General features: G+C 36.4%; 3 protein-coding genes and 1 long non-coding RNA gene across 5 annotated transcripts; 1 reads left to right on the top strand and 3 right to left on the bottom strand.

Annotated features, from left to right (window-relative positions):
• Window positions 1-14,352: 14,352 nt before the first annotated feature.
• LOC132062489 (uncharacterized) lies at window positions 14,353-15,760 on the top strand. Its single transcript, XR_009416193.1, has 3 exons — window positions 14,353-14,513; window positions 14,619-14,670; window positions 15,321-15,760. It is a non-coding gene; the product is annotated as an uncharacterized LOC132062489 (long non-coding RNA).
• A 4,894-nt stretch (window positions 15,761-20,654) lies between these two features.
• On the bottom strand, window positions 20,655-21,542 carry LOC132062490 (CST complex subunit STN1). Its single transcript, XM_059455048.1, has one exon. It carries the CDS (start codon window positions 21,274-21,276, stop codon window positions 20,779-20,781), a length of 498 nt encoding a protein of 165 aa, XP_059311031.1. The 5' UTR covers window positions 21,277-21,542; the 3' UTR covers window positions 20,655-20,778.
• Window positions 21,543-22,506: 964 nt separating this feature from the next.
• LOC132063224 (uncharacterized) lies at window positions 22,507-27,053 on the bottom strand. Its single transcript, XM_059455685.1, has 3 exons — window positions 26,758-27,053; window positions 24,573-24,881; window positions 22,507-22,855 (listed from the first exon to the last, which is right to left on the bottom strand). The coding sequence occupies exons 1-3, from the start codon at window positions 26,892-26,894 to the stop codon at window positions 22,798-22,800; spliced, it is 504 nt and encodes a 167-aa protein (XP_059311668.1). The 5' UTR covers window positions 26,895-27,053; the 3' UTR covers window positions 22,507-22,797.
• A 1,207-nt stretch (window positions 27,054-28,260) lies between these two features.
• On the bottom strand, window positions 28,261-35,814 carry LOC132063225 (probable glycerol-3-phosphate dehydrogenase [NAD(+)] 1, cytosolic). 2 transcript variants are annotated; one of them, XM_059455687.1, is made up of 6 exons: window positions 35,552-35,814; window positions 34,436-35,442; window positions 30,247-30,468; window positions 29,438-29,685; window positions 28,750-28,889; window positions 28,261-28,657 (listed from the first exon to the last, which is right to left on the bottom strand). In XM_059455687.1, the coding sequence occupies exons 2-6, from the start codon at window positions 35,094-35,096 to the stop codon at window positions 28,537-28,539; spliced, it is 1,392 nt and encodes a 463-aa protein (XP_059311670.1). In that variant the 5' UTR covers window positions 35,097-35,442; window positions 35,552-35,814; the 3' UTR covers window positions 28,261-28,536. The 2 variants fall into 2 exon arrangements, with proteins under 2 accessions (XP_059311670.1, XP_059311669.1); XM_059455686.1 differs by having other exon boundaries at window positions 34,436-35,814.
• Window positions 35,815-72,089: the final 36,275 nt, after the last annotated feature.

Consider the following 72,089-nt stretch of genomic DNA (forward strand, 5'->3'; position numbering starts at 1 on the left):
TGTCCCGAATATATGTCTAGTACTCTAGTAGAGGCTCGTAGATACGTATGTGTGGGTAGTATGGTCTCACAGTTTCTCATCGTATGTATATATATTATTTTGATTTTGATAGCCGAAGGGCTTATGTATATAAGGTAAATATGTTTCAAGTAGAAATGGTTCTAATATGAGTATAAGCACGAGATTAATGAATGAACGCAGGATGAGTAATAGAATGAGTGGTGCTCGGTGATTAGCCCCGGGTACCCGTCATGGCCCTAGTCGGGCCGTGACAGTAGCGCTGAATTATGTTTGCACTAAACACTAGTGTTCTTTAAGAGTGAATTAGTGAAAGGGAGACCTCGAAAGGGCGATCATCCTATGCATCTTGGCAGGGATGGGGTCGACACGGGTTTCAGCTGGTGGGGGAGTTACGTATCTTTATTTAGCATATTAGCTATGTTCTTGACGTCTACCTGAGGCTCGTTGCCTTGTAACTTTCTTGTCGCTGTGCTCGCAGAAAATTTCCCTAGTGGGATAGTGATTGACTCGCGTTGATCCCATTGAAAGAGTCATGGTAGACTGGCGATAATGGGAATATGAAACCTGAAAGAAGTGTTAAGAGAGTCGAGGGCTAACTATCCAATTTAGGGACGTCACATAAGGTGCGTCTCCATTTGCCTGGATTTTCACGAAAAGGAGTTGTTTATTCGAATGGGTCACTTTGGAGTTTGAACAAAGTTGTCGAACATTTGAACAAGTTGCCCCAGTTTCTAGTCCTTAGGGTACTTAATCCAAGAATGTTCGTGAATGAAAATTTGAGTAATTTGACTGATTCAAAGATATACCCCAAATCCATTCTGAGGCTCTGTAGTTTGAAACAGCGGAAGACCGTACCCTTATGTAGGATTGCCTACGTATCTTGCTGGAACAAGAATCAGGTTTGTGTAGTTCACAGTTGTAACTAATTCTTCACAGGAGGGTGGGTGAAGACTGGTAGCATACGAATGAACGACGAATGAACGTTTTGTCATTTGTAGCGTAGCGCATAGGTGGGTGGGTGGAGACTGGTAGCGTCTGAATAAATGACCAGTAGAGATTTTTGCATATTTTGACATTTGATAGCGAATCGCATGGGTGGGTGGGTGGAGACTGGTAGCGACTGAATAAATGACAAGTAGAGATTTTTGAATGTTTTGACATTTGATAGCGAAGCGCATGGGTGGGCTAAAAGGGATCGTGACTTTAGCCCTTCTTTGTAAAAGAACACACTCTCGGTGGTCCCCACGAGTCAATCAAAGAATCTCAAAAGGGAAACTTTATTGGTCCATTGGTTATAATGAGCGAAGCGTTTGTTTTGCCTTAGGTAGAATAGTTCAGGATTCGGTCAAAATGGAAGATTTTTGAAGACGACCTAAGGAACTAACTGTGCGGAAAGGATTTTGATCATCTGACAGATAACGAAACTATCAGGCCTGAGATTGGCTGATCATATGTCACTTTAGCATACCTGTGTGTCAAAATATATGCTTATATAGTGATACCAGATTAAAATAGGGCCAAACAAATCCAGGAAATGGGCCTGGCAAGCCTGATCACACAAATGCCTTAACAATTCCTACCCAAGTCCAGACTCAATTCTTGTGTTAGCTTAAGGCTGAAACGGGCCTTCTTATATTTATTCCAATGGGCTCGAGTACTTACGTTCAGGCCATTTAAACACTAAGTGTTAAAGCCTACGGTGATTTCTACTCCATTTGACTTGATATATACTAATATGCTACCTCATTTATTAAGACTCTATATACACTTCTTCTTAACCTAAACAACTTTTCATTAATGTCCTTTTCATTAATGCAGTTTATTCAGCGTATACATACGTATATATGTGGTATATATACGACATTTTAAGAAACTTTTAAATACCATAAGTATCAAAATAGAAGCATTTTCATTTGTCTCAAATTATTATAATTAAAACCAAGCTATATTTCCCAAAACATAATTAAACTCTATTTCGACACCTAATTCACCCAAAATAAACTGCTTATTACTTGATTAAATAAATCCCTCGACTTTGACGGAGTAGACCACTAAATGATGACGGATTGTAAATGCTTAAAACTAATAACTTGTAATTAACTATTTTTGGAGAAAACATAAATGAAAATAAATAAATACTCTTGTATTTCCTTGAAAATATGCTAAAAATGTAGAAATGACATGCGGTTGTTCCTTTGCCGGTGTCTTACCAAATAATGGCAAAATGACATCAGGATAATTTTGTAAAATTGATTTGACTCGTAAAATGCATATTCTACTCCGTTTGTAATCCAGGGACTCCAACTAATTGAGAAAAATTATCGGAGGTCAAAAATTAGGTGTCAACAGTGACAGGTAATCCGGAAGAACTGAGCGATCAACAGGACATTCCTAAGTGTTCGGTTGGGCTTTCGGATAGAGGTAGATCGGTGGCCACGAGAGAAGGAACAACCAGGTTAAATAATAGGATTTGGTTGAAGGATGTCCTTTTCGTTCTGAATTTAACATGCAATTTAATTTATGCGTCACAACTTGTTGATCATTTAGATTGTGATGTAAAATTTAACAAAATTATGTGTGCTATACAGGACCCCACCACGAGGAAGCTGCTTGAAACGAGTGAGCATTGAGGAGGACTTTACTATTTTCGGAATGTGCCGTGGATACGAGCTATGAAGGCAGAGGCGGTCGATTGGTTCGATCTTTGGCACAAACGGTTAGGTCATCCTTCAAAGACAAGTGAAGAAGTCCATTACGACATTAGGCCTAAAAAAAGTAGTATTAGATTAGATAAAGAATGTGATGTATGCCAAAAGGCAAAGCAAACAATAGGTGTTTTTCCTTTAAGTGATAATATAGCTTCGGATATTTTTAAAATGGTTCATTGTGATTTATGGGGACCATATAGAACCCCTTCTTCTTGTGGTGCTTTGTATATTTTGACTTTTGTGGATGATTGTTAGCGAGCCGTGTGAATTTTCATTTTACTCAATAAGAACGAAGTGTCCCTAACCTTGAAAAAGTGTTCTGAAATTGAAGCATCCGAGCTGCCATGAAGAAACTTGCAAAGACTCCTCATAGTTTACGTGCCACTGCTATTGTTTCCTATGCTGCTTCACTATCATCGACAAATCATCCAGCAAATGTAACCCGCATGCAACATGAAAAGGGCCAAGTTATGGAGAGGATATCTTCTCCCTCTCCTGAGCTTTGCGGTTGTGAGTAAAGAAAATGACCTCCACTAGTGTCATTTGACCCGTATCATGTTCAACATCGGGCTTCTTCACTAAAATAGAGATCATCATATAAGCAATCCCTCAACCCCTCAGTTTCAACTTCTCTATTTTTTCATTTAAAGGTTTTATCTTATTTAATCTAACGGGCAGTGTTACTCAATACCTGATGATAGATACCATGTGCTGGATAATTAATCATGTGCTGCTCCATCGATATATACGTGCAATGCATGTGCCGAGAAAGTAGTTGAATATATCTCCCACGTCGCTCCTTAGCTAGCATGGCACTAAAAACGGCATTGTTGTTTGACACGTGGTTGTTTACAATCACCATCAGAAAACACGTGTTCTTAGACCGAGAAACAGTTATTCGGTTTGTTTTTTCCATCATACCTTGTTAATGAAGAAAGGTGATTACTGGGGATTCATGTAATCGATTTCAATTTGTTAGGGATTGCGGCATAGTTACTGTCATTATCAATATCATCGTGATTCAATTGTCTTAATTTATGTGTCTTATTTTCTTTTTAAGTAGTTTGAAAAGAATGTCATATTTGATATTTAGTAAAATTTTCATTGTAATATTTTTGGCTGAAGTAACTAAAACACTCCTAAACTTGGCACGAATTGTAACTTCAGTCCCCAAACTATTGCCGCACTTCAAGACACCCCTAAACTTGGCTAACAAGGTTTTAATACACCCCCAAGTTGCCACATGGCACAACAAGTGTAGTCACACACCAATAGGCGCATGAGAGGTGTCACATTAGCTTCTTTTAAAAAAAAAAAATCAATTTTGGAAAATTCATTAAAAAGTAGTATATTTTTTTAAAATCAGAAAAAAACTAATTTTTTAAAAAATTTGGAAAACCCATTTTTTAAAAATAAATCTGGATTGGATTTTTTATTAAAAAATCTGGAACTTTTAAATCTTGAAAACTGAATTATTATTTTTTTAAAAAACAAACCCGTTATTTTTTGAAAAAAATTTGAAAAATTAATTTTTTTAATTTAAAAACTTGGACTTTTTTAAAATCTAGAAAACTAGATAAACCCATTTTTCTAAAAAAGAATTTGGAAAATTGAAATTTTGATTAAAAACCTAGACATTTTTAAAATGTTGGATACGGATTTTTTTAAGAATAAAGTGGAAAAGTGATAATTTTTTCTAGATTTAAAAAATAATCTAATTTTTCGGGATTATTTTTAAAGAAAAATGGGTTTTCCACATTTTTTTTTTTTAAAAAAAAATAGTTTTTCCATATTTTATAAAACTCCAGTTTTAATCCATTGTTTTCCAGTTATTTTTTAAAGAAGTGTCTTAAAAGAATCATGAAAATTTGGATTTTTTAGGACACTTTTTTAAAAAAAAAAACTATCAAGTTTTCATTTTTTTTTAAATCTATTTTTTACAGATATTTTAATTAAAACTCTAGTTTTTCAGTTTTTTTTTTTTAATTTAAATTTTCCACATTTAAAATAAATATTCCATTGTTCCAGATTTTTTATAATAAAAAAAATCAGTTTTACCATTTTTTAATAAAAAAGATTCAGTTTTACATTTTTTTTTTAAAAAAAAACAATTTATCTATGTGGATGACACATAGGACGAAAATACCAAGTGGACGATGAGTGCATTCCACTTGTCGTGGCATGTCTACACGGGGGTGTATTAAAACCCTATTAGCCAAGCTTAGGGGTGTCTTGAAGTACAACAATAGTTTGGGGACTGAAGTTACTATTCGTGCCAAGTTTAGGGGTGTTTTAGTTACTTACCTTATAAATGACATGGTCAAGATTACAGTGACACTTTTGTTTTAGATTTGTTTTGAGCTGTACAGTGACACTTTTGGTAATAAAATATGTTCATTTACAAAAAAAAAAATGATTATTAGATTCCAGACGCAATTTGATTGTATTATTAAAAACTCTAGTTTAAGATCATAACTATTACTCAAACTTTTATTTTATCATATTGATATCTTTGTTCTAATCATGTTCTACTCGATCGACATACACGTGCAATGCACGTACGAGAAAGTAGTTGAAAATATAATGCCCACATTGTTCCTTGTGTTAATGAAGAAATGTGATTAGTGGGATTCATGTAATCGATCTCAATTTGTTTGGCATTAAGGCATAGTTATTGTTATCATCAACGTCGTCCTGTTTAGTTCATTTTAATTTATGTGACTTATTTTTCTTCTTAAGTTGTTTGAAAAAAAATGTCATGTTCAATATTTAGTAAATTTTCAATATAATATTTTTTTTCAATTTATGTGCGTACCTTATAAATGATATTTTTCATTATATTATTAAAATCTCTAATTTATGATCATAATATTCCAAAGTCTTCTACATTCATCAATCAAACAAAGTAGTTCTTAGGACACGATTTGATTGATATTTTAAGAAAGAATGGATGTTTAGTTGAAAAGGAGTGTTCTGAAATTGAAGCTTCGAGCTGCCATGAAGTCACTTCTAAAGACTTCTCATAGTTTACGTGCCGACGCTATTCTTGCCTACGCTGCTTCACTGTCATCGACAGGTCATCCAGCCAATGCGACCGGTATGCAGCATGAAAATAGCCAAGTTATGGGGAGGATATCTTCTCCCTCTCCTAAGCTTGCGGTTGTGAGTAAAGAACAAGACCTTTTCTAGTGTCACAACCCAATTTACAGAGCCGTGAAGACACTAACTTCCTAGAGTCAACAAGCCATCCTCAACCCAATTTAAATTAATTGAACTACAAAGTATTGCGGAAGTAAATCATACAAGTCAATTTTAAGTCTTAAGCCTTATAATCACAATAATATGGAATTTAAATACAACCATCCCCGAATCTGGAGAGATAACAAGTCTCGAAACACATCCCAAAAATACGTCAACTATCTGAAAAACGAAAGACAGAATAAGATAAAGGGAGGATCTACTGATGGCTCTCCCCGAAATGTCAAGATAACCTCCTCAACGGCTAGCAGTGTCTCGGGGTCCACTCATACCAGGTACAGAATCTACACACAAAAGAGTGGAACAAGTGTAGCGCGAGTACGGGGAACAATGTGTACTCAGCAGCATCGTTGACCTATCTGTTTTGAATATACCGCGCGCAGCTTTAAACAGCTGTAAAGCTGGACCTTATAACAGCAGTGTTATAGCCTATGCCTCGGGTTAGACTTTGGATGAGAAGTCTTCATCACATCTCACATGCTCCCCATTATATATTCAACATGTCCCAACATATTGTGCATCACTTGGAAAACCTAAAATCACTTTAAAAAGTGTAGCCGTCCCAAGATTCCCAAGTGTTCAACTAACAGAGTTGAGAACATACTGAAGGACCAAATGCTAACTCTGAAGATATCCAAGTGCCTTAGATTGTCTTAAGCTTTGTTTCATTTGTACTTAAATTGTAAACCTACTCCTCTTGTTTGAGAAGCTATTTGTAGGTATTTAAAATTCTCAAAGTCGGCTTGTTGGAATTCTGTTTCCACAAGCTTTTGAGTGGTACATTAGGCTAAGATTAGTCTAAGTGTATTAGTGTCCTTAGCTAGAGTTAGCTAAGTGGAGTTGCTTGCAATCGGAGTATTGCAAGGGTTGAGGAACTATGTGAGTTAGTTCCTAGATTACGTTAGCGTTATTGTAAGGGTGAGGGGTCATGGGAGATAATTCCTAGCTTACAATAGAGTTGTAATCTGAAGTTGCTCGGTTAGTGGAGTTGAAATCCTACTGGAGTAGGTCGTGGTTTTTAATTCCTTGAGCAAGGAGTTTTCCACGGTAAAATCTTGTGTCCTTACTTACTGCACTGTACAAGGGAACTGATAGACGACCAGGTCCGTTCATATTCTGTTTGGTAAATGCAAGGCCTCTATCACTGACAATCACCCGAGACCTCCCAGATACGAACCAGACATGCATTCACACATAAAAACATGCTACGGACTCACTCGTGGTCTCGGAATTCCCAACAAAGGTCTGCTTGACCGAGTCAACACCCAATGGCCAAATACTAACTTTCCAACCAATAACCCGAAACGCTCCCAAGTGCCTTGGGAACCGAACCGAACACCCCACCAAGTCACAAACGACCATCCGGACCTCTTAGAATCGACGAATTTCCGAAAAAAGTCTGTTTACCCAAAAGTCAAATATTGGTCAAACGTTTTTCACTTTAAAATTCTATTTCACAAAAGTCATCAAAAATTCTGCCCAAATACCTCGAGAATAGTACCATACCACCCATCCCCGCGGGTCAAAATCGTACTAATAGGGCTCGGGGAAGGGTCCACGGGGATGAATGGATCAAAAGCACTATAACGACCAAACGAGTCATTACATATATACATATATATACACTAGCATAATGTATGTCAAATAAATGAATGCTATACAAAATGATATATATTAATATGTGTACATATTATTCCAACTATGCATACTAATAATATATCCCACATCTTTTCAAAATTTTGTATTCTGATTAGTCTAAAAATATGGGATTTATTTTGATAATATTAAGTTTAATTAGAAATATTTGAGGAGATGGAATGAAAGAGATTAAAGAAATGGAGATATATAATCAACAATATTGTGCAACACATTCGAACTTTAATAATCTGACTACCCTCCAGTCTGCCATGGACCATGGTTACACTTACTAGATACCCCTGCCAATTATCATTTTTTTGCGCGGATTGCCCTTCATATGGACTAGTCTTTAATTTTTCCCCTCAAATCGGTGGTCGTTAATTTTTGTCCCTACTTCTCATTTAATGAAAATTTATGGCCAAAGTATTCTTATTCGTGGTCTACGAAATTAGAGGTCCGGGTTTGATAGCAGAGGGAAAAAAAATTGCAAGACAGAATTTCATAGCAAATTATGCCTATTCGGGCAAAAGTACGTTAGCCCCTAAGGCATAACTTCTGTAGTATCCTACAAAACTATGTCGGACAAGGGTTAAAGTTATGCCTTAAGACATAACTTCCATATTGAAACTATGCCTTAAGGCATAGTTCTGAAGGATAATTTAATTTCTATAGAACTATGCCTTAAGACATAAATTTACTCCGAACAAGCATAGTTTGCTATGAAATCTTACCTTATGAATTATTATTTTGACTCTGCTGGGATTCTACAGAAGTTAGGCCTTAAGGCCTAACTTTTTCCTGAATATGCATAAATTGCTACGAAATTCTGCCTTGCGATTTTTTTTTTTTATACTCCAGTGGGGTTCGAAGGGGTATTTTCAGCCACTCAAAGTGCCGAAGGGCAAAAATTAAAGACCACTCCTGTAATAGGGCATTTGTGTGAATTGCCCCCAATTATTAGATATACTTCTTACTATACCCCTGACAATTTGTCTAAAGAGAGAATAATTTAGAAATTTCGGTGCATGTTTATATATACATATAATATACAAGTTTCTATTAATATTATAATTTTCCTATAATTTTTTGCAAAATTTTCTTTTTATTATTTATATGCTATCTTATTTATTTATAAAATATTAAAAATTAAATATTCTTGAGGCTTTCGTCCCGTGTCGGGGGAAACTCGTCGCCTAGTGTTTGCGCCTTTTAAAACACAAATTATAAACAAATAGAAGGTCAACCATTTTTGGAATAAACCACTGGAACAATATCATAATTGAAGTGATTTAGGAGGAATTAATTTTAAAACCAAAATCTAAAAATAAAATAAAAAGACAACAAATTGTTTTAAAGAAAATGAAGCACAAAGAAGGAACCTTAAAAGCGAGATGCATGAGAGCAGAGCAAGCATTGTAAGATACTCTTACTGGGCTTGTTTGGTATGAGGGATAAGGGAGAATTAATTCTGGATTATATTTGAGATGAGTTTATTCTACATTTGATTGAGATAAAATCACGATATAACTAATCCCGGATTATAGTGTTATATTTATGCCTGTGATAGCTAATCCTGAGATAATGAATTTTGGAATAACTTGTTCCCCAACCAAATAACTCCTTACATTATAGCTTGTGCTTTCCAGATAAAGAGCCATAGAGTATTACGTTAGTACTTAATAAACGACAAAGAGAAATGATTATGAAATTAGGTCTAACAATTGAAAAAGTCTTTCGACGACTTTTGAGTTTTTATTTTATTTAACGACAATTTATAATTTGAACGGACCTTTGAGTATTTAAGTTGAAAGAAGAACTTATTGAACAATTTTGATTTCAACTGAAAAAGTTTTCAAGGCTTACGCTTTAAATGAACTCTTGGAAAATGGGGACTTACACTAAGATTCTGTTTGGCCTAGCAGCTAAAACCTGCTTAATTTGAGAAGTATTTTTCAAAAAAAGCACTTTTAATGAAAAGTAGTTTGTGTTTGATTAATTCATTTGAAAAGTGCTTTTGATTTTTTTAATAAAAGCGGATTTTGTTTGGCTAATCTTTTTAAAAAGTGCTTTTGAGTGTCAACCTACGAAAAAGGGAAAATATCAATGAACGTTTACTCTCAAGATTATTTTACAAGAGAGAAACTATTTTGAATATCTATCATGAAAAGTTGTTACTTTTATTTAATTCAAATTAAAAAGTACATATTAAAATTTTCAATTAATAAAATACATAGATAAATAAAAATCAATTATTAAATATTGATATAATATCAACACAATGATTTTAATATACTAGAAAACTCCAACCAAAATAAAATTCAAAATCATTCCTCAAATTAAAATTCAAAACAAATAATTATTGATTAGAAATTATGGATTAATTCGGGATATACCTGGTAAATATGGATTTATGATAGAGATATTTTTGTCTTGAAAAAAATAATTTTTTGCTTGTGCTTGTGCTTTTTTCGAGAAGCAGAAATTTTCTGCTTCTTCCCAACCGCAGAAAAACTGCTTCTCTTCTACTTAAAAGCAGTGTTAACAAATGGCCAAACACCTTAAATATCCAAAAATAATGAAGTGTTTTTTCTTTAAAAATAAAAATAAAAATGAAGAAGCGCTTTGAAACAGGCTCTTAAACAAATATCCAGAAGGTTGAGACTTACGGCCCACAATATAGACTAGCCCTTCAGTCCGCCTCAGCGAGTTTTTAGCCCACATGGCCTTAGAACTTAACTAACTCCCTCCATCCCAATTTATGTGGTATTTTTCATTTTGTGAGAGTAAATTAATCTTTGAAGCTAAACTAGATTAGATCAACTCAATATGTTAAAATCAAAATTTAGAGATTCAAAAATAATATACGAAAAGTACTACTTAATTATAAGATAAAATTCTTCACATGTCGATATGATTAAAAAGATACATCTTAAAAAGTTGATCAAAATACATATAGTTTGAACGGAAAAGGCTCAAATATGCCATCGAACTATCGCAAATGACTCATTTATGCCACTCATCAATAGTTTGACTCATTTATGCCATTGCCCGTTACCAAAATGATCCACTACAACACACTGTATCTATAGCTATGAAATCTAAGCTATGATTTTAAAAATCGTAGCTATTACCTAGTAATAGCCACAAAAATTCGAATTCCATAGCTATCTACAAATTCATAAAATTTCTTAGCCACAAAATCAAATTGACATAGCTAATTCTTCAATTTTGCTATAAATGCCAACAATCGTAGCAATAATTACCTAAATAGCTACAAATCTATTGCTACAATAAAATTTTGTAGCTAATCACAAGTTTGTCATGTGAAAAACTTATCGTAGCAATAGTAACCTTTTAGCCACAGTAAATATTTGAAACAAAATGTTGTAGCTAAATAGAATTTTTTGCTTCAAGTTATAAAAATTTGTGGCAATAGTTAAGTGATATAGCCACGAAATTTTAGCTATAACAAAATTTCGTAGCTATTTATCAATTTTTGCCGCGAGTTGAAACTTATCGTAGCAATAGTAACCTTTTAGCCACAATAAATCATTTGAAACAAAAGTTGTATCTATATAAATATGTTTGCTTCAAGCTATAAAAAAATTGTGGCAATAGTTAAATGATATAGCCACAGATTATTTGCTATAACAAAATTTAGCTAATTATTAATTTTTGCCGCGAGTTAAAACTTAATGTAGCAATAGTAACCTTTTAACCATAAAAAATTATTTAAAATAAATATTATAGCTAAATAAATATTTTTACTTTGAATACTAAAAAATTATGGCAATAATTTGCTTAATAGCTATAAGTAATTTATCATGACAAAATATAGCCACAAAATTATTGTTATGACAACATTTCGTAGCTGATCATTATTGTAAACCACTAGTTGAAATATGTTGTAGCAATAGTAATCCTTGAGCTTTGAGAGAGAAACAAAATTTGAGAGAAAAAGGTATTAGGGATTTTTTGATACGATATTTTATCAAAACAAAGGAGGGTTTAGTTGAAGTTATGGGGGTTTGTGGAAAAAAAAAAAACTTATGGGGGTTGTACGTGCAGCTCTAAGGAATGCACCTGTATATGTCAAAGTTGCATAGCGTACACTTTGGTCCCCAATATCTTATATATGTTGTTACAATCTAATATAAGTAATTTTCTTTGTTTCAAATTCTATTCCTGCCAATTAATTAAATAATTTATCGATATAGAAAATAAAAATGACAAGTAGAATAAAATTTATTATTAATCTAATAAGTGTTTTAAAAGATGCGGGCACAAGGTGAAGCTTTTTATCTAATACGGGGTAAGGCGTAAGCCTTAAGGGACTTCATTTTCCGTTGCAAATTGTTATTTGACTCGAACATCATATTGCACAATACCTTTATCGAGCTAGTGTAATTAGAGGTGTCGAACATCATATTGAACAATACCTTTATCGAGCTAGTGTAATTAGAGGTGTTCATCTTTCTATTCAATTCAATTTACAAGATCTTAATTTTAAGTTTTAAATAAAATTTAAATAAATAGGAGGTTATATCTAATTAACTTTGATTAATTATTTAAATCAAATGTAAATAAAATTAATCTCAATATTCCTAACTCAAACTTCATCTTGATCAAGTACTTCAAGAATTGTTATTAACTTGAACCTATTGTATCTAAACATTACATTTAGTGTAATTACAATTGTTCATCATTCGATTTGATTCAATTTTACAAACACACTTGTAAGTTTCAAATATAATTTGAATAAATAGTGATTATATCTAATAATACCCTTTGATTAAGTAATTATATCTAATTTAAAGTACAAAAATTCACTAAGTCTTACTCAAGTTCATCTTAATCAAGTGGTTCGAGAATTATTAGTTGACTCGAACCTATTTGATCAGGACAATACCTTTATTAATCTAGTCTAAATAGGTTTTGATCGTTTTTCTTAATTAAATTTTACTTGGTCTTACTTGTAAGTCTCAAATATAATTTAAATAAAAAGTTAAATTATATCTAATTAAATTTAATTGACTACTTATAATGGATTTAAACAAAACTTCCACTGCAACATTATACCTACAATCAAATATCTCTATAATTTTCATTCGTTATAACAACATTTTGATATAACGATCTGATTTCTCCATAACCGATTTTTCATATTATATTTTACTTATCTATAACAATTAACAATATTCTACCTATAACAACAATAACATTCATTATAGCGGTACGTTCTCTGTAAAATTACCTTTCTATAACAACCATACTCAAATATTGTCTAATAATATTTGTAAGAAACATATTATGTATAAGAATAAAACATTAAATTATTTATCGTAATCATCATTAGTAAATTTTAAGTGCGAATATCCAAAAGAAAAAAATTATTTTTCTCATAGTAATCTAATCTTGTAAAATTTCAAAATCACTTATTTCATATCAATTCAAGCATTATAATATCAATAAAAGATTGAAATTTACGAACATACAATTGTAGAATTCTTAGGTCAAACTTGAAATATTTGACTCAATTAATTTTAAATGCATATGTTCATGCTTTAATTCTTTGTCGGTATGGTAAAACTAGTTACTCCCTCAGTCCCAATTTATGTTATATACTTTTCTTTTTAATCTGTCCCAAAAAGAATAATACATTTTTATAGTTAGAATTAATTTAACTTGAAACTTTCCCTTTTACCCTTAAAGAAATATTTATAACCACACAAATATTTTTAACTTGTTTTTGACCACAAGTTCCAAAAGTCTTCCTTACTTTCATAAACTCCGTGCCGAGTCAAACCATATATCACATAAATTGGGACGGAGGGAGTATGATTTATTAGTAATTTATTAGTCTTTTTAATTTTTAATTAATGAAATATGAAATCACATGAGATTTTAAAATTAACAAGTATTTTGTTTTGTTTATAACACAAAACGTACAAAAGATAATTTTTTGCGGACTTTTATTTACAATAGCTAATTGAGATCTAAACATCGTATACATATTAAACATTAACCTCACTATAGCAGCCACGGAGTTTTCAGATGTAATGTTCTATTAAAATTTAATAACTCATTATCACAAATCTAATTAAACATTAAAAATTAAGAATTTGATATATTGAAACATATAGGAGCTTATATGACAAAACTAACAATATCGCAATCCAATGATGTAATAATATTATAGTAACAGGATGAAACAATTATTATTACAAGATATTTTCATAATAATTATTATTGCAATAATATTATAGCAATACGATGAAACAATTTAAACATATAGGAGCTTAAATTCATGGCACTTTTCACTATATGAATTTTTCAGATTAGTATGAACGAACAATTTAGGTATTCTTTGGAATATTTTAAGTCCTATAATTTCTTTTTCGTTTTTTTTTTTTAAATTATTTTGCTGTATACAATGGGAATTAGCGGTTGAATCTTGATTTCTGTAGTACTAAGTCCGGACAAGCTTTTTGTCCCTTCAATTTTGCGTATATTGTTTCTTCTTTACTAAGAGCATCGTCTCTCTGTTAGATGGCTTCCATGTTGATTCTGGAAGAGTGTTTTGTTTGTTTCCACATGGAACTACTTGAGAGATGATGATTCTTTGCAAACATTGATAATCATAAATTCATAATATGGTTTGTTGCTTTAGAAACTAGTTTCGACGACCTTTAATTGGATATATAATTCACCATGTAACTGGTCATACACAGGTAGATAAGCTTGTTTGAAGTTGAACCCTGTGCGAGTACAATGAGATTCCCCTGGTCATTGCAATTAATAGTCACGTTATCTTCTTGTGAATGGAAGGGACCTCGTTGAGTTGGCTGAACTTCAAGATTCTTTGTTATAGCTACATAATTGCTTAAGGTATTCCGCTTATCTATTTCTATCCATAAACTCTAATAAAGCTTCTTTATTAAAGTAGGTACTGCTTACAGTTATAGTAGCTAATATTTTTGAAAATACTTGCAGAGAACAGATGAGTTGGTGAGACACAGTAACCTTGATCATCAGTGGATATAGGGTGAGTATCTACATTCATTTAATATGCAACTTGCCAAGAAAAATCTCATCTTTCTTTGCATTCCAGCAATGCTACTTCCCTTTCTATATGCTTTATAAAACAATTCTGATGTTGAATTGACATAGTTTGTGGCCTTTTTTTCGAACCTTGTTATTTGAGAATATAAATTTTTGGCAATTACGAACTTAAGGATTTACACAATTTCTGACCTAGAAACTCCAGCTATCAAATACTGAGAAGAATGCAACTTACGAGGTTGGTAGTATTTTCTTAGTGTTGTGCTTCGAAGCTTATTTTTTGAATGGTTTGTGCTCTTTTAGTACATACATCGCGTTGCCGAGGGTCTTTCGGAAACAGCCATCCTACCTTGGTAGGAATAAGGTCTGCGGACACTCTACCCTCCCTAGACTCCACGTTATGGGATTTCACTGGGTTGTTGTTGTTGTTGTAGTACATACATCGAGTTAAAAATCAAGATCTTAAAGAAGCAAGTTATATATGGCATATTCTTACCTAGCAAAGAGACTGTTGTGCAGTTTGAACGCGACTAAAAAGTCCCTACTAGTTAACGTATAGAACTCTTATAGTGTGAATTTCATTTGTGTATATACATATTAGATGTATGATCCATTCATATTTTGTGGAAATAGAAGGTGGCAGTCCTGCTGAATCAGGAGGTTTCAACGATGTTTCTTGGTGAGATGATTGATGGAGTATCATAAGATATTATTTACTGCTCACTTTCTCTTGAACGTTCACAAGAAACATTGCCTTCCATGCATTTGACACAATCTACTAATGGCTCTCAACTTGCCATAGCAAGAACTCTCTCTGTGTAGGTTATTCACTAGAGGTACTGGAAAAGCATCGGAGCACTTCTCAGGTTTCACTTCTCTTCAGCGTCCACTGATGACTACGATCACTATCCTGTCTCACATTAACTAATTTTTCTCTTCAAATTTTTTTTTTATCCATGTTGTAGAAGAGTTATTATATTGTGGATTTGCGGGAACATGATGAAACTATTCTTTCTCTTGTAAAAGCATACGATATGCTTGAGTAGAAATAGAACAACATTTTACTATTTTAATTCATCTTGAATGATATTGTTGAACCTTTAATTATATTTTCTGACTAATGTATAGCATTTATTAAAACAATTGAAAATCTTTTGCTATATTTCATGCTAAAAATATGAATTCTTAGCTACAATATATAAATTCTTGTGGCAAATTCTCCAATTTGTAGCTACGAGATTTGTGTATTTCTATCTAAACATATGGCTTCTTAGCTACAACATAAAAGTGCTTGTGGCAAACACTTCAATGTGTTGCTATGAATTTTTGAATTCATAGTTAAACGCAGGTACTATTGCCACGAGAGTAAATTATAAGTTTAGCCACAAAATCTGAATTTGTGTGGCAAATAAATTATTTTTTTGCTACGACATTAAGAACCTTGTGGCTGCGCTAAAAGATAGCCACAGATTTGATTGGTCGTGGCAGAAGAAAAGAATTATTTGCTATAAATATATTTTTCATGGCAAAAATGTTTTATCATTATAGCTACAGCATAAGATTTTTGTGGCAATAAGTATTAGGTCTTAGCCATGGAGCATGTAAAGTTTGTAGCTAGCTTTTAGCTAAGCTACATTTTGCTACGAATGCTACGGAAAGAAAAAAAAATTGTGGCTAAAGTGTTTAGCCATGGAAAATTTCATATTTAGCTACAACGTATTTCGTAGCTATATATAAGTATTTCGTAGCTATAGATACATTCTGTTGTAGTATGACTCATCCATGCCATTTTTCATTAACGCCGGTTTTATAATACCAGATATGACACTTGGTCTCCAACTAGATTATGATTGTGCGTGGGTAGGTGTATGGGTCGGATTTTTTATTAATTTGGGATTTAAAACTGGGTTGGTTTAATTAAAAGACGTAGACTTCTAATTAGAGACCACATGTCATATATGGTATTATAAAACCGGTGTTAATGAAAAATGACATGGATGAGTCATTTTGGTAACGGACGATGGCATAAATGAGCCAAACTATTGATGAGTGGCATAAATGAGTCATTTATGATAATTCGATGGCATTAAGCCTTTTCCGTAGTTTGAATTCGAAAAGCAAAAAATGTCAGCTTTCAAAAACACTGGGGGTTCGATGAAACTTCGCAAACTTGCTCTGAAATTTTACTAGTATTTGTAAATGCGTTTAACTAGGAATTAGGGCATGACTACTTGAATGCATCCGATATCATAAGCGTCGGTGCTCGCTGATCATGATCTTGCCGGCCTTCGTGGATAAATAAATATGCTACTAATAAGAAAAGGGAAGAAAGACCACTGAGAAAGGAATGGGTCACTAGATGCCAAACATGAAATACCAAAAAGACCTAAGAAATCAAATTCTTCGAAACTTCATAGGCAATAATACAATGTCGCCGGGTTTACTCCTCCATCAGTCTTCTCCCCTCGCACCTGATAAATAATGTAAGAGGAAAATGACATACTTGCGCCCATCCTTTAAAAGGGTGTACGCTGATACAATTATTCAGTCAATTTTTGTGTTGCATTTAATTAAGAAGATGGATAAAGCCATTGTTATTATCATAGTATTTTCTTGTCTTATATTTCTTGTTTGTGTACCGGGTATAAGGAACTTACAGCAAACAACTGATCATCAATCTTCCAGCAGAATAAGACAAGGGAGCATGGTTGTTTTAGCGGGAGCCGGTGCTGGTGCAGCTGCAGCCGCTGCAACAACTATAGCAGCGAACAACACTGAGATGACTGAGGATGAACGTAAGCGTGCTGAGGTTACAATTGACTTAGGAGCAGCTGCTGAGGCAACTGTTACTGCTACACAGGGTTGTTGTTGTGGTGGTGGTGGCTGGGGAGGTGACGGTGGCGGTTGTGGAGGTTGAGGTGGAGATTAAGAACCTTGTCACCTTGTTGTTTTTCAAGTTGGTTTCACGTATGTTCTCTGAACTTTATCCACTATATCATTAAAGTTATAAAAGTGTTTTTTGAAGAAAACTTTACAAAAGTAGTTCAGTACTTACTTTGGTATTATAATGGAAAGTTCAGTAATCTTACGTGAAATTAACCTTATTTTTCTTCTCTAATTTCTTTTTCTCGTGCTAATTCTTTTTTATGGTTTGCTTTTGGACTGTTTCATTCGTTCACCGAGCTGAGATATTGAGCGTCGTGGGTACGTATGAGGTGAACTTGTTCCTTTTCTTGCTCTAGATCACTTGGGAGGTCCTTCCAGAACAACTGTAGTGGTATATATTCCTTTTTTGTAAAAAGAATAAATTTGGAATTGTTCTTTTAATTAGTAGTGTGATCCAAGTTCTAAATAAAATTTGATCTTGTGAGAAGATATACTTTAAATAATAGCACACAATCCTCTTTGAATTTTCATAAAACCTTAGTTGCATCTTTTCATTTGGAGTTAGTTTTCAAGAATGTGCCTTACATATGATAAAAGTTTAAAATTTTATATGTTTTGAACTACAAATTTCAATGGACTAGCACTCAATATATATTGGTAATGCCCTTTCGTAACAAAGATCTTTATTATGTGTCACACATAATTGACATCAGTTGTGACTTGTGAGACACCTTTTTGTCTTACAAACAAGTGGACCCAAATCTAACATTTTTAGGTCCATAAATTTTGAATCCACTTGTTTGTGAGATTAAAAAATAGATATATATATATATATCATGCAACTAGTATCAATTGTGTGAGACACATAATAAATTTTTTCGTTAGTAACTAGTAGTAAGATAATAAGGTGACACCATAAGAGTCTACTTGTTTGCACTTCCTTTTAATTGCACCAGAGTAAAAAATAGAAGTTGTGACAACAAACTTAATCGTACAAGATACGAGAAAAGATGATATTCCTCTGTCTCAATTTATATGATACATTTTTTCTTTTTAGTCAGTTAAAAAAAAAAAAAAGAACACATTTCCTTATTTGACAATAATTTAACTTTAAACTTTACTTTTTACGTTTTTACGGTTAATGAGATGATTTATAACTACGCAAATATCTCTGACTTGTTTTAAATCACAAGATTCAAAAGTCTTTCTTCATTTCTTAACCTCCGTATCAATCAAACTACATCATATAAATTGGACGGAGGGGTAGTATATATCTGAGAAAAGACATCATTTCCCCCCCAAACTTGGTTAAAAACTCACTTCTAGAGTCGAGCTAAAAGAGAGTAACCATTTTACCCCCCCCTAAACAACTTTACCAATTATTTTGAACCTTACGTAACAACAACAACAACAGAGGTGGGTGTTGTTCAAAAAAAAAAAAAAAAAAACACACCCACACACATTAATTTTTTTTTTTTTAATTCCTCGAAATTTATTTTATTATTTCTTTAGTTTCTCCCTTCTTTTTCCTTTTTCCATCTTATTTTCTTTTCTTTTCCACATCCATCCATAGATCTTCACTTTAATGAGTTTCCTCCATTAAAGGGCCGTAGAATCATCACTTCTCCTTCACTCCAAATCCATAAATTAACAACATCAAACCATACCAAACATCATATACTTCTCTCAGCAAAACGTCATCATTTTCACCCATTATTACTATTATTAAGCTCCCATTTCTTCCATAACCATTTTAGTGGCTCTTAATAGGCAACAGGATTAAAGACCATTATACAAAAATCGTGCAATTTCTTTATTTTTTTGTTGTTGCCTCGCCCCCGTCCCTCTCCGCCCCACTCACCCTCCTCTCCCTCTCCTTCTTCCCCGTCGTTTCAAGCTTATTCAAATATTGACAATTCAAGTGAGTCTTTCGCTTTATGTGCTTTGTAACGAAGATATGAAGCTTCAAAGGACGAATTGTAACAAAAAGTGAAGAAATAAGTGATTTAGATAAGTGGGTATTTTTTTAAATTGGCAAATTTTTAGAAATTGATTTGAACAACAACAACATACCCAGTAGTGTATTCTTTCTTAGTGGTAATAAAGTAAAGGTGAAGGAATCGCAATGGCATTAAAATCGACTCATTCTTCAATGCCATTAACGTTAACTTATTTTGTTCTTCAATGGCATTATCGTTAACTTATTTTGTTCTTCAATGGCATTAACATTAACTTATTGTATCAATCTTCAATTTATCTAGAAAAAGAAAGGAAAAAAAATTAAAAAAGAAGAAGAAAGAAGATAAGGATCGAGAGCAAATATAATATTCTTTGGAAAAGAAGGAGTTAGAAGAACAAAGGGAAAAGAATAAGAAAGACAAAAAAAAAGTAATTTAAAATAGAAAATAAAATATTAAAAAATCTTAATATATAATCCAATTAGAAGATGACATCGTTAACTTTTTTTAATGTTATTTTTTTCATCCACAAGAAGAAAGAAATTGGTTCTTTTTGCAACGTCGCATTAAGGGGGGTAAATAATTACCAATTAAACTTTAAACTTTAAAGTGAGTTTCTTTCTTGAGATGTCTTTTCTCTATATATCTCATTATATAACTTCTCATGATTATTATAGATTTGTGGTTCTCGGAACATGAAAGAGAGTAACCATTATTTTAGCCATAACTAACAACAACAACAACAACAAAAAAAAAAAAAAAAAAACCACACACACACACAACCAATATAGCAAACTCTTTATTGTTTTTCTCTTTCCATATTCTAAACATCTTAATTCTATCGTTATTTCTCCGCAAATCAATATAGATCCCCATTTTTATGAGTTTTAGGAGGAGTAGAAAAATTACTGAAAAAGAATAATCATCAGAAATGGCCAAATATTCATTTCCAGCAAAACTCCATAGTTTTCGGCAATACGTGCTCAATTTTGTGTAAATTTCACGTTTTATAGGCACACAGGAAGAAGATTAATTATATAAAAATCGCTGGACTGGTGTCTTTCGTTTCCAAAGAAAGCAAATTTTACATTCTAATCTTCACAAAACTTCGATTAATTAAATATCAACCAAACCGGAGTTTTGTGCAACTCAATATGGTTCTATGGATAAGTGAATTTCATGTGTTTCAACATTTTGCATATCTGCACAATTTACATAACATCTTCTATTTCAAGATCAATCAGCACTCAGGCTTTAGGAGGAACAACAACTTTGTCATAACAATTTCGAGCCAACCTTAAACAATCTAACCAATGCAGAATCTGGGAATTAGGGTCTCTCTCTATAACAACATCAGAAACAGTAATCTGAAGGTTCCCTCTAAAACTAGTAATCCTTCCACGAACTCTAGCAATTAGCCCAAGCTGAACTTGAGAAGCAAAATCAGCAGCCATTTGGGAAATTAATCGAACAGTTGATGGGCAACGACGAGAGAAATGACGCGAAGTTTCCTGGTTGAGCCACAAGACACAAGGGATGCAACCAGTGCCATCGTCAATGTCGAATTTAAGAAATCTATTGGGTTTATAGTCTCTGCTTACGATGATACCAACTGTCTCTGCGCGGGATAGGCGCTTCCCTTTGCGAGAAAAAGAGGTGGGTTCGTGAGGGATTGGTTTGAGAGTACTGAGGAAGTCGAAGGCTAAGAGCTTGACGTGTGTGTTGACAAGCTGTAGAGCATCCATTAATGGAGAAAAAAACCTTTTCTTCAGAAATTTTTGTCTTTCTTTTTCTTTCTTTATGGAAGAGCAAGAGTTTTTACCCTGACTCCTGTTTATGTCGAATTATTTTTCAAGTCGTCTTTAAGAAAAATAATCTTTGGAAACAATTAAGGGGTCGTTTGTAGCTAGTTTGGAGGTGACTTACTCATGTATAAAATTACTCAAAGTGTTTGGTTTACAATTTTGAAATCCGCATAACTAATACAAGGATTATTTATGAGAAAATTTATGTATTATTTTCTGCAGGATAGATGATGTAATAACTAATACAAGAATAACTGAACACGCATAACTAATCCTTGTAAAAAATAATACATAGATTCTCTTATAACTAATCTTTGTATTACTAAATACTAATACATGCTTAATTTTAACCAGCTACCAAATGACACTTAATGTTGGACCTTTTATTTTGTCCTTATTGATTTTATTTTATAATTAGCAAAATTATCATGACATATTCAAGATCACAAATTCCTTATAGCCACACAACTGTTCTAAACATGTTTATAGCTATAATTTTTTTTTTTTTTTTTTTTTTTTGGATGACATGAAAACCCACAGCCGCTACCCTTCGGTGCAAACGGTAAATCAAATTTCTTGCGCAATAACCACAAACCACACGGGATAGTAACCGCACTAGGCCGTCTCACGCGACGCCGACCTGTAAAAGCGTAAATCCTGCATCATAGGCGGGGGTTTCCTGAGACCTCCATTATGAAAGCCCCATGCTCAACCAACTGAGCCATCCTCGCGGGTTATAACTATAAATTTCTATGGCCTTTCCTTTCTAATCTCGATTTTCAGTCAAACATGTTCACGTGAAATGAAATGAAGTACATAATTTGGTGCAGAAGTTGGAGATTTCCTGAAGCTAATATATACCTTTATACCCTAAACCCCAAATTGTGAATCTACTGCTAATGCTTTATGCTTACAGCCTAGTGATGATTAACTAGTCATTTGCTAGGACCTTTTAACACAACATGATCACTCTTTACTGTATGTTGGACCTAGGGATGTCAAACGTACAAGTTAGAAGGATTAACATTTTTCAATTTTATGGACTGAATTTGACATATTGGACACCTTACATGGTGCTTATTGCTTGGCTTGTCATGCCACAACTGGCTTTCTTAGTGAGTGCAAGTAACAAATCGAACAAATCCTGTGAAAAACAAGGGTGAGAGCAGCTGAAACTGGCAACTGTTGGAATTCAATACAATGCTTCACTCTCAGATCATGCTTTGCAAGTACACATTTCGGGAACAACCATTCAACACTCTTAAGAATATATGGTTGCAGAAATTATATACAAAATGCAGTTGATCACTTCAAACTCAATGAAAACTACTGTTAGTGAATACAACCATCCAAGTATCAATATAACAGATCTTTTACAACAACGTAGTTAATCTTTTATGAGAATCTGAAATAAATCTACAGTCAAGTCAACAGAGAGAATTCCGTCACTGGCGTGTGTATCTAAGACGAGGCCTTTCTCACAAACAGCTTGGTGATGTCTTCTGTAACGACATTGCTCCTGCAAAGTTAATTAAAAACATCTAATAGCTGTTACATGCAGAAAATTAAAAGCATGGCTCCCTAGTTGGTTTTAGGAATCTTCTTCTATAAAAGCAAGAAAGACGAGTGTTTGCATCGAGAAGGTCAGCTATGAGAGAATTTATGGGAACTTTGATTTCTTTAGATGGTGTGATGCAAATCCAACTTAAGACATGATGCCAAAGGAAACTTATGGTGTCATCTAATTCTTAAATTCTTCATTTTTCTTCACTCTTCGTTTTGCTTAATTCCTTCACCGGTTACCCCTTGATTTTCATCTTCTACACTCTTTTCATGCTCAAACCTTTTACAAGGCATTACCCACCATAAATCCCCTATAACTCATCAATTTCTATATTTACTCCCCCAGTCCATGCTACTTTGACCATGGAAACAGCTGTACGACATTCATCAAGTTTGGGCTTAGTTGAGAAACAATAATGTCCAATCCAAGAGTTACTCTAATCTATAACCAAGCAGAAGCAGTAATTTAAAGGTCATCTTCCATAATTTCATCTTTCTCCTTCTGGCTAATCTAATGACCATCCAGGAGTAGTAATTTAATGCCTCCTCAGCCACAGTTTTCCCTTCTGGCTAATCTATAACCAAGCAGAAACAGTAATTTAATGGGTCATTGGGCATAATTTCATCTTTCCCCGTCTACTTACTTTCTGTTTGCATTTCTGTCATTTGCTAATTTTGTCTGCTCCTGCGCCAACGACATTAGGTCCAGATTTTTCCACTTCAATTTACCTGAGGTTATGCTGCTACTCTGCTTCACTTTTCATTAGTCTATTCTAGTTACACCAGAGGAAAAAAATTCCCCATGACTAATCTATCGGCCAGCTACACTTCTCTCTCCCATCTCCCCTCTGCAATTGTTTGCTGTTCTTCCAGTTTTTGATGGAAAAATCAAACTACCTGTAACATTTGATTAAGTTCTGCTTAAGAAGAAGTTCACGGCCTGAAATTGTTTCTGCTGCTAGAATTTCATTTCACACAACCGTAGGCGAAGTCTAAATACTGAAATTTCATTACTTGCTTACACCAAATATGCAAGTCAATTAGCCTGATGGCAACTGCAATGCTAAAGTACACAACTTATTCCTGTTCTCTGGAATTCCCAGTTCTTTAAATTTGCATAGCAAGGCAATTGCAGAAAACAGAATTCCTATCAGCGAGTCTGCATTAGGACGAATAGCTGTTTTCCTTTAATCCTTTCTAACCAAATACAAAGAATTGAGGAGTACTCTCCTAATTCAAGCTAGAAGAAGATAATTTGAACCACGGTACCAAAAACTATTATTTGTGATTCTAATAAAACGAAGTTGCTAGTAACATCTTATTCATTACTAGCATAAAACCTGAATGCCTCGAAAAATAAAGGTAATAACTAGAAAAAAAATAACATTATGAAGAGGAAAAGAAGAAAATGTTTCCTTGTTTCCTTCTACAATTACAGAAAAGGAGGAAAAAGAATAAACAACAGTCACTTGAAGGAATGTGAAAGACATATCTAAATATCTCATTGTTCTTATTATATCTCTTTTAATAATTTACCCAATACTTACAAGTTGAATATTTGTTATTGAGCACTCAAGGGTGTGTCCTAGTGGTAAACGAGTAGGGGAGAATCATGAATAGATGAACTTAATAGAGAGCATGCAGAGAAACTCAACAGTTCACAACAAACTGACCTTCCAGTAAGTTGAGGTGGGAGCAGAAGACCACCTCCTGTTTCAGGGACATTCTTCATGTGAGGCAAAGTTCCTTTTGGAATCTTACTACGTGGATAAGTGGAAGCTGATACATTTACATCCCTCTTCCGTGATGCATTTTCAGCCATGGCTGCTGCAACTCGGGAAGAATGATCAGTACTGTGCCCAAGATGACCAAGCATTGAGGGTGAATTTAAGAGAAGCGATGCATCAGGGAGTTTCAGTTCGGAGGACTCCGACGAACTTGACAAGTGTAATGCTTCTTTATTTAACGACGAACTACTCCTCCTGCATATGCAATGAAATATAATTGTGGGATTGCCATAGGATATATTTGCTAGTTGAATCATCGCCATAGTATATATTTGCAATTCATCATTCCATGACCAGAATACAAAAGTTCCTCTAAATGCATATCAACCATAGTTTTCACTAGATCATAAAATGTGAAGAAATAAGATCATATGCTTCGACTAATCATCAATAGTATACTTATATGTATAGTTCATCTGCATAAGTCGGATCTTCAGATTATTTTCCCCTTTCAAACTAATTTTATTAATGACCGCATAATGCAACCACATAAAAGTCAAAAGCTTTATAGCACAACTGCACACTACTGGACTGACCAGTCTCAGGTATTCGCTTTCTCAGCCAACAGCAGCCATTCTTTCTAACGCAGAAATCGACACCTTCAAACTGTTTTTATGTATTCAAACTTCAACTTCTATTAAATTAACAAATCCCATGCTAACAAACTTATCAAGAAAAAGAAGAAAAAAACAAAAGATCCTGTGCTACTAGTCGTCCTAAGCACATATTACACAGAAATGTGGAAACAAAAACAAAATTTCAGACAAATTGCAGCAAGCTTATTGTTTTATCAACCCCGTATCATATTCTCTCTGCCTTCTATGGAAGCTGTGCAGTATGTGGGACAAAACTGGGATTAGCTTTAATTCCAGATAATGCAGAAATAGGATTGTTTAATCAGCAGGCAATAGGGGCTGGGTGGGAGCCAAGTGGGTGGAAGGGGTTCATCCGGACCCCCTTTGGCGAAACATTACACAACATATACAGAGTTAAAATTACCCGCAAGGGTGGCTCAGTTGGTTGAGCATGGGGCTTTCATAACGGAGGTCTCAGGTTCGAAACTCCTTGCCTACGACAGGATGGGATTTTGCCTTCTGGGTCGAGCTCGTCGTACGGGGCTTGCCTAGTGCGGGTTACCTCTCCTGTGTGGTTTGCGAGCTATTGCATAAGAGCTGGGTTTTACCCTGTGCGCACCAGAAGGGTAGCGACTGTGGGTTCCCATGTCATCAAAAGAAATATATACAGAGTTTAAATTATTGTTTATGTAAAATAACTTTTTATGTATATATAGAAAATGTTGAATCCTCCTGACTTCTTCATGTGTTTACTTCTTTATATTTTAAACCCCCTTAGTGAAAAACCTAGCTCCGCCACTGGATAGGGGATGGTCATCCAGGAAATGCCCCTTGTACAAAATAAAGGGCCAAAATCATTTTCTTTTCTCTGTTGTTCCTTCATCTTTTCCCTTCCCCGTCATCCCTGCTCCTACCCTCATCCCCTTGGCCTGGCAAATTGTTAGTCCCTCTCCTTCTTAACCAATCAATTAGTAAATGCTCCATTATCTTAATATATTTTCTTTATGGTAGCTCAGAGGCATTAGAAAACACAAATTCACAAGCACAATTCCTATAAGCTTGAGCAAGAATACTTTTTTTTTATCGGTAAGACAGAGCAAGAGTACTTTCGGTGTCAATCTTCTTCTGCTTCAATTTACCGGAAACAGTTGATGTAACAGTTGTTTTATAAGTTTACAATTGTATTCTTTTTCATAGGTCATCTGGCATAGAAAGTTCAACTTTTTTTTTTTTTTTTTTTTTTTTTTTTTTTTGTTCCACAATTTCGGACCTTTATAATCAAATCAGAATCCAAGTTCAAGAAAATCATGACCCGTTAGGCAAAACAACTAAAACCCACAAATTATCTCAGATAGGGATGATTTATTTGGTGCATAGAATACTGGGGAAACATAAGGAAACACGAAAGCAGTCAAAGAATTTACAAAGAATAAAACCCTAGTGGAGACCCAAATAGAAAAATGAAGTGAATGCAAAGTATAGAAAAAGAGAGTTACTGGTTTTGGGGCTCAGGAACATTTCTGGTTGGTAATGGATCGATGAGGGCGGGTTTCTCCACTTTGCTAAGTTGTTGGGGTTGTTGATGAAGCTCTTCTTGTTCTTCGTCAGAGGAGGCATAGTCCACCAAAGACATATTTTATTCCCTTGCTCTCTTACTGGAAACTCCTCTATCTGTTCCCTCTTTTTCTTCCCTACTGGCGGTTGGTTGGGGGCCTAAATTATAAGGTTAGATTTCTTTGACGAGGGACTGGGAACATGGAATTATGACAACTTACATTTTTGTTTGCAAAAGAAGAAATAACTTAAAATACCTATTATGTCACATATTGGTTGTCATATTTCGCTTAATAATGTAAATTTTGTTTAGCATTTTCAAATATAGTATATTTTTTATTAATTAACATGAGAAAAATTACAAATTATAATATTTATTATATAATTTTTGAATATCTAAATTTTAAATGTAAAATATTGAGTTGATCTAATTCAATTTAATTTCGAAAATGAATCCAATTGACTTATTTTTTTAAAAACATGACAACTAATTTGGGACGGGGAGTAGATAGTAATACTCAGTGTTTTAGAAAGGTATTTTCGGAGCAAGCATCGGGGCGAGCCCTGGGGCGGGGCGCATAAAAAATGCCCCAAGGCGATGGTAGGAGGCGAAAGTCTCAAAAGGCATACGCCTAGCAATTTGGTGCATACGCCTGGGCGTGTGAGAAGAGTTTTTTGTTTGGGGCGTAAGCCTAGAATTTTTTTTTCAAATTAAAACGAATTTTATTAAATAAGTCCTTAATATAATGCCCAAATTCTCAAAAGTCAACTTGTAATTATTCAAATGTTTTGAAAAAGAACTGAACCATTAAATATAAAAACCAAGATCTTTTTTATTGCTAGATGTCCTAATTTATGTTCTTTCCCAATTCTTTAACTTTTCTTCTACTATCTCAAAAAAAGTAATGAACAGTCACTTGTACTTGTAAATAACGTATAATAAATTGTTTTGATTAGCTTCGTGGGGATGGAGCATATCTGTATATACTTTTCACTTATTTATAGTTTTCCTTAAATGTTATGAAAAAGTATCTCTTGTTTTTCATTCCCATTCCCATAAGAATGAATACTATGATTCGCGTTTCGAACAGGCATGAATACAGCATCTATAGGATAACTTCCATCTTGAAAGTTTTGTGGATTGTAATTATATTGTTTTATGGAATACTAAGAATTAAATATTCATGGAGACGCTCCGTGCCTGGGGGCTTACGCCTGGCTGAGGCACACGTAAAACGCCTCACCTTGCGCCCTCGCCTCTAAAACACTGGTAATACGAATAATTATTTTAAATTATTTATTATTCATAATAGGTATTTACAATTCGGACCTATTTGTCTTTTCTAATAGTATATACACTCTCGCTTAGTTAATAAGGTCAAATTCTTTCGAAAACTTTTCTTGGTTCTGCCATTTTAAAACAAAAATTCATTATTTGGAAAAAATTTCTGGGTAAATAGAGATTGAATAAATCAAAGAACATGATACAACATCAATTCAAATGCTTCAAGAGAGTACGTCCAGATAACCAACTTGTCTAAGAGCATATTACAGAACTGACTGAACATACAAAACCTAATTTTTTTAAGCAACAACTTTACTGCCAAAGAATTTGGATAACTGGATTGTACAGGATGGAGGTCTGTAGATGGCTTGGCTTTGTGCAATCCTTCATTGATTGATTGATAATCTCAAAAAACCTTCATTGGCTTTGTAGATGGCTACTGCCCAAGTAATGAAGGTTTGTAGATGGCTTGGCTTTGTGCAATCTCAATACGATCACGTGGATCATTCATAGTTTCATCTCTCAAGGCCTGAAGAATAGCCTCCGATGAAACCTCCCTGCAGTTTAACGCACCAACAGTCGGATTACTTTTTAACTTCAAAAAGAATTGCAAGAATAAGGGGTAAGGCAGGGCAAGAACTTTATGTACCTCATTATCAGTATTCTGTACAATGTCTTCAATAAAGGACAAAGTTCAACAGGAGCTACTTGTTTGTTTTCATCAGGATGATAAATGTTTAAACTGGACTGACTAAGTAGCTCATAGAAGGCTTTTACTGCTGAAACTCCCTGCACAAATTTGTATAGGTTAGCACTCACACATGATTTCATGTTAGCCATAAACTCTTGCAGCTTTAGATGGTGAAGGATATCCTCCTCCTTGAATTAAACCAGTGACGATATATGCAGAGGGAATGCAGCGCAAGTGTTGTAATGTTATAGAGAGCAATTTCAAGGATGCTAAATGCCTTTGTAACTTCAACATTTTTGCTCGTCGGAGAAGCATCAGTCAACTTTCTTATGCTTGTTTTTGATAAGGTAAATAATTTTTTTTTACTAATAATTGAAAAATCTCCCATATACAAGCAGCATATCAACAAGTAGAGAATCTATAATGTAATATGTTTCTCTGCGAACGACACTCAATCTTCTATACATACTGGAACCTCATTGGTGCACTAAAAAGAAACTAGGAATGAGAGAACGTCCTTATACTAGCTTATATAGGATATGTAGACTCCTCAAATTATTAACACATCAATTCCTATTAATATGTAACAGAAGTTAGAAACTGTAAATTGCCATTAGAGATCTATTTTAAGTATTCTAGAATGTACCTGTATCATCCCCTTTCCCTTGATGCTGTCACCCATATCAAGGTTTATTTCCCCTTTGGCCAACTTTTGGCCATACCAAGCATTACGACCTTTCAACAGGGTCACATATGTATCAGCCAGAAGTGGACCTGCAAGCTTCTCGGGTCCTTCCGCCAGGAGATGTGTAATGAATATCATCTCAGATGTACAATGTGCGAAGTACACTGACTTGCTCGTGGCACTTTCATTAGTAAGAGCTGCAACCATACCTATCCAGTAAAAAGTGGTATGTCAATACGCGGTTTCAAGTAGAATCGCTCAATTCTGGTGTTTCAATAAAGATCAAACAATTACGTCATACTGCCATAATTAGGGGAAATAGAGCATTCGTAATGTTATTTGTGATTTCATGCCGGACGTTGCAGTATATAAAAGTCTCAGCCATACTGTGGATGCCCTGACATCCTTGATCTATTTACTAAGGGGAATTACTCTCATCTCAAATGGATAAGAAACTCAGGAATCTGGTTCTTAACTTCACGGAGAAACTGAAATGCTCAAGTGAGTTTGAGTATTTGACTAAATATGTCACAATGCTTAAACTGTGGGAAGCTGCAATTGATCACCACCACACTGCTGAAAGCTCACAAGCCCCAACAAAAAAAGAAAGGAAACAAACAGTGGTAGAGGATATAAGAAGATGATCTTAGTGCACACTCAGTCAAGACCAGATACAAGTTGTTAAGCCAATTCTAAAAAAATACACCTTAAGAAATTTTACAGATAATAAGCAAAGTAAAACATTGCACCAGAAAGAGAAAGGATTGTACCAGCTCCAATGGCATATACATTCTTTAGACCACCCATGACCTCATGAGTTACCAGGTCGCCATTGTCCCATACAATAAAATGTGGCTGCCTCAAAAATCTAGCGAGTGCTTTTCGCCATTTCTCAGCTCCACATATCCGAGCATTGGCGTATTCTCTGTTGTAAATCTCTGATGCAATATTAGGTCCACCAAGATACAAGATGTTCTCTATTGGAACTCCAGCTGCAAATAATAGGTGTCACGTGAGCAAAAAGTAACACTAAAGAAGAACTTACAAACACAAATATGATGAGTAAAAACAGAAGTGAGAAAAAAAAAAAAAAAACAAGCAATAAGAAATAAGTGGATAAATTCATGAATGGTAAACAAAGGGCAATTAACTCATTGACTGGAGTATGTACCAGTTAGCAGTTGTCATGTATGAATTTCGAAGTTCTATTTTAACCATATATACGTCTGTAAACACACAGGAAATAAAGAAAAGAATTACTTATATTTCAACATTTAATCTAACTGGATATTAACAAGAGATGACAACACAATCATTGAGGAAAAAAATGGGAAAATGTGCATACAGGTACATAGAAGTGATCTAACAAGCAGTTAAAGCAGAATATAAACCTTCCAAACTCTTCTATTAGGATCATATATACACCCCATACTGATTTTGACTCAGCAATAAATATACATTTAGAAGAAGGAGCTCTTGGTGATGGATTTAGGGATCAAGATGACGAGAAAGAAGAGGGTCGTGGGTGATCGGCCTAGGATCAGATGGGGGAGTTTGACCATGACTAGTGCCCTGGAGATGGGAGAGAAATTGCAGACTGTGGGGGCCTGGGATAGTAGTGGGGATGCGACCAGTATGTGGGATAGAACGGCTAGTTGCATTAGGGTAGTAGCTAGGGAAGTGCTGGGGGTCTCGACAGGTAGTCGTGGTGGGCATCGAGGGGATTGGTGGAATGGAGAAGTGCAAAGAAAGGTGAAAGCAAAGAAGTTGGCGTATGCGAAGTTGATAGAAAGCGAGGATGAGGTGGAGAAGTGGACGAATAGGGAACTTTATAAGATGGCGAGGAAGGAGGCGAAGTTGGCGGTTTCGATGGCAAAAACGGCGACTTTTGAACGCCTTTATGCGGAACTAGAGGAAAAAGGCGGGGATAAGAAAGCGTTCGAAAGCTAGCCAAGGCGAGGGAGAGGAGGGCACGTGATTTGGATCGGTGAAGTGCATCAAGGACGAGCATGGCAAAGTATTGGTAGAAGAGGCTCACACATTAGACGGAGATGGCGGTATTTCCACAAACTCTTGAATGAAGAAGGGACGAGGGATGTTGTGTTGGGAGATTTAGAACATATAGGGAGGCGTCGCGATTTTGGGTATTGTGGGAGTATTCGGTTGAGGAGGTTAAGGGTCTTTGTTCGTAGGATGCGCGAGGGAAGAGCGACGAGACCGACGAGATTCCCGGAGAATTTTGGAAGATTGCGGGCTCGGCGAGTTTGGAGTAGCGACTAGGTTGTTTAATGTCATCTTTAAGAGGCAATGATGCTAGAAGAATGGAGGTCCCGTGTAATGATCCCTACATACGAAAACGAGGCGATATCCGGAGTTGCGACAAGCTAGAGGTATCAGGCACCGCTGGCCGTACTGAAAGCGTGGGAACGGGTGGTGGAGATGAGGGTGAGGAGAGGCGTATCTGTTTCGAGAGAACAATTTGGATTCATGCGGGACGCTCGACTACGAAGCCATCCATCTTTGTAAGGGCGGTGAGCGAGTAGGGGAGAGTAAGAGGGACTTACGTGGTATTCATCGACCTAGAAAAGGCTTACGACAAAGTTCCAGGAGATCTGGAGATGCTTGGAGGCTAAAGGTGTGGCGTACATTAGGGTGATCAAGGACATGTATGAGGGAGCCGGACCGGGTAAGGACGGTAGGAGGAGACTCGGAAAGCCTTCCGGTTGTGATGAGGTTGTATCGAGGATCGGCTCTTGGTCGGTTTTGTTTGCCTTGGCGATGGATGAATTGACGCGGCGTATTCAAGGTGAGGTGCCATGGTGTATGCTTTTCGTGGATGACATGGTCTGATCGATCGTAGCGGAGTCAACGACTCGGAGGGTTGGCGTCAAACTTTGAGTCTAAAGTTCGAGGCGAGTAGGACGAACGCAGTACTTGGAGTGCAAGTTCGGTGAAGTACCTCGAGAAATTTGGTGTGGAAGTGAGGCTTGGTACCCAGGTCATTCAGAAGACAAGTAGTTTCAAGTATCTTGGGTCTATTATACAAGGCAGTGGGGAGATTGACGATGATGTCACACATTGTATTAGGGGGGGTGGATGAAATGGAGGCTCGTTTCCCGAGGTGTATGTGATAAGAAGGTACCACCACAACTTAAGGGGAAGTTCTACAAAGTGGTGGTTAGACCGACTATGTTGTATGGGGCGGAGTGTTGGCCAGTTAAGATCTCTCACGTTCAAAAGATGAAAGTTGCCGAGATGAAAATGTTGAGATGGATGTGTGGGCACACCAGGAGTGACAGGATTAGGAATGAGGCTATCGGGACAAGGTAGGAGTGGCCTCGGTGGAAGACAAGATGCGGGAAACGGGACCGAGATGGTTTGGACATGTGAAGAGAGAGACACGGGCGCGGTGCGGAGGTGTGAGAGGTTGGCCGCTGGATGGTTTCGGAAGAGGTAGGGGTAGTAGAAGAAGTATTGGGGAGAGGTGATTAGACGGGATATAGCGCGATTCTGATCGAGGGACATGACCTTAGATAGGAGGGTATGGAGGACTCAGATTAGGGTAGAAGGCTAGTAGATAGTAACGTTTATCCTTTCATATTAGTAGTCACATTATCGCGGTATAAGTTCTTGTGCTTTGATTTCTGCTACTATTTGTTATCCTGTACTTTGATTATCTTATTTTATACGTGATAGCCTACGCTTCTCCTTTACAAGCGCTTTATCATGGCTTAGTCGCTTTAGTTATTTGCATTTCCATATCGCTTTGAATCTCTTGGCCTTATCGACCTCTTTTATGCTTTTATGCTTTCTATTGAGCCGAGGGTCTTTCGGAAACAGACCGTCCTACCTTAGTAGGAGTCGGTCCGCGTACACTCTACCTCGCCCGGACCTCGCGTTGTGGGATTTCTTCGGGTTGTTGTTGTTGTTGTTGTTGTTAGAAGAAGGAAATCCCTCACTGTTCTGTTACCTGTTAGGATGAACTAAAGGCATGAAAGCATGCTTATTTTCCTAAATCTTTCTGTAGTGTCAATCAATCAATCAGCTAGAAGAGTTAAGTGTAATGAAACCAATAAAGGTCAAGCACTCTTGTTTTTTTTTTTTTTTTTTTTTTTTATAACCAAGAAATCTCTGCAGTTCGAAACTCAGTAGTGATGCTTCCTCACCCCACCCCCACCCCTCGCCGCGCCTGTCTCCACTTAAATATCGGTGCTTGTCTGTGACAGAGTTCGAACCATGACGTTTGCTAGACCCACACATCACTTGCTGGAGTCTGACCACTAGAGAACTCTCAACAACAAAAGGTTATATGAAGCATCAGTTTGCTGAAAGGCAAACTGCTCATAATGCTTGCAGTGCTTATAAAGTTAAAGCATCTATTGATAAAGAAGAAAAACATAACCAGTATCCCACATTACTCATTGTCTCATTCTGCTGCCACATAAGGATGAGCATTTTTTCTTTGCATATTATAAGTATGACCATGATAACAGAACTGACTCATCAAACCTGAAATTTGATGCTCCCAATATTCCCCTTTACAGTGACTGCTGCGATAGCAGTAAATTGACTGAGAAAGATTTCCAAACTAAGTTTATTGGAAGCTATTAGTTGAAGTTAACATGAGAAACAAACATGTTGAATTCTTTTCAAGCATATGAAGAAACATTTACTAAATGCTCCAAGGAACAGTCATATCATTCACTACTTCAATATTATATGATCTATCAGGAAGTAGGAGAGGCATATAGCACCCTCGTTGCAAACAGGAAAAAGAAAATTATTCTGCCATTTAACCATGTCAGCTCCCAAGTATTCAACATTATAAACATAACAGAACTGAGTCAGCTGCAGTAAATTGCACAACAATGAAGTTATTTACTGAATAAATATCGAAATGGAAAAGAAAAGCACAAGTCTGGAAGAATAACTCAACAGTATGGGAAAAAAGTCTCTTACTTGCTTTATTAATCATTTGCGTTGGGGTAACAATGCGGGGTTCAGTCCCTAGTTCAGCCTCTATGCCCTTTGCCAAGGATACAATGACTGGAACAGTAATACGTTCATTCCAATACCGACTAATTTCTTGAAATACTTCCCTAGTTTCTGTTGATGGCAATCCATTAATAACAATATCAGCATCCCACACAGCCTCCTGCAAATTGGTGACAACCTTTAAAGGGCAAAGTGGCGTGTCAATCATATTCGAACAAAACCCATCTTTCAGAATCTCATCGGCGTGTAATGTCCTATCACCTAATCTTGCCTCAACATACTTCAAGTATGCACACCTTCTTATCAACCTCCTTAATACATCTTCCCTTGAATTAATGACCTCAAATAAATGCTCTGCAGTAGCTTTATCAACGTTTCTTCCAGCTCTTCTCCATATTCTAATCTGCACCTTCTCTCGAAGGTTACCATACGCGTCCTGCAACATTGCAACAAAAACACTGCCCCATGCTCCTGCTCCAACACCCACAATTCTCAATGGATCACCATCCGCTTTACCAAAAATTCGACGAAGCTCATCAACCTTCTCCTCCACAGAACCATTAGTACTTTGAATCAGCCCATTAGGGTAAGGATGACTTGTTACTCCTTCCACAGATCCAACCATCTTATTTTCTATCAAATATCAAACTACTCAGAATAGTCCAACTCCTTAATCTATCAATCAATTGCAAAAACACTAACTTCAACTCTTTTCAACCTTTAAAAGCAAATGCATAAAACAAGAAGCTGTAATGTTTCACCAATTTCACTAATAATCAAAACTATCAACGCTGAGATTTCCCTTACAAGATCTAGCACTCGTCTAGATCAACCCCTAATTTCGTAATTAAATCAAAATACTCAAAATGAAGAATAACATACAGTTTTATTCCTGGGTTTTCAAGAATTCTGTGTCACTCAAGAACTTTAATAACACCAATAAATCGATGAATTTTTCACATGGGTTTCATCTGAAAACAGAGATAGTTTCAACTAGAAGGAATATTCATTGATCATAGTAAATATAAAAACAAACTTTGAAACCTCCGTCAAGTACAAAGACAACTTAGGTAAAACAACCTCTTGTAAATGTCAACCAAAACTGACCGAAAAGAAGCTTAACGTGTTTTGCGGCTATAGCTTCGATACGTTGAAATGAGTTAGCAATTTTTTTTTGAGAAGTGTGAAAAGCATGGATTTGGAAAGAGGCAAGTGTGAGTGTCAATAAATAGTTATGCAATTTTCTGTAAGTTTGGTTTCCAGAAGTGGTCAGCTGGCATTGACTGTCTTTGGCTAAACTGCGGCCCTTTTACTTGCTCCTTTTCAACAGAACCTGTGAAAGTGCAATATATTCCATAATTTGGTGAAATTTTTCTATTATGCAGAAATTATATACTGCTCCCTCCTGTTCAAAAAAAGCATTCACTTAGCTATTTTGTACTCCCCTTAACATAATAGTATTCCTAAGCAAAAAAAAAAGGTAATTCGACTAAACTAACTCTAATTATATAAGTATTGAGATTTGGTCACTTTACACTTAATAAGGGCAAAACTGAAAAAATAAGATTAATTTTTTCTTGATTCGGTAGGTGGACACTCTTTTTTTTTAAAAAAAAAAAGGCTAAGTGACACTCTTTTTGATCCGAAGGGAGTACTGAGGCTAAAAATATTAAAAATAATAATTCATAAATTATTTTATTACTGATATTTCATGGAATTACCATTGAAATATACCCCGTATAATTTTTAAAAAAAAATGCAAATAACTGGCTTTTTATTCATCTTCTAATCAGTACACTTTGATCTGGGGAGTTTACAACAAGTTTCTCTACTCCCTAGTCCATAAGTGAGATAGATGAACTATCTTAACTGAGGAGATGAGGTAAATGCAATAACTTAATACAAGTCATATATCTATGCACGGCTATATATCTAGCCTTTACAAAAAACCTATCAATTTATCTACAGCTACACAAAAACAGTCACCAATTAAGGTGGTTCCCAAAAAATGAGTTTCCTTTTCCTATTAACAATGTGAAATGAAGGCAGCCCCCGTCTGTCCATGGCCAGTAGTACCTTCACTTGTGCAGGTAAGTCACATAATAAAAAATATGTGTTAGGTTTGAAGTTGAATAAACTTGGATAAATTCTTGTTTCATTTTTAACCTCAGATATGTGTGATGCTGACACTGAAAAATTCTTTTTAAGGGGATACCATGATCACTTCGACATCTTTATCCGTGTTTATCTAATTACAGTAGTATTATTCTTCTACATCCAATGTGGAATAAATAATATCAAAATTTTGATATAAATGTATACCAATATTAATTAACCAAATATTAAATAAACATATTCCTAAAATTTATACCTGGGTTGTTTACTTCTTGCTCCATTAACAACTCTCGAATAAAAAGTAGTAATATAAAACATGTATAGATGCGAGTGTGACTAATAGCCTTTTTGGTCAAGCTTATTTTTCCCCAAAAGTACTTATTTTTTCAATAAGTACTTATTTGGAAAAAAGTGAGGTGTTTGACCAAGCTTTTGGGAGAAAATAAGTGCTTCTAGGGAGTAGGAGAAGCAGTTTTTCAGAAGCTAAAAAAAATAACTTTTGCCCAAAAGCACTTTTTTGAAAAGTACTTTTGAGAAAAATACAAACAAAAGCATTTTTTAAAAGCTTGGTCAAACACTAATTGCTGCTCAAAAGTGTTGTTTTAATTAATTAGCCAAACACAAACTGCTTTTCACTAAAAGTGTTTTTTTAAAAAGTACTTTTTTTTTAAAAGTACTTTTTAAAATAAGCTGATTTTAGAAGCTTGGCTAAACAGGCTATAAAATAGGCATATTATTTGTACATGGTTATAAGGGGATTTTAATATATAAAAACCAAATGAAGATGAACTTGTCAATAGTGCCATTTGGTAATGGACCTAGGATTGGAGTAGTTTGGGCTTTCTCTTCAATTGTCAGGCCAGATACATTTTTTTGCGCGGAGTGCCCTTCGTTTGGGGTGGTCTTTAAATTTTGCCCCTCATATTTGAAATCTTTAAAATTTGCCCTTCGGCTAACACCCATAAGTTCCCGGGTTCGAACCCACGAGCAATCAAAATTTTAAAAAAAAATTCGCAAGGCAAGTTTAAATTTCGCTATCCGGACCCGGCATACTTTTGTTAAGGAATTACCAAAGTTATGCGGACCGGATACTTATGCCTTGTGCGGACTTGGCATAAGTATGCCGGGTCCGCATAACTTTGATAATTCCTTCACAAAGTTATGCGGTCCGCATAAAAGTTGCCCGTTAAAAGTATGCCCCATTGGCATAACTTTGTGAAGGAATTATCAAAGTTATGCTGGGATCCGGCATACTTATGCCTTATGGGCGGACTTGGCATAAATATCTTGGGTCCGCATAACTTTGATAATTCCTTCACAAAGTTATGCGGGTCCGCATAAAAATTTGCCGTTAAAAGTATGCCCCCCACCGCATAACTTTGTGAAGGAATTATCAAAGTTATGCGGGACCCGGCATACTTATGCCAAATCGCCCATAAGGCATGGTATGCGGGTCCGGCAGAAAATGTGTAATTCCTTAACAAGTGTATCTTGTTGGCGGCATAGCGAAATTTAACACGCTTATGCAATTTTTTTAAAAATTTTGACTGCGCGTGGGTTCGAACCTGGAACCTATGGGTGTTAGCCGAAGGGCAAAATTTAAAGACCACCCCAAAAGAAGATCGAGTTGGACCTCCACCAAAAGTGGGTCAAGCCCAAGAAACTCAGCTACCCAGTTTTGCCTTTTAGAGCAAAAAAGCTACCAATATTAGTTAAGTAATTCATACACTATTATGGTCAACCTTCTCTATAATTGTCATTCGTTATAATAATATTTTACTATAACAGTCTGATTTTTAACAATAATATTTATTATAACGGTACACTCTTTATAAAGTTACCTCTCTGTAACAGTCATACTCAAATATTGTGTAATAATATTTTGTAAGAAATATACTATGTACAAAAATAAATTATGAACGATCATTAATGTCATGCACATAGTAATATAAAGTACAAATATCTTAAAGGAAAAAAAATCTCATAATAATCTGATTTAGTCTTGAAAATTTTCAAAATCACCTATTTTCTATCCACCGATTTTGTATAAATTTGATACTTATTTCCTTGATTTTGGTAGCTATAATTAGTCTCTTTTAAGTTTGTAATTTTGCAAGACTAAATCAGATTACTATGAGAAATATATTTTTGTTTGCTTACTTTTGTTTATAACAGTTAAATGAGATTTAAACATCAAATGCTAGTATACATACATAACAACACCTCATTATAGCAGCCGTGAAATTTTCAGATAAATGCAATCATTATTGAGAGGTTTGACTGTACTAATATTAGCCAATTATTCATAAAAATGCTATCAATATTCACCCTGATTTTTTTTAAGGCCAAACCTATCGATAGACACCTGTGGTCGTCTGGTTCTTTTAGTTGAACATCTCAACTAAATCTTGTTTAGACACACACGAGGTAGGGTCCAACTGTGTCATTTAGACATTTTTCGCTGACTTGGCAACTTGCTTGATTTTCACACCAAAGGCGGCGCGTGAAGAGCCCAAAAAATAGTTTTTTTTTTTTTTTTTTAAATTCATTTCCTTCTTCTTCTTTATTCTTTTTCTCTTTCTTCTCCATTTAACAAACCTTCCACCATTGCCATCTTGTTCACAGGGAAAAAATGAAGACCGCCACCACCCTCTCTCCCTAAGCGTCTACGGGGGATAAGAAAAATAATTTTTCTTTGGATAAATCTATTTAATAAACAATAGAAAAATAAAATTCCCAAAAATATTTTTTTTTTTAAAAAAATTTCCATTAATGGAGTCTTTAGAAAGCTTGGAGGTTTAAAATGGGTTAATTGATTTGATGAAAATTTTGAAAAATTAATGTTGAATTATCTTTGGGTCTTCGTTGGGAATCTTTAGCTGAAGTTATAACAAATTTGGAGTTTCTCTTGAAAATTTGGATTAAAATCGTGATCGTAATAAGAACAATATGAAGATGGTGAAGGACACCAAGAACAACTATTCATTTCAGAATTTCAATGTGTCCTTTTTTTCCTTTTCTTTTTGTTAAGAATGTGTCCTTTTTTGATTGGGTGTAAATTAAGTTTGTTTTTTTCTTTTCTTTTTGAGAGTATTACTTTTAATTAGTTATTAAATATTTTAAAATAGTGTTTTTTTAATTAAAAAAGACACATATCCTCATTTTATTCGTCATTTGCCATGCTAGCAGCTAGTGTATTGCACACACTTTATAAATGTAGCTAATTCAGAGAAAAATGTCTAAATGGCACAGTCGGACTCTACCTGAGGTGTCTAAATGAAACAAACTTTAGTTGAGGTATTCAAGTGAAAGAACCGGACGACCACGGGTGTCAATAGATGGGTTTGGCCTTTTTTTTTTTTTTTAATTACAATGTGACTAATGGTTCCTTCTCTGCTTTGTGCTTTTCTTGTTTGTCCACTTCACTGTTCTTCTTTGTACTATCAAAATAGCGTCTATCCTAACCAATATTCAAATTATTAGCATAATAAATGTCATCTTCCCCATAAAAGCACTTTATTTTGGAAAACTTAATTAACAACACAGGATCGCAAGTAAATTAATAGACGATGATGAAGAACTGTAAGAACACTTACCTTGATCCATTGTAAGAATCGATTGAAGGAAGTCATGATCTTCTAAGTCTTGTTACTTTCTTTATGACACTTCTCTTAATAGGGCAGAGAGGAAAAGACTCGGTAACAGAGTTAGGAACCACAACCAATATATAACAGTGAGCCACCTCTTCGAAAGAGACATAAGTCTTCAAATGTAACCTTTCCAAAGAGGTTTAACTCTTCAGTTATAAACCCATCAATTATAACTGAAAAGTTAATTAGGTTTCTACGCATATAAAATCCATACCTCATAAAATAAGATTTATATATAGCCCATAAAAATAACAATTTATCAGATCAGAAAAATGGTCATCTTTAATCGATAGCATATCTGTGTACGATTATATTAAATATGTGAGTCAACTAAATAGAGAATTTCTAGCAATCTCCCACTTAGACCACATATATTTCTGAAAACTTGTACATAACGAAAACTTTATAGTGCGCACAATTTGCTATCTCTAAGCAATCTGGTCCATTAATCGTGCTAATACGGGATCAAATTGATTTTTGTAACATATATCCATCACTAAACCCATCAATGGTCACAATATTAGCAAAATTAATGACATAGATCAAGTATGGATGCATAGCATGGAAATTACATGTAAATTGATCTCGGTCATGCCTATTTCTGACTGGTCCTAGTTTATGACTTAAATAGTCCATAAACCACTTTCTTACCATGTATGCAAAACTGCAGTAGAAAGTCAATAGCTTTATTTTCAGAGTTTTCCATTAATGTATGAACATAAAATTCTTAAAACTTTAATCTGTACAGAAAATATTCTTAAACATGTCAAAAGCATAAATAAAACCTCCCACTGAAGTGACTCATCATATAGTCCAACGACATCCATATAAGCTACAAACTCATTAAAAAGCGTAGGTTGCAACCTTTCATGAGCGGATCTACAACAATGGAGTTTGTATTAATATGCTCTATTACCACAAAAAGACTCTAAACTCTTTTCTTCACAATCGGTCATTTAATGTCTATATACGTAATTCAAATATATATATATATATATATATATATATATATATATATATATATATATATATATATATATATATATATAAAGGGTCCATCTCAAGATACCTAACACAACATTATTATTTAGTCTTTGGACATAAATGATAATTTGTAAGTGGTACTCTTATACATAATTCATAAATATTGGCTACCAAAACGGCCTAGTAATAGATCTTTCTTTGGATTGACATATTACCAGCATGATATTACTAAATGCATCACATATTCATGGCTATCCATAATCTGGCCAAAATAATCTTCTTTTGGGATAATTATTTCGCATAGACAAAACATGCTTAATTTCAAAATAATAAATCTTATCTAATATTGTTATAGCCCGTATTTTGTACGTTTGGATATTTCGAAGTCGTCGTGGAAAGTTACGGGTGAGACGATTTTCAAAAATTATTTTAATGCAAGTGGCTATGAATGTTGCTTATGAACATTATGAGTACGGGAATATTGTGAGAGGTTGAGGGCGGAAAAGGAAAATTCGCAAAATGGTTCATGGAAATATTTAAAAAGGCTAGGGGCAAAATGGTCATTTCACGGGAATTCAAGAAAAATTCATGAAGGGGGCCATATTGGCCGTGTACTATGTGCCCTTATTTTAATTAATGGGGGCCAATTGTAAATCTTAAAAGTTATGGGTCAAAACTTGTTGAAGAAGACATTAGTCTTCTTTGAGGAAAAATCAAGAAAATGAGGGAAAAATCTAGAGAGGGGCATGTGCCCCTCACATGACTAAGGGAATTATATATATAAATGTGGGAGTCATCATTTATTCAAGAAAAAGGAAGAACAAAAAAAAAAAAAAAGAGAAGGGAGGAGAAAGAATGGCCTATTCGGCCATGAAGGAGAGAAAGAAAAAAAAATTCAAGCCATTCAATTTTGATCCAAAATTTCCTCTCTTCATGAATTCTTATTAAGTTCAAGACTCTCTTCAATATGGCATAATTATCCGAGCAAGAAAACCACTTTTGTGGCAAGTGAGGAAGTTGAAGGAAAAGGTAAGAATTCATTCCTTTTATATGTTATGAATGGTTTGGAATGTTGTGATGTGTGGGAAAGAATGAAATTCATAATAATATGGATGTTGATGTTGAAGCCGTGCATGATGTGTGTGTGTAGCCGTGCATGGAGTGTGTGTGTGTAGGAATAAAGATTGAATTAATTTTATGTAGTATGTTGGTTGTTGTTGTAATGCATGGAAAAGGATGAGAATTCATGAAAATATGTGGTGTGTGTATGGCCGAATATAGTGGCCTTGTGTAAGAAAAAGGAAAAAAAATTATTTAGTAGTTTGGTTGTTATGTTGTGGATCTCATGATGTAAAACGAGTATTTAATGGCTTGAAAGGAAGTTGTGGTTATATGTAGATTATGGAAGAAGTTAGAATGACGATAGTATGGTTTCGTATAATTGTAGTGATGATGTTGCTAATGTGTGCGGAGGAGTAGTATGCCGATTGAGTCATTTTGAATGTCACACGAATTGAATTGAATATAAATGAAGTATCGTTGAAATGTTGTGCGGGTTGTTGGAATGTCCTTGAATACTTTTGAATGGTTTCGGGATGGTATTTGAGTATGTGAATTGTTTGAGATATTCTTGAATCAATTGTTGATGTCATTGGCATAATTGCTAGTGTTGTTGTTGATAATGTGGCCGAGTTCCATTCTCGGATTTTCTGTGGCATTGTTGGCCGAGATAGAGTCTCGGGGAGGGTGCATTACGGGGGAGGTCTTCATACAAATTTCGGCGTAAAATAAGTGAACTTATTTGGAAGATTAAAACAAGTGTTGGTTAAGAGTGAATTCTTAAAGCTTTATGGTTGATATTTGGTAAATGTGACCAAATTGCGCTTTTTGGCAAACTTGGAGCTGGGATTTGGAGAAGCTTAAGGAGCGGAAAAGGTATGTAAGGCTTACCCTTTCTTTCTTTGGCATGTCCTAGATGTAATAATCTTGAATATGTGCTTCGGGGACTATTCCAATCCTAGAAGTCCGAGGTTGAATTTAGTTACTATTCATTCAATGGGATTGAACTAACTAATTTGTGCCTTATTGTAAAGACATGTCTAAGCGTCCGTATCTTTTGAAAGTGAAAGTGGAAGGCCTTGAAATCTTCGAGGATAGTCTAATGAGACATAATGACCACGTTTTTACGCTCGTTACCCGACTTGACCCGAAGTGGGCCCACAATCCCCGAGACCTAATTGTACTGTTCTATTTGCCTTACGTTCGTAAGATAACTAAGGAAACCTTTGACTTTCGTTCCGAATTTAATATAAGTGTCTGATAACTCAGCTATGAGCATTTTGGTCTGACTATCCGGATATAAACACTCCGACACGAATGATCTGATATGAATATTTTGATATAAGCACTTTGATGTAAATATTCTGAAATGGAAATTCTGATATAAGTATTCGGATATGAGTGTGGTGACATAAGTATTTGATACAAGTATTTTGATATGAATATTCTCTGTAAGCTTTAATGTTCTTCATACACGGTTCTGATCGCTTGAAAAGTCCGAAGAGGTTTCTGCGCTTCAAATGTCCATAACTTTCTGATGCTAATTCGGAAGGACCCGAAACTTGCTTCTGGATCTTCATATGTTGGTAAGTGTACGTATTCATTGAAATCGGATTTATGTGCATATGGTTTCTCACGACTACGCTCGTGCATGGCTTAAAGTATCTTTCACCGAGTCCGGGCCAGGGCATGTTATGTTCTCGTGCGTACTCTACGGAAGACTCGATTCCCGAGTCCCGGGCCGGGACATGATTTCGTGCGCACTTCTCGCACTATTCACCGAGTCCCTCGTACTTGCGGGCCGGACACGTTATCCGTGTATGTTTATGATGATATGGGGATGGCGGCCGGGATGGCATTTGATATTATCCACCGAGACCCGCGCAGGTCGGACACGTTATGCATATCCGGCACGATTCGATGCATGATTCTACATTGCCGAGTCCCTTAACAAAGGGCGGACACGTTATTTGCATATATGACATACGAGTCCGCGATATATGATCCTATTCACCGAGTCCCTTATCGTAGGGCGGACACGTTTAATGCGTATGCGGTATATAAAATCATCTGAGCATTCCGTGCATTACGCGTATTCTGTCCGATATATGTCAGCATCTGAAACCTTCTGTATGCTCTGTAGTTTGTTCGCTATATGATACAATCTGAATATTCCGTATGTTCGCCATTCCGCCCGATGTATGATTCTATACTCGAATATTACCGTACATTCGAACTCCGTCCCGACGTGTGGCATCACCCGTGCGTTACGTATTTTTCGCACCTCTTCGGACATGCGATCGGTGATTCCAAAATAAGCATTTTTTGGGTATACCGGTTGATTCATTTATTTTCTCGTACACTTTTTTTTAGCATATGAAACGTATGTATGAATTGCGTACGGGAGGTAAGCGTCGCTATTTTGAGTAACGTAGGTACCGATAGTTCGTCTGCCGATTCGGCGCTTTGTCTCTCCGCATTTGCATGCCTTACGTACTCGGTACATATTCCGTACCGACCCCCTTTCTTCCGGTGCGTTTCGTGCGTACACCCGCATGAGCCGAAGTTATTATAGAAGATGTTCCGGCGGAGATGGCAAGCTCCATTTTCCCGAGTGCTGCCGAGTCGAGTTTGTACGTTATGATTTCGGATGTTTGTGTTAGAGACTTTGCAGACGAGCGTCGTGGGTGTTGGTTGTCGATCGTAGCGGCTCCGTCAGCCGATACGTCATATGTGATTGGTTTTGTTTGACTACAGAATTTATGTAATTTGAAAGCAACGAAAAGCATTATTTCTGAAAGTTATATTTTGCATTTGATCTTTATTTGAAAAAAAAAATAAAAAATTTAGGTGCGTAATGAGAGTCTGTGGGTTCGCTCGGCTCCGGATGTGGGGTCGAGTGCCCATCACACCCTAATAAGGTTAGGGTGTGACAAATATAGTTTACTTTGGCAACATATTAGACTAATCTATTCCATTTGAAACAAGAAACACACATGGAATAATTCCATTCCCAATACAAACAACTATTTCTTTTATGCGCAGCAGAAAAATAGCAAAAAAAATAAAATAAAAAATTAAAAAAAATAAAGGGAAAATTTCAAACAACTATAATGGTTGAATATCTGTCACTAACCTTGTTCCATAGCAAGAGTTGATTGAGAAATCTTGATTGAAGAAGTGAGTTTTCTAAGTCTGGAATCGCTCTAATACAACTTGTTGGAAAACTTTATACAATCCACTCAAGATCGCAAGTAAATCACTAGACAAAGATATAAGTCTAGAAGATGGAAGGGCACGTACCTTGATCCATTAAGAATGATTGAAGGAAGTCATGATCTTCCAAGTCTTGTCACTTTCTTTATGGTAGGTCTCTTAATGGGACAGAGAGGGAAAGAATTGGTAACAGGCTTAGGGACCACAACCAATATATAATAGCGAGACACCTCTTCAAGGTTCAAAGATAACTTTTCCGAAGAGGCACAACTCTTCAAAGGAAACCTTTCAGAAGAGGCGTAACTTTTCAGTTATGAACCCATCAATTATAACTGAAAAGTTAATTAGGTTTCTACGCATATAAAATTCATACTTATAACATAAGATTTATATATAGTCCATAAAATTCATCTTTAATTGATAGCATATCTATGTATTAAATATGTGAGTTCACTAAATAGAGAATTTCTAACAATCTCCCACTTGGACCACATATATTTTTGAAAATTTTAACATAACCAAAAACTTTATAGTGCGCACAATTTGCTACCTTTAAGCAATCTGATCCATTAATCGTACTAATATAGGATCAAAGCGGTTTTTGTAACATATATTCGTAACTAAACCCATCAATGGTCACATATATTAGCAATACCAATGACATACACCAAATATAGAAATTACATGTAAAATGATCTAAATCATGTCTATTTCCAACTGTTCCTACTTTATGACTTAACTAGTCCAAAATCATTTTCTAATACCTTATGCAAAACTACAATAGAAAGTACTTTATTTTCAGAGTTATTAATGAACACATGAAATTCATAAATTTCACAAAACTTCAATTTGTACAGAAAATATGCTTTCGCATGTCAAAAGCATAAATAAACAACAAACTCCCACTGAAGTGACTCATCATAGAGTCCAACGACATCCATATAAGCTATAGGCTCATTAAAAAACTTTAAGTTGCAATCTTTCATGAGCGGATCCGCAATTATGCAGTTTGTACTAATATGCTCTATTGACACAAGAAGACTCTGAACTCTTTCCTTCACAATCAGAAATTTAATGTGAATATGCTTTAGTTTCGACGAACTTCGAATATACCTATTCTAAACACATATATATCCTAAAAGGACTCGTCTCAAGATACCTTGTAACGGTTCGCATTTTCTCGGGTGGGGTTAGCGCTCGGAAAAGCTACTTCGAAATCATTGGTGCTCTTTCGGACTTTGTTTTAAAAGAGTCGCCACCTAATTTTTAGAAAATTAAGAAAACCAGTTTTGAAGGGTTTATTTATATGCCGTGAAAAAAAAAATCTTCTTAATTCAAAGTTCTAGGTAAGGGTTCTGGTGATCCCCTAGGGAAGGTGTTAGGCACCCTAGTATTAAGGATCTATACTATACGGTTGATCTTCGAATTCCAATGTGTAAGTATTTGCATGAACTGTTCATTTAGTGTTTATTTCCCGCAAAATATTGTCATGTTGCATATCATTATTTGAAAAAAAATGAATATACTCCCTTTATATATAGGGTATTTAAGTTCGGATTTATGATATCTGGGTACAATTAGTTCCTTTTATATATAAAGATAGTAGTTTTTCTATAGAGAAAGGATAGAAAGTTTATTTGTTTTTATTGATTTGAGTGAACAAATTCTATTTATGCTTTACTCACACGTGGACCGGGTTAATCTGTTTAATACATTTTTAGAATACCCTTACCTAAACTTTGTTTTATAGGCGCAAATTGGACGATTTTGATTTTTAAAGAAAAGGGACTCTTATATTTTTTTGCACGTTTTACCTTTTGGAAGAAATGTATCATATTAATGGTCTGATGACTTATGCATATGTTCCCTTTAAAAAAATGTGCACTCGCTTTTACATATTTACTCTTTTAAAAAATCCCAAATTTTTATTTTAAAAGATGAGATCTTTATTTTAAAATCGGTTCTGTTTTAGGAAAAATGCTTTTCTTTGTCGGTTTAAACCGTGGGCCTTGGCCCAGAAAAACATTAACCATGATTTTATCATTTTCGAGAAGGCCAAGTGGGTTTTAACCAAAGAAACAATTTTATTTGGGTTTTCTTTTAAGGGCAAACTGTGTGGGTTTCGGCCCAAATATGTCTTATCTCTAGCCATTTAAAATATGGGTCTTAGCCATGTTTTCAATCACAAATTTATATATAAAAGCCAAATGGGATTTCCAGCCCAAATAATGGCTTATGTAAATTTGGGTTTCCAAAGACCAAACTAAGTGGGCTCTGGCCCAATGAATTTACGACGGACATTTTTCTTGAGAAAACTCAGATGGGCTATGGCCCAAAAGTATATATTTTTTAAGGGTCAACTATGTATATATACATCTTAAGGAGAAATATTTACGAAACGTGATAATAGTTTTATATTTACAAAACATAACATTACAAACCCTATACAAAACATGATTTTTTTTTAAAAAATATTTTTTATTTTTAAAAAAAATTATTTTTTTATTTTTAAAAAAATTATTTTTTAAAAAAATATTTTTTTTCGCTCAAAAAGTTATGTATGAAAGTTGTATGAAATGTGTATACCTCGCTCAAGGCTTAAAAAGTTCACTCAAAATTTAGTGTACGAAAACTGTATGAAAAATATATGAAATGTGTATATCTCGTTCAAGGCTTAAAAAATTCGCTCAAAATTATGTGTATGAAAACAGTATGAAATTTATATCTCGCTCAAGTCTTAAAATTTCGCTCATATTTTCGTATATAAAGTTCATGTTAGATTTCTGTAAAATTAATACAACTACAATAATATTGTATACAACTTTGATACAACATTCAAGACTTAAAATAATCGCTCAAATTTTTGTGTATGAAATGTGTATATCTTGATCAAGGCTTAAAAAGTTCGATCAAATTTTATGTATGAAGAACGTATGAAATGTGTATATCTCGATCAAGGCTTAAACATTACGCTCAAAATTTTATGCATGAGAATGGTATGAAATGTGTATATCTCGCTCAAGACTTAGAATTTCATTCACATTTTTCGTATATGAAGTTCATATTAGGTTTCTGGAAAATTAATACACCTACAATAATATTGTAACAACTTTCATACAATATTCAAGCTAGCTTAAAGTTTTCGCTCACAATTTTGTGTATGAAAATTATATTAAAAATTTCGCTCACATATACACATTTCATACACAAAAAATTGAGATAATTTTTACGCCTTTGAGCAAAAAAAATTTTTTTAATTTTTTTTAAAAATATATATATAAAAAAAAATTAAAAAAAATAAAATATTTTTTAAAGAAAAATTAATTTTTAAATTTTTTTTTCTAAAAATAATATATTTTCTGGAAAAAAAATAAAAAAACGAAAAATATATGAAAATCCGTCATGTTTTGTAATATATCATTATGTTTTGTAAATAAGGAAAACTACCGTCACGTTTCGTAAATATTTCTCCTTAACATGATTATATATGTAGTTTTCCCTTATAACCAACTTAAAACCCAGAAAAGGAAACACTTTAATAGTTTTTTAAAAAATCAACATTTTTTCGCCTAAATTGAAAATTTTCATACGTTATACCATCTCTATTTTCCCAAAAAAACCTCTTTGTTTCACCATTTATTAAGACCAAAAGCAGTTCGTTTTTCCATTTTTAATCTTCAAAATCAGTACGCATTTTTTTAGATTTTTAAAAAGATCGTTTTAGGTGTTAAAGTCAATCTAAACGGCATATGCACCGTTTTGCCTAATATGCCTAATTCACAATGTAATGGTTCCAATAATGTTTGTGGGTTTTACAAACAATGAATACAATACAAGGAAACGATTTTAAACAAGTAGAGAAAAATATGATGAAGAAAGTAAATTGGGGTGTAACAAGCCCCAATCATTTTCACCCATGGTTGGGCCTTCATGTCATTTTTACCCATGACTGGGCCTTCAATATATTAGCTTCCCTTTTTTTTTTTTTTTTTTTTTGGACTCAACGACACTTGATAGAATTTTCCCTATTGGGCTTTCAACCCAATAGGGTGGCTGGACCTCGGCTCAAGTGGCCATGCAGTGGAGAGGGAAAAAAAACATAACACCCCGGTTAGTTTATATTTCTTGTTCCTATCATACACATGATATACACACACAATATACACAATCCACTATTGTTCACAAGTCCTATTCTATACATAAATATACATATGTACAAGCAACATATCATATTTATTCATACGCTCATGTGATGGGCATATGTGTATTCCATGTCCTTCCAAATCCTGGTCGGAGAGCTTGACTCTCATGGGCATCCTATTTTGACCGGCTGCGTATGAAAAAGTTCCACGTTTGCTCCTCAATTTGTCTAGATCTGGTTCAGCAACCGGTTCCTTTTTGGGCGGCTGTGTGCTTCTCTCCTGAATTTGAAAATATGTAGATATTCTTGTGGAAATTTAGATAAATGGCCCTCTCGGCTTGTTTGAATGAATGGTCCTCTTGGCTGTTTGTATGAATGACCCTCTTGTCTTGTTTGTATGAATGGCCCTCTTGGCTTTTTTGAATGAATGGCCCTCTCGGCTGTTTGTATGAATGACCCTCTTGGCTGTTTTTATGAATGGGCTCTCAGCTTGTTTGTATGAATGGCCCTCTTGGCTGTTTGTATGAATGACCCTCTTGGCTTGTTTGTATGAATGGCCCTCTTGGCGAAATAAATAGATGACCCTCTTGGCAAAATAAATGAATAGCCCTCTCGGCATGCAGATGACAATTATGGCCCTTGTGGCTGGATAGTTTTTCTTTCGTTCATTGTATTGGATGTTGACCCTTGTGGCCAGATATGCCCTTTGTTCTTGTCATGACCCTTTTGGTCGCATGTATCTGTATGCCCATCCATTGTGACCCTCTTGGTCTGATACATCTTTGTCATTCATTCCTTGTGTGACCCTCTTGGTCGGATCTATCTTTACGCTCATTTGCTCCGTGACTCTCGCGGTCAGATGTCTCTTCAATACCCATTCTCTGCTATGACCCTTTTGGGTCTTTCTCTACCGTTTGGGCTTTGCCATTCGCCTTTGCTGTGAGTAAGCTGGTTGGTGGTATATCTGCTGTCCTGTAAAAGAAAAGCCTGCATCCACAGAAAAATTGTGAGTTTCCTAAGAAGTTGATTAGCGTTGTTGTCTTCCTGCCAGATGTCTCCTCTTGATGCTCCTTCGAACCCTCTTGGGCTCGGTATTTCGAGAGATGTTTCTGGAACGTAATTATGCTATATATTTTGCTTTGAAAATCAAGAGTAAAAATTTATAAAATGCTTTTCTTAAAAGGTAAATGTTTGTTTCGTTTTTATGTGTCATAACGTGCGCTTTCTTCGAATGAGGTCTTCCGGTTCTTCTCGGAGGCATGATTGGTAACTTTCATATTGGTAGAATTTTTGAGGTCTTCCTCAAAAATTCTGCTCCGGTTTCAAGACTCGCTCTGGATGTCCCTGTGTTGTCTTGTTAAGCGGGAATTTTTGAGGTCCTCTTAAAAATTCTGCCCCAGTGTATGGCTTTACTTTGTCCCTTTCTTAGTTGACTGTTTCTGATAGGAATTTTTGAGATCTCCTCAAAAATTCTGCCCCCGATGTAGGGTTGATACTGTCTGGTTCCTATATTGAACCTTGCAAGCTTGATCTTGTTGACTTTTCCCGCCTTATCATCTCTGAGGTTCCCTAGGGGTTTCTTGGTTTTTCTTTTATGACGATCGAGTTCGAGAGTGTCTACGTATCCTGTCGCAGCAGGAATTCAGGTCAAACGTAGTTTGGAATAAAGTATTTGAGTTTTGGTTTGACTAATAAAGCGATCGGGTCCAGTATGGACTGCTTACGTATCCCATCGTGGGGAATTCAGGTCATTGCGTAGTTCATTACATAGATGATTTCTTTTTTGCCTATTCTAGTACGATTACAAGCAAAAGGTACGATTACAAGCAAATAGAATCCTAAATGTAGTATCTCTTAAGTGCGTCGGCATTGATAGCCTTGGGCCACTCTTGTCCGTCCATCTCGGCTAGGACTACAGCTCCTCCTGAGAGTACTTTCCTGAACATGTATGGCCTTTGCCAGTTTGGCGCGAATTTCCCTTTATATTCCTCTTGGTAAGGGAAGACTCGCTTGAGTACGGGTTGTCTGATCTGGAAAAGTCACGTTCTGACCCGCTTGTTGAAGGCTCTAGACATCCTTTGTCTGTATAGCTGTCCATGGCACACTGCCACCATTCTCTTTTCCTCTATCATGGCCAGTTGTTCATAACGATTTTTAACCCATTCTGCATCTTTTAGCTCTGCCTCTTGGATGATCCTGAGTGAAGGGATCTCTACTTCTGCGGGTATGATCGCTTCTATACCGTAGACAAGGAGGTATGGGGTTGCCCCAGTATAGGTTCGGGTCATCGTCCTGTATCCCAACAGAGCGTAAGGTAGTTGTTCGTGCCAATTCTTATAGTTGTCGACCATTTTTTCTCAGGATTCTTTTGATGTTCTTGTTGGCAGCCTCTACCGGCCCATTCATCCGTGGCGATAGGCGAGAGTTCCCGTGAGTGATTTTGAATTGCCTCACGTATATCTTTCATCAAATGGTTGTTGATTTGCACCATTGTCTGTGATGATGGATTCCGGCACACCGAAACGACATATCAGATTATTTTTGACGAAGTCGGCTACGACTTTCTTGCTCACTGATTTGTGGGAAGTTGCTTCTACCTATTTGGTGAAGTAATCTATGGCGACTAAGATAAAGTGATGTCTGTTGGAGGCTGAAGGCTCGATGGGTCCTATGACATCCATTCCCCATGCCACGAAGGGCCAGGGTGAGCTTGTTGTGTGTAATTCTGTGGGTGGAACCTTGATCACTTCCCCGTGTATCTGACACTGATGACACTTTTGCACAAATTTACAGAAGTCATGTTCCATGGTCATCTAATAATATCCTGTCTTCAAGATTTTCTTAGCAAGGACTAATCTATTCATGTGAGGTCCGCATGCCCCTGTGTGCACTTCTCTTAGTAATTTTGTGACCTCTTCAAAGATCCACACATTTGAGCAACCCGAGGTCAGGGTCCTTTTGTATAGTACTTCCTTGTTCAAGAAGAAACCATTGGCCAATATCCTGATGGTCTTCTTTTGATTTGCCAAACTCTCTAGGGGATACTCCCCTTTTTTTAGATAGGCCTTACTGTCGGTGTACCATGGTCGGCCATCCGTCTTGGCCTCTACATGGGCGCAGTGAGCCTACTCTTCTCTCAGTGTGATCTCTAATGGATCAATACGGCGCTCGCAGGTGCTTGGATCATAGACGCTATTGTGACTAATGCGTCCGTGAACTCATTCTCGAGCCCTTGGGTATGTCCGAAGTCAACACTCTTGAATCTTCGCACATTCTTTGCGGCATTACGGATGGGAGTATCTTATCATTTTTTGTTGCCCAATTTCCTTTCACTTGATTGATGAGCAAATCGGAGTTCCCGATTACCAACAACTCCTATATTTTCATGTCCAACGCCATCCTGAGGCCTAGGATACATGCTTCGTATTCCGCCACGTTGTTGGTACATCTAAAGTTGAGTTTTGCGTCCATCAGGTAGTGTTGCCCTGTTTTTGATATTAGCACCGCTCTAATGCCCGATCCTTCGTAATTGACTGCTCTATCAAAGAATAGTCTCCAGCCCGAATGTGGTTCTACCACCTCTTCTTCCACGGCCATCACTTTCTCGTCTGGTAAGAAAGTCCGTAATGGTTCTAGTTCATCATCCACGGGACTTTCTACTAGCAGGTCCGCTAGGGCTTGTCATTTGATTGCCTTTTGCGCCACGTACACGATGTCGAATTCGCTTAGCAAAGATTTGCCATTTAGCCAATTTTCCTATAGGCATCGGTTGCCGAAAAATATATCTTAGCGGATCCATTCTAGATATGAGGTGAGTGGTAGTCGTGAGGCTGACTGAATTCAATCCATAAACCCGGAAATGAAAGGTTGTTCGTTCCCTTTGCCTCAGTTTTTGGGCAACTAGGTCAAAGCACAACAGGTTTTCTACGAGCGTATACTGTGCTTCATAGGAGGTGAACTTCTTACTCAAATAGTAGATGGTATGTTCCTTTTTTCCCTCTTCATCATGCTGGGCGAGCATGCACCCGAAAGCTCGATGCCGACGGATACGAGAATGAGGACTCCCAGCTCGGGTAGCACCAAGACGGGAGGATTGGAGAGGTATCTCTTAATTCTATCGAATGCTTCTTGACATTCCTCTGTCCAATTTGTGGGAGGGTCCTTTTTGAGTAACTTGAGGATTGGCTCTATAATCACAGTTGACCGGGCTATGAATCATCCAATATAGTTCAACCTTCCCAGGAAGCTCATGACTTCTTTCTTTGTTTTGGGAGGTGGGAGCTCCTGAATTGCTTTAATCTTGGTAGGGTCTAGTTCAATGCCCCTACGGCTGACTATGAATCCCAGCAATTTACCCGCAGGCACTCCAAACGCGCACTTTGTAGTTTTCAGATTTAGATTGAATTGGCGAAGTCTGTCGAAGAACTTACGCAAATGCACATTCTGTCTTGAGCTTTCCCTTGATTTTATGATGATGTCATCCACGTAGAATTCAATCTCTCGATGCATCCTATCATGGAACAGGGTAGTTATAGCTCTTATGTACGTGGCGCCGACATTTTTGAGGCCGAACGCCATTACCCTGTAATGGTAGACTCCCCAAGGGGTGATGAAGGCTGTCTTTTCAGCATCTTCTTCGCTCATGAGTATCTGGTGGTTCCCGATGAAACAATCTACAAATGACTGCAGCTCATGCTTGGAACAGTTGTCTATTAGAATGTGGATGTTTGGGAGTGGAAAGTTGTCTTTTGGACTGGCTCGATTGAGATCTCGATAGTCCACACAGATTAGAATCTTTCTGTCCTTTTTGGGTGCTGGCACTATGTTGGCCACCCAAGTGAGTAGGACGTCACCTTCACTATTCCAGACCAGATTTGTTTCCAGACTAGATTTGTTTTTCCACTTCGTCCTTTATCCTGATACTCATGTCAGGCTTAAATGTCCGGGTCTTTTACTTAACCGGAGTGAAGCCTTCCTTAATAAGCAATATGTGGGCTACAATTTCAGTGCTCAAACCTGGCATATCTGCGTATGACCAGGCGAAGACATCCACATATTCCTTTAATAGAGCTACGAGCTCTTCTTTTTGTGGAGCTCCCAAATGAGCATTGATCCGTGTCTTCTTGACATCCTCTTCGTTACCGAGGTTGATCACCTCAGTTTCATCCATATTCGACTTCTTCTTTTCTTCTAATTCTTCCTATTCTTCTACCAGTCCCTCTGGCATCATTGTTGATTCATCGTACTCCTCGTATTCTTGTTGTCAGTTTTCCTCATTCATTTCACGACACGTCATGACATTTTTCGACTGTTTTATTATGGTTACGACGAGGTGCCAACAGGGGGGTGGACGTCCAATTATTTAGGCGCTCTCCTGGCTTCAGACTGTGTACGTTGGGTGTCTTCTAGTTTTCTTCAATGACCGCGTAGCATCTCTCTTCTTGGAACAACAACTCGAGACTCCCGCCAGTTTCTTCTTCGTTCAACATCGGCATTTTTGTGAGGAATGACTGGTACAGACCCCGAATTAGACAAAACAAGTTCCTTGTTCTGGGCTCTCTCTTTATTGCCCTTGTGAGTTCGTCTTCACAAGGAGTATACCCTAGACCGAAGTGGTAATTTTCCTTTGGGATTAGGACAGGCTCTGTTATCCCTCTGAGGTCTCTTCCCAGACCTTTTCCCATTTCGAAACCATTCCTCAATATAGTGGTGGCAATCATTCTGTAGACCGCCGGCATGGGCTTACCAAACACTTCCTCCACATGAGTGGCCCCAACGTATTCCACTAAATGAAAGTTTGGTAAGTAAGGGCTCCCTTCGATCATAGGATTGATGTTGTAAGGATACCTCTGAGTATCCTTCTCAGCTGCCACCACATTTTCCCGTCCTTCCATTTAAATTTTATGGCTTGATGCAGAGTTGATAGGATTGCGCCGGTGGAGTGTATCCAGGGTCTTCCCAAGAGCATATTGTAGTTGACGGTAATTGCCATGACACCGAACTCTCGTGTGGACGGTAGGTCCAACTCCGGATTTGTAGGTCTATCTCTCCAAGGGAATCGCTTAGAGACCCATCATCCCCTCGACATTTGTCCCACTTCGACGAATCTTGCGCAAGTGTCGCAACCAAGCCGAGTCAACCAGGTGACAAGGAAAGTATTTGAAGCCCCATCCATTGTCTACCAAAGCACCCTCCCCTATTGCTTTGCCATGGCATTCACGATGATGTTAAGGGCTCTTGTGAGGGTTCCTTCTGTTGGAAAATTATAACGAGAAGCAGATTTTGTGTTCTCCGATGATATGGGCTACCACTCCAGCCAAATCTTCGCTGCTTGTACTAGGTGGTACGTGTGCATCATCCAATACTCTCATGAGAGCCATTCTGTGTGATGGGAAGCTGGCTAGTAATGACAACACCGATATTTGCACCGATGTCTTCTTCAAATGCTCAATAATGGATAATCTTTCAACTGCATGCGCCACTAGAAATCCTCTACTTCTCCTTAAGTTATTGCTCTCTTTTGGGTGCTTTCCTTCCTTGTGGCATTTTGAGCTAACTCTTCAGGAGTATAACACCTCCCTGAGCGGGTCATGCCTTGAGTCATGGCTACTTGTGCAGTGATTGGCTTTTTGGAAGCAATTTATTATGCCACCTGGGCTACCATGGGTGCTGGAATCAGGGCTTTGAATCTCGATGTTGCTTTCGTGGATCCCGGTGCCGGGACCAGAACCTTGAAATTTAGACGCTCCCGAGCGCGAGGGAGGCTAACCGCGTGTTCCGGATTCAACTCGCTTTAGGTTTAATGCAATCGTAAGTTTCTCGGTCCTCATTTCTCTCAATCATGTGGACTCCGTTGTTTCCATGATTAGGAAACGGATTCGTTTTCACATTGGGAGTTGCGGTTTCTAAAATAATTTCTCTCTTATCGATCAGATCTTGGATTTTGTGTTTGAGGTTTATACAGTCCTCTGTGCTGTGCCCATTTCCTCCTAAATGATAGGCACAGGTTTGATCAGCCCTGTAAAACCTATTTCCCGACTGTGCTGGTTTCGGTGGGACCTTCTGAATCAAGCCTACAGCTAATAGCCTTTTAAAGAGCCGATCCCTAGGCTCAAGGAGCATTGTGAATTCCCTCACTGGCCTCTTCTTGAAAGCAGGACGTGGGCCATTGTATGTCGGGGGTGGCGGTTGATTTTAGTAGTTCTAGGGTGGTTGATATGCTTGTGGTGGGTTATTTGGGCGGTAATTTTGTTGGGGTGGTGCTTGGTAAGTGGGAGCGGACACACGGACACTAGGCGAAACCGTGTAAGCCTGTACAGTGGTGGTAAAGCTTAGTTGTGCATAGTACACAGGTGTTGGATCATTTATGAGGGCGGATTGTGATTCTTTTGGGCTTGGGTTTGGAATATGGGATATGCTTGCCACGTCCTCTTTCTTCTTGCGGAAGATTCTGCAGCAGTAAAGTCTGCATTCTTTGTTGAAGACGCTAACTATTTTTTCGGATTTGAGACCATCTTCTATAGCCTCTCCCATTTTAACCAATTCAGCGAACGGTCTTCCAGCCATGGACAACATTCTGTCGTAGAAATCGAGCTCTCGGAGACACGAAGATGACAGAATAGTTCTCCTTCACACATTGGTGGTTGCACACGGGCTGCCTCGACCCTCCACCCGCCGGCAACTCCCGTAGTTTTCTGTTGATTTCTACTTGGCCTTTTCAAGATAATAGCGGTCTGGTACTGTTTCAACATTAAAGCGGAATCTTTCCATGATGGATTCTGCCATGTCTTCCCAGGTGTGCCATTGACGCATATCTTGAGTTCGTGAACTATTCAGCGGCTTCTTCGATTAGGATACGACTGAATAATCGCATGATTAGAGGTTTATGTTTCTTTACTCCGACCAATTGGTCATAGTAGGATCGGAGGTGTGCTTTGGGATTCCCTGCTCCATTGAACATCTTAAATTTTGGGATCTTGAATGTTCTTCAGTTCCCGGTCCGGATGCATGCACGAGTCATCATATCTTAGGCTTGTAGCCTTTCTTGCATGCACTTTGTTGATTTCTCCGATGGTTCTCCATATCTCTCTTTCCCGCTTATCCTGTTCAACTCTCCAGGCTCTTTCCGCTTCTTCGTAATGATCTAGCTCCCTATGCCTTGGGGACTATTCACTGGGGATGTTAGGCGTGAAGAATGAGACACAGTGGTGGTATGGTTGAGCGGGGCGGTGGCGGTACGCTGGTGGAGCTGGAGCACGTAATTGGCTCTCCAAGTTAATGAGAACAGGATGAGGAACCTGGTAAAAAGGAACTGAGTGAGTGGTCCCTGGGATTTGGGTGTATTTTATTGGTGAGGGAGTGTGGTAGGAATTTCCAATATGGTTTGGGTTGGTGCAGGGAGCTTAGTGGAGCTGGGATGATTCCTGGTGGGTATATAGGGAAGTGATTGGGCATCGGCGAGCTGAGGGAAAGGAATAGAAGAGAGGCCTTCTTTCCTCTATCGAGGCATTCTTGCCCGTATTCGTTGTCTCATTCCTGGCTATCTTTTCTTGTAAAGCCGTAACGGTAGTCAGTAGTGTCGCAATCACATCTTCTTGAGATGATACCTCTTGTGGGTCATGGGCATCTCCGTTACGGAGAGCGAGCTCGATTCCCGTCCTCGAGGTACCGATCATCTTCCACTTTGCCTTTATGTACGAGGATGCTAACGCGGCTTTGGATCTTGTCAAGTATGCCGAGTTTTCAAGACTACGCTAATCGGCCTTATTCTATAAGATAAGAATAACTCAACGGTAGACAAAGTTAGTTACTGATCATAAAGTATGAAAGCAAGATATCATACATTGATATTTAAAGCCCACGTAGCACATAAAGTCATATATTAAGTTTGAACACTTTTGATCCTTTGTTCTAAAGGTTCGGATGTTTATGGGCTTTGATATTTGGGTGGACCTTGGTCCGGTGGGCTTTATGGCTTACTTACTTTAGCAAACACTTTCTTATTATAGAAGTTAAACAAATGGGGGGAAATTGTAATTTATATTATGTAGGGGCTGAGTCTTACGTAGACTGCCTACGTATCCCACCAAGGAAAATCAGGCCCTGTCGTAGTTCGTTTTACAAAAGAAGAATATATAGTTTCTTAAATATCCTTTAAGCTAAACCTAGCTAAGACATCCCCAGACTAGGCCCGGCTAGGGCTTCTCGCGTATCCCTCCATAGGCAAGTCGGCGCGGTTCCTTACAATATTTATGGGGAGAAGGGGGTAACCTTTTATGTCCAAAAAATGGAGACACCTATTATCTACCCAAAAAAATACGATCCCTGGCGTCAGTTGTCCTTACGAACTCGCTCTCTCTCTCATTCTCCTTCCTTCTCAGAACTGTGGTGGTAAGATGACCAAGATCTCTCCTGTACTGATCTTGTATTCAAGTTCGAGCTTGAATGCGTGGCACTCTTCTATGTCGTGGCCCATAGCTCTTGTATGATATAGGCAAAATTTGTTCATGTTAGACCCTAATGGCGCGGGCTCGTGGGCAGGTTCCACAGGTCTAATCTTCCTTAGACTAGCTAGAGTTGAGAATATGCGGGCGTATGATTCCTCGAAGATCATGAAATTATATCGCTAGATCTGAGTGCCAGCAGGGACTCTTTCTCCAGGGATAATAGGGTCATGAACTAGTAAGGTGTGTAGTCCCCACAAAGTTCCAATGATCCTATCATCAATCAGACTACAATTTCTTCTCCTCAACCCCAGACATTCATTCAAGGCATGACTAGCTTGGGCTGCGGTGGAACGGGCACCTTTTGCATGCATACACCAACTCGGGCGGTGCCAATCTAGCCCTAGTGGTGCAAGGCACTCCTGTGGCAACCATCCTTTCATATACCCCCCCCCCCCCCCCCCCCCCCCCCCCCCCCCCCCCCCCCCCCCCGGTGACAAGCCGTGGGGCCACTCTGAATGGAGAGGAATGGGCTTTGAAGGCTATTCCCCACCAAGTAGGTTCGAAGAGAGCCTACCCTTTCGAAATTCTCTGATACCATGGTGGAGGTGGCAGGTACTAACATGGGTGAGGGTGCATAGAAGTCAGATACCTCGTTGGTTGGGGCATAATGATCAGATTCCTCATTGGCATCATTCTCTTCCTCTGCAAACTCAGGGAACATCCCAAATGGTTTTTCTTCCTCCTCTTCAGTCTCTATGTCAATAGGCCCCAATTCCTCTTCCTTCATGTTCTCTCTTCTCTTTCTCACAGTGTTGTTCCTCCTCGAGGGTTCGGAGGCTTCCGTTGGGGCTACGACTCCTCTTCCGAATTACCGTTTGATCTGATCCAGCTCCTTGGCTTTCATTTCTTCCTCTTGGTTCTCTAGGAGTCATGGGCCTCCTCTCTAAAGGTATATAGTTCAGCACTAAATCCCTTACTCCTTCCGGGACATTCCCATAGTATTGTTCTTGGGGTATGCCCTCGAGTGGGTTCCCAACCATTTCCACCAGTTGGTCTACTTATTCAATTTTCCCCCTATCTTGAAAGGTGCTTCTCCATTTGTAGCACCTTATCTCTCAGCATCTCTGATGTTTCTCCCAGAGTCCGCATCTCTTGTTCTCTTTGATTTGCCATTGTAAGTTAACCTTTCATGGAGATAAATTTGGGTAAGTTTTAAGCTTTTGGTTTTTCTTTTGGTATGTAGTTTTAGAGCATTGGATCAAATGTATTCAAGCCTTAATATATGATAACACACATAGCAAGTAGGCATGTGAAGCACGTAGCAAGCATTCATATAATTTGGCAGGTATTTATACTATTCGCGTTCCTAAAACCTTTTTGAGTTAAGGCTCTCCTAAACAATTGCAACATGCAAGTGCCATTTGTGAAAATGAACCATTGCCCCGAAAAATCATCATTAATTAATAAAATAGTAATAAAAATATTTTCCTCGAAGGGATTACAAAGATGATGAAGCCGACAAGGGGCTCAATATAAAGTAGTAAATCAACAGGGTTCTCCTCTAGCGGCTGATGTCGAGGCATGGCTTGTCCTGGCCTTCTTCACCCACCGAAAGGTGGTCTGAATCCGAATCCGTGTTTGGTACATTTCCATCCGGACTATTACCGGATCTGTTTCTTCTAAAATCCAGGCCAGGCGCTTATCCGTGCTGTCCAGACATTTCTTTAGACGCTCCTCTTCTTGGGCATCGTGAAGAGGTGCGGGACTTAGGATAGATGCACGGGCCAGGTGCCCCTATAGCCATTTATGATACCCTGGGTCGCACCGTTCTTCAAAACTGTCTGGAGCTAAAGTATCTGGACCCCAGCTCACGTGGCCATTCCATTCTCTGAGGATCACCCCGGCATTCTTGATCTTCTGCCCCATGTGCTCAATAATGAATTGCTTAGGATTTCCCACTTGAGGTATCACTTACCTCCTACAGAATTGCCTCAAAACCCGAGATGGATAATAAAGGCGAATCCTCGAACCTCGGCTAATGGCACAAAAGGACAATTTTTGTCCCGAACCATCACATTTTCTGATATGGATTCAGGAAACATCTACTGGATTCGACCTTCAGTTAATTCCTCAAAGAAGCCAGCCCACGACCCTTTAGACATGTAAGCAAGATTCAGCCAATAGTTTGTAAAACAGTCTACCCTGTCATGGTTGCTCAGATACTGGGCTTCCTTAGCCATGTTGATGTGTTTGATAATCCACCATTGTAACAACATACTACATCCCTGGAAGTATCAGAAACCATTCCGACATTTATCCAAAGCCCAAAATATGTGCACGCCATGATGATGGGTGCTAAGTCAAAGTACCTTGTTTCCTGGTCCTTTGTTATACCATGAAAAATAGCATGGGCTAAGTAAATCACTCGGGTGTCTATGGCCATCGAATCACCCTATGGAAACACCAAAATACCCAGCAAGGCTATGGCAAACGCCAAGGGTGTAACAGCTTCCCACTCTTCTCTACTCTTGAACTCTCTCTGATACAGAGTATATCCGGTGGTATCTTCAAATCTCCAATACAAATCTCTAAAGGCTACAGTGAGCCCTCGCGCCCAGGGTGCTTCAGTTAGTACAAGGAACTTCATGATCTGGCCGACTGTGGGCCTCTGTGGAAATAACAGGTGGTGATCTGGTTTGTGTCGTCTCCTTAGACAGGTTCTATTACTGTCTATGGCATCCCTAATCTCCTCTAAGGTCAGAGTCATCTCAATTTCGCTCAAGCGGAACAACATTTCCTTATCGTCCCAATGTCCGGCTAACACCTCTATTAATTCCGGACAACCTTTTATCGTTATGATAGCTGGCAAGGTAGGCCAGGTGGCTTATGAGTTAGATCTACCTTCAGACTTGGAGTCGGTTCCCCCAGTTTTTCATGTGTCAATGCTTCACAAGTGTATTGGAGATCTTTTGTCGAAATTGTACCCACCTAGATGATGTCCATTAGGATTACCGAGCACATGGTGTCCATCACATAGGAAGTAACATTGCTTTTCTAGATAACACACAAATGAGTTCGGAGACTCGGGTCAACTAAAGATGTAGCTTCTTAAAGCTTCTATGGTGAAACAATAATAGAGAAGAAATGACTTGGGAAGGTGAGGGATTTGGCTTAGTATCCATCCTAGTTTTACTAGAGAGAGGTTTTTCACAAAAAGAGGGAACCAGAGGCACCATTGTCAACGTTATGTAATGCTTCCTTTTGATGATTTCTTGATCGTGTGTAGCCATTATTGTTGTTGTTGTTGTAGCCCTATAAGGAATTGTATATTTTGGGTTATTGTGGCAGGATGGTAGTGGCATATTTACAGGGAAAACTGCGGCGCAAATATTTTGTAGAATCCTTATGGTTAGAACCTTTAAGTCGAGGACGAATGTTCTTAAGGGGGAAGGAATGTTACACGTTGGAAATTTCGTGTTGTTTGCATTATGGGTGAACTAATGCAAGCCTAAAGTGGACATGGAAAATTATTTATAAGGTTATTCATAAGGATATTTGATAATTTTAAGTGTGTACCTTAAGGTTTCAGAGTTAAATGAATCGGTGAAAGTAAGTTCGTTGAAGAAATTGGAGTTCGAGTCATGTTTTGGGAAGATTTCATATCATTTGAGTTATACATTGCTTAGCATTGCCTTGAGGGGGAGATATAGGGCCCCTTGGATGGTTAATTAAGTTTTATACAAGCTCCAACAAGGTTCCATAAGAATTGGAGGTCGAACAAATTGAAAAGAACGCTTTTATGAAAGTCGGATTCATACTGGTCCGGCACGAGGCCGCAACGAGTTCATCAGAAATACATTTCCAAACTCACCTTTGGCAGCCCTCACTTCCCAACCTCCTCCCTAATGAGAGTATGGGAGATGCGGCCGCATATCCAATATGCTGAGCTTCATCTCCATCGCAAATTGGTGTGGGGGAGCGATTTTTTCACCTTTTTGAATCCCAAAAGATTCCATTTTCATACCAAACTCCCACACTTATTTCCTCACAAATCTAGAGAGTTCTTGAAGGTTCCATAACATTCCAAACCTTTCAATATCATCAAGAGAGAAGATCAACATCAAAACCCCAAGAGAATCCATGGAAGGTGATTGTTCTTGTTTCTCTTCAAGGTGGTGATGAACTTAATCTTGGAAAAAGTTGAGCAAGGTGAGGTTCTTCCATTATAAGGTATATTCTTCTTATTATTTACATGATTGAGTTGATATAAGGGTTTAGTAGCCCTTGGAAAGGAAAAGAATGAAAGTGGAGAAGTCATAAAGGGTTGAAGTGAAGAAGATGCTTATGAAATGAACTTGAAAAGGGATTTTGGATAAATTTGAGATTAAATTGAATATAATTTCTTGATTATGATATTGTGGATATTGTTATTGTTGTTTGGGAGTTGTTTTGTAATATGGTGGAAGTCAATAAAATAGGGGAAATGCTGCCCAAATTTCGTTAGCTCGTTAATTAGGCTAGTTTGAACTTAAAAGTGTTTTCAAGACTTATCCTTTAGTATGAATCCTCTTGAATGTAGATTTGCGGGCTTGGGAGGAGGACGTTAAATAGTTAAGAAGACGTAAAGGTCTGTTATGGCTAACCCTTTCTTTTTAAAGGCATGATTCCCTATTTGTGAACTCATACATTATATCCATAATGTCCTATTTCCTAGATGTGCTAGGAACTCATAATTCTCAAGGCTCCTATGATATTGTCAATAAGTGTTGTTTATGTTGATGATGATTCCATTTCTCGAGATGCCAAAGCTAGATGCCAAAGCTTAAAGTTCTTGATGTTCTCATGATACTATTGAGCTTGTTACATGATTATTAATTGCAGCGGAGAGGAAAAAAAAAGGCCCCGGTTAGTTTATATTTTACTGTTCCTATCATACACATGATATACACACACAATATACACAATGCACTACTGTTTACAAGTCCTATTCTATACAAAATATACACATATACAAGCAACATATCATATTTATTCATAGGCTCATATGATGGGCGTATGTGTGTTCCATGTCCTTAAACTCAAACCCCAAAATAGGTGGTGGAAGGACAAGTCATCACCCCGCCCCTCCTCCCCCCCCCCTTATTCCGGATGCCGCATAAGTTCCAAGAGGTTTCATTATGGCTGTTCACGAGGGAAGGGTTCAAACTAGACCTCCCTTTACCTAAACTGCCTCTCAACTAACAACCATGGAAGACATGGATCCACATACACACACATGGCTTAGACTAAATAGGATAAGTCCAATATACATGTATGGAGCAATTAAAAGCCAACAAGAACAGATGGGACAAGGAGAGAATGTATGAATAGATCTAACAAGCAAGTTAATCTAATGAACCAAAGCCAAAACATCACTTATGTCCTAAACATGGAAGAAAGAAAGTGATTTGTATGAACATAATATAGCCCAGACTAAACTTAAACCAAGTAATTACAACACATGTAGTCACATGTAAATAACACAAGTCTTTACAATGTTGAATCAAGTAAATATGGCAGAGTATAAAGGCACCTAAGGATGAGAAAAAAAAACCAGCTTCTAGATAGGGCATAATCACAACAGACTTGGTATTCATGAAGCATATATAGAGTTGTTTAGACAAAATCCTCAAATAAGCCTAGACATTTTGTGCACAGTTCAAGTAAGGTCCTTGCCCTTTTCAGGAATTATGTCTTAAAAGTCTAGGTGATCCTCACAGAAAAAATGCAGGAAATGCACAGGAGAAAACCAAACTGCAGATGTGACAAGTCCAAATAGGTGAAAATCAAAGTTCTTTTTATAAAGAAAACTGCCATCTACTAATATGATGCTGAACTCCTTCTCAACAGAATCCAGTTTAAGACATAAGCAACTATGAAAACCAGATTAGGATCAATTGTAGAAAACTGTCAAGAGACTTTGCAAGTTTTGATGGTTCCATGTTGGATACAGCACCTAAGCAAGTAGAAGGACCAAAAGTCCACAGATGCACAGAAGTCTCTCATTTTTTATTAAGTTCAGAGTTTTGAATTTTTTCTTCTCAGACCTTTGCTCCTGATTCTATTCTATTAACATTAAAAAAAAAAAAAAAAAACCAAGTTGATTTTAAAAGGAATGCAGATGATTTAGACAAATTCACAAATAATGATCTACCCTTAGATTTCACTCCTTCAGAAGAACTGGGCAAGTACCTCACAACCCTAACTGGTTTTAATGCTGCACAGAAGGGAAAATGCACCTATCCCACATGACCAATTAAGCTCTTTATCTGCTTAGACCCTTTTTAGGCTAATGAGCTCAGAACATATCTCAAAAAAATGGAACGAAAAACAGGGCATTGTCTAAAGTATCACAAAGAAAAGGGTCTAATATACCCCTCACCCTGTACTGCCACCTTGAATGAATGCAAACCATTGACTTTCTTATTTTTAAGACATTATTATGACTTAGGATAAAAGGGGAGAACATAACATCTTTCAAACACAGGTTGGACCCACTTCAATGTAAACGGAATCCACATAAAGGTTTAAATCATGATCCTAACTTAACCAAATGTTAAAGGATCTGTTATACATTATCATACCATCTTCATAAAATTCTTTAATCTTATTTTCCAAAACAATTAGTATTCTCTTTTGAAAACAACTTTTCCCCTTTCCAGTTTTATAACATTTTCAAATCATCATACATCATCTAAACTGATCCAACCATTTTTCTTAAGACACATCAAAACAAATACAACAAGACCAGGTTATCAATCCTAGTGAACAACTAACAAGTGCACAAGAAATTTCATTTTTTAGGATTCAATGAACTTAGCAAAATGAGAAGGAAACACCAAAGGTGTAAAGGTAGGAAGTCATACCCCTATAGGCTTGTGAGGAATGCCATGACAATCTTTTATTTGGGAAGAAAGATACTATGGGCCAAGTGATGCTTGACCCTTTCTCAATCCTCTCCTAAGATGTCTTTAAAAGACTTTCCCCATCTAGCCAAGTGGTTTTCAACCTCAACCTCTACACTTATGATCCTTTTATTACTAGCACATACCAGAAGAGACTGGACAGTTCACAAGTCAAAGACAAGTATTCTCTTAAGTTCTCAATTATTGTTTTCCTTATTTTTTGTCCTTTTACACTTTTCTTTTACTTAAACTAGAATCATAAGGTTTTTCCTATTTGTTTCCATCTTTAAGCCTAGACAAATTGAAGACCAGAGGTTATTATTACTCCATCATCCACTTATGCACACAGGAAAGCAACAAAAAGAATTCATGTCTCAAAACAAAAGCCTCAGTCTCTAAAATGTTTAGGATTTGGACAAATCAAGACCAGACTGCTTCCTTTCATTCTTCTTTTGACCCTTAAGCTTATAAAATTAGGACACTTATGATCATTTACCAAATTAAGATCCGTACATGGATGAAGAGCAAAACAGATGCAAGAGTATGGCATATCAGTCCATTTTTCATATTAAATTTACTTCACCCTTTAGATAAAATAATTAATGGGGGTAGGACCAACAAGAGGAAATCACAAATAAGAGAACAGACTTCTCTCCTAGACACTATTTCATTCCATTTTTATACTTTTCAATTTCAACATGGTGATGAACAAGTTACAGATTGACAGCCAACTTATTAGCTAGTTACCAATTAGATTAACTTTAATTAACCTTCAAATGGGAACTTAGTCCTATATTCCTTATAGAGTTAGTTATTTCCTTCCATTTTCCCTTTTTACCAGACTCTGAACCTTTAGGAGTAGACTATTTCCAGGTGAAGGACTTGTGACATAATCCACACAGAGCAAGTTATGAACACCATATGTTTAGGCGACAAATTTAGACAAGAAAGCCAAGCCTTGATCAAACCAAAAAGGAAACAAAATTCACACTTAAATACCTTAATCATAATGGTTCTAGGATTTGCTATAAGTCATGGACAATTAGCACACATTTGTTACAAGTCATAGACAATTGCATAATCGGACCTACACTAGATGAGATCATAATCAGACGTATTGTCATTAACAGTCTACCAACTCACAGAACTCAAAACATCTTACCTAATTCTCTTTAATAATATTATTTAATAGAAGAGGGCAAACTGTTAATCAATCCTTACCTTTATTCTATTTTATGTGAGCAAGACCACTTAAGAAAGAGGAAAAATAAAAATGGAATCATCTACTGTTACATCTTCATAAAGGAAAGTCAGCAAACAAGTTCAATTTATACTTAAGTATTTATTCACTTAAAAAGAAAAAAACACCAGAAGCTCTATCTAAACCAATTTGTTAAATTCAATCATCCATAGTCAAGAAGATCCAGATAAGAGATTTTGTTTCCCAAGAGAGAGCAATTCATGACTAATTCGTAAGAAGATGTGATTTCAAATTAGGAGCACAAGCACACATTATAGGAAATCTATTCATACTCATCCCAACTAACACATGAACTGCCTTATTTCCTTTAAACAACACCTAGGATTAGACTTCACTACATTGATCCTACTTAGGATTATAATTAGCAAACTAATGTGACTTTAATAAGGAAGGAAGAAAGGGGAAAAACATGAAACTTTTTAAAGTATTTCAACCACATCTTTTGACAGCAAACATAGGAATACTAGAATCACATGAACAAACAAACCAATAGGAGGATTCAAGCAGCCTATTTCTTGAATGAATTTCAATGCAACATTCACTTTACTTCTACTGTTGTTTTTACCTTAAACAAACCACAAATTTAAGCACAAAACTAAATAAGGCAGTTCTTTTAGCAAATGGGAACCACCATGAACAAACACTAAACCCTAAGCTAACCTAACTAACATAAATATACTTAAACTAGGCAAAACTCTAAATAACAAAAGAATATGAATAAGGAGTTACCTTTTATATGTGCAACCAGGAAAAGAATGGATTTGTGAGCCTTTGTGCTTCCAAACCTCAACAAACTCAGCCACACGAAAATGATATAAAATAAGAACAAATATTTTAACTAGGAAAAAACCCAACTATTTCAGTCAAGGTTTTTTTTTTAAAAAACAAAAAATATTCTTTTACTAAGAAGCCTTTGAAAATTTGAAATTTTCCAACTTCTTTCCTTTCAATTTTTTTTTCTATTTCCTCTCTACTATTTTTTTCACCTTCCAAAACTTGTTTTTGTAAGAGGGTACCCCAAAACTTCAACTGAAACCAACAATAACGATGTGGGATAAAACCTCTTTTCACAATCAAACTCAGTAAACAACAAATCAACGACCCAGATCTAAGGCATAGCCAACATACGGTCAGATCTGACCCTTCTTGGGTCGATCTGACCCAACAATCATGAACCAATAGTAAAAATGCGAGCAAAATAAACTTTAAAGCAAAAGAAAATGACGACTTTGACTAAAATCTAAAAACAAAGGATTTATACCATATTCGGGTAAAAGAAGTCATGTAATCGAGCGAACTTTTGATATTTTCACCACAACGAGCATGCAGATGCTGTGCATGTCATCATATCTCTGTGAATACGCCATTTTTGGCATGAGAGAGACGCGGGAATCAAAGACGGCTACTAGGGTTTCTCATGAAAAAGGAAAGAGAGAGAGAGAGAGAGAGAGAAGCGGGTAGGAGGGGGAGGGGGGGGGGGGGTTAATTTCAAAAGAGTAAATGAAAAAAATGAAAAATAAAGGGTGGGGGGTTACTTCATTAACGAATTGGGCCAGGTCTTGGTCTTGGACTGGACTATATATATATATAATTATAAAGGCCCTATATTATGTATACATATGTATACATATATGTATACTTGGTGTATACATATGTATATCTAATACATAAAAACGAATAATTAGAAAAAATATTAAAATTGAAGAAGCTTTAATTATAGGAAAAATTAGGCCGTAATTATTTTATTAAACTAATTTTAAAAAGTCAGCCAAAATATTAATGGGCCTAAAATGGCCTTAATTAACTCTAACCTAGCATGAATATTTCAATTATGGCCTTTTTGGCCTAATTAACAATTTTTTGAAATTAAATTAAACCGATTATTTCAAATAAAATATTGACAGGCTGATTTTGCAAAATAATTCTAATTTCTTTAAATTATGAACTGATTAAATTAATTATGGCCAAGGCAAAAAATATATTTATATAAAAGGATTAATTTTTCAGTAATTATCACTTAATTAATTAATTAACCTAATTGAAACATTTTGGGCAATCATGCCTATAAAAATCAGAAGTTTAAAGGGTTAAATAGTTAATTACTTAAATTATTCAAACTTTCAAAGATTAAAAAGAGAATGAAGTATTTGCAAGATTTTGATAATTATAAATAATTAAATAAATGAGAACCCTCTCTTTCTCTCTCTCTCTCTCTCTCTCTTTTAAATTAAATTTAACAAAATCTCATAAAATATCCTAAAAATACTCATTAATTTCTAAATAAATTTACGATGCATGAAAATCCCTTTTAAGAGAAAGAAAAATTGATCTGGACAATTTATGAAAATCATTTAAGGCTTTCAAAATGCTCAGCTCATTTATTTATTATCCGGGGACTCTAAGTGATTGAAATAAGAGGTCAAAAACTAGGTGTCAACATACCTAACACAATATTATTAGTTAGTCTTTGGACATAAATAATAATTTGTAAGTGGTACTCTTATACATAGTTCATAATTATTGACTACCAAAACGGCCTAGTAATATGTCTTTTTTTGGACCGACATATTACCAGCATGATATTACTAAATGTATCACATATTCATGACTGTCCATAATCTGGCCAAAATAATCTTCCTTTGGCATAATTATTTCGCGTAGACAAAACATGCTTAATGTTCAAAATAAATAAATTTTATTTAATAGAGGTTACTTTGGCAACATATTAGACTAATCTATTCCATTTGCAACTAGAAGCACACATGGTATAATTTCATTCGCAGTACAAATAACTATTTCTTTTATGCGCGTTGTACGAAAAATAGCAGAAAAGTCATCCCCAAAATGCAACTGAAAAAATGCAAATCGATATTCGCTTTATGCAAGACTTCTTGAGAAATTTCGAAAAGCACAACAAAAATCTACATAAAGTTCTGCAGAATGATGCAGAAAAAACTGTCAAAAATTATAGAAAATGTGCAAAAATGCACAAAATTTTAATTTCATACACCATATGAAATCTTCTGAACTTGATAGTTTATGGTCTTAGAGTGATTTGGCAACTCCTCATAGCCTCATTAGATCTGGAATTTTTTTATGACACTACTCTCCTTCAATTTATTTTGATTGGCCCTTTAAAATATTAATCTCCAAGAAAACGTCAAATAAAGATTAATAACTTAAATCAAAATAACACTTTACAATTGCATAAACTGAAAAAAAAAAAAAAAGTGCAACTGAATATGCACAAATGAGGACCAAACTAGATCTATTACATAACATAAGAATCAAATTACAAAAATTGTAATTTATTTGAAACTTGACAAGCAATACGAAAAATAATATAATTCTCTTAATATACTGACCAAAATTTCTGAAAGACCCGAAGAAGACAGGAAATTGGTTTTTTTGTAACCCATCTATAGTGCCGCCAAAAATTATATGGTCAATAATATATTTAACTTTATATCCAAATTCAAATTCTCCATAAGGAATATGTGAATATCCATTTCAAAATATACAAACGGTGGTATATCTGAAATTTATTCTAAAGGTGTTGTCGGTATTCTTTTATTTAATTACTGAAATTTTAGTAAAATAAAATTAGCTAAAACTCATGAAAAATAACAGCCTTCTAGTAGCAAATCAATGAGGACATGCATAAAATTAAATAAGACATGCTTGAACTCAATATTACGTTACTACTATATATAAGGGAGAACCAAGGGATATTTGTAGTCCTCACAAAAGTTTCCAATTTAGTGTCAAACTTTTTAAGTAATTACTTCTAGGCTCCAAATTTATTTTTAAGGCCAAATTTACTTTTTATTTATATTATCTACTTTTCATTACTTTATTACTATATCTAAGAGAGAATAATCATTTTTTGTAGTCTTCACGTGAATATTTTTCCCGCTCTTTTTACCCTAATTGAAAAATTAATGGCTTTGAGAATCTTCACACATTTTGGAAAACTTTGAGAACTTTGAGGACCTTTTCATGCTACTAAAAATGATGATGTTATTGTCACGACCCAAACAACCGTGAGTGGCACTCACCCAAATCCCCTAGTAGGCGAACCATCTACTTAACCAACCATCCAAACCATTATCAAATTACTTAGCCAATTTTAAAGCATTCAAGGATATAACAAGTATAAATATCTCCAAAAGTCTAGTCATGCCATAATTAAATAAAATCTGCGGAAGTCTAAACTATTACAACCCCAAAATCTGAAAGTCATCGTACAAGGACTCTAACATAACTGTCTAAGAAAGAAACATTGTCTAAAAATAACATAAATGTCTGAAATGAAATAGACATCTAAAATAGGAAAGATCTTCAGGTAGCCTGGTATGGATAATAGCTCACCCTCGAATCTGTCGAAAACTGGCCTCAAGCTAAATATGAGGTCTCGTAGAAGTCTCTGAATCACAATCTGCACTCAAAAGAATGCAGCAAGGTAGTATCAGTACAAACACTATGAACTGGTAGATATCATAGGTCGACTAAGATTAGTATCATGCAGACAATCACAAAATTAATAAAATAGACAGATAGGCACAACAACACATAACCACAAGAAACTATCAACAAGAATCATCAAATCATCGAAATATCAGCCAACACAGGGATAGATAAATCCACACAAATAGAAATCAATAAGAGCAATTCAACCCACGTAATCACCAAACACAATCGTAAAACACAAATTATCTCAACTCTGTGACATATCCGTACGTACATGGTAAATGGTAGTGTTTGACCTATAGCCATGACCTGCAGGGGACCCATGGTGTCCA

Source organism: Lycium ferocissimum, chromosome 7, assembly GCF_029784015.1.
Source record: "Lycium ferocissimum isolate CSIRO_LF1 chromosome 7, AGI_CSIRO_Lferr_CH_V1, whole genome shotgun sequence".
NCBI lineage: Eukaryota > Viridiplantae > Streptophyta > Magnoliopsida > Solanales > Solanaceae > Lycium > Lycium ferocissimum.

Coding starts and splice junctions, on each gene's coding strand:
- LOC132062490 (XM_059455048.1), bottom strand. CDS start 21,276: ATGGATGCTCTACAGCTTGTCAACACACACGTCAAGCTCTTAGCCTTC.
- LOC132063224 (XM_059455685.1), bottom strand. CDS start 26,894: ATGTCTTTGGTGGACTATGCCTCCTCTGACGAAGAACAAGAAGAGCTT. Junction 24,882..26,757: donor GTTCCTGAGCCCCAAAACCA/GTAACTCTCTTT, acceptor TTGCATATGCAG/GAGGAGTAGTTCGTCGTTAA. Junction 22,856..24,572: donor CCACCTCAACTTACTGGAAG/GTCAGTTTGTTG, acceptor TTAACTTTGCAG/GAGCAATGTCGTTACAGAAG.
- LOC132063225 (XM_059455687.1), bottom strand. CDS start 35,096: ATGGTTGGATCTGTGGAAGGAGTAACAAGTCATCCTTACCCTAATGGG. Junction 29,686..30,246: donor TGTATATGCCATTGGAGCTG/GTACAATCCTTT, acceptor TTTACTGGATAG/GTATGGTTGCAGCTCTTACT. Junction 28,658..28,749: donor TACAGAATACTGATAATGAG/GTACATAAAGTT, acceptor GTTAAACTGCAG/GGAGGTTTCATCGGAGGCTA.